General features: G+C 39.9%; 1 protein-coding gene and 1 long non-coding RNA gene across 3 annotated transcripts; one reads left to right on the top strand and one right to left on the bottom strand.

Moving 5' to 3' along the window:
* On the bottom strand, positions 12,165 to 37,030 carry LOC110390089. Of its 2 annotated transcripts, none has more exons than XR_002433532.1 (5): positions 36,839 to 37,030; positions 35,649 to 35,783; positions 35,394 to 35,494; positions 14,780 to 14,886; positions 12,165 to 12,323 (listed from the first exon to the last, which is right to left on the bottom strand). It is a non-coding gene; the product is annotated as an uncharacterized LOC110390089 (long non-coding RNA). The 2 variants fall into 2 exon arrangements; XR_002433533.1 differs by having other exon boundaries at positions 14,780 to 14,824.
* Positions 37,134 to 39,536, top strand: LOC110390088 (cytochrome c oxidase subunit 7C, mitochondrial). The gene is made up of 3 exons (XM_021381268.1): positions 37,134 to 37,291; positions 38,361 to 38,504; positions 39,434 to 39,536. The coding sequence occupies exons 1-2, from the start codon at positions 37,217 to 37,219 to the stop codon at positions 38,475 to 38,477; spliced, it is 192 nt and encodes a 63-aa protein (XP_021236943.1). The 5' UTR covers positions 37,134 to 37,216; the 3' UTR covers positions 38,478 to 38,504; positions 39,434 to 39,536.

Here is a 72,089-nt window from a genome sequence, read left to right as displayed (position 1 = left end):
AATTTTCTTAAGGGAAGACATACATTGCCAGCAAAATCTCAGAGCTGAGATTTGAGAGTTTCCAGGTACGCCAGGATGAAAAGGGATCCAAGAAGCCTAAAAATACATTTGGATGTCAAGACACTCTCAGTTCAGTCCCTGTTTCTCTTACACACATCATTTAAGAATCAAATCTTGATTTAAGATATGACCAATCTTTCAACACAAGGCTGCATAAGCATAAGCACCACACAAAAGCTTTCATGTTCCCCACAGAAATCAAAGGCTATTTTACTTCACTGAGTTTCAGTTTCTTTTTTTTTTCTGAAACATGGGAATAAGTTGTGGTCATTATCACCATTTTATCAATAATTTTTCAACTCCCCAGTTTAAGAGATGGAGAAAATCCAGCTATTATCTGGAAGCATGTCATACTAAAAAGGGTCTTCTACCTAAGTTACTGATGAATCATTCAAGAAAAAAACTATACTGCACAGCAGCTCTTTTCCAAGAGCCAGCAGAACACAAAATCTAGCAAAATGCTCCGTTTAACACCCCAGTATCTCATTCTATAGTAACCTTCCAGACAGACACTTTATTTTGCTTGGCACAAAAGTGAACAGGTTCTAGCTATATCAGATCCTATTTCAGAGGGGCATGAATTATAAAAGTAAAACACTTAAATGCATCATGCTGTAGAAAGCAAAATATTCTTCCTTATATGGTTAAATTTACACATAGGAGAATACAGACTTAAAGTCAGCTAATCACAGACTATTACAGCAAGTTACAACCTTGACTGGCAAACTTTGGGAGGGCTCTTGAGCTGTCCTTCCCACTGAAAAATGCAATCAGATTTTCACCGGCCTTGTTAGCCTTCTCTGGTTTGCAGACAAAGATCCAAGAACACTGAAACTGTCCGGCTGTCCTTGTCCTCATTCTAAAGCAGATTTTCTTAATTCAACTACTTATATTTTAAAAGTTTGTTTGGTCTAGAAGCAATACAACCATGTTTTGTGTAGTGCTAACTGCAACCATAGCTAATTACGAGCTCAGGTACCTCAGGAGCTCAGGGCTATGATAGCTCAGGCAAGTTCAGCCCCACCAGCTCGGATCCAGAAGTGCAATCACCCACAGGTCCAGGCCTGTAGGATGCAGCTACCCAGACATGAAGTCCTTTATGTACCTCCTGAGCCAATCTCCCCTGTTTTTAATTTTAACTTTTCTTGCAACACTCCATGAACATAGCTTCGAAACCCAAACTAACTGACCTTATGTACGTGTGCGGTACTACACTCTTAAACCAAGAAGTCATTCAGACACTAAAGGAAACAATTCACAGACACACTGGTTGGTTCCTGGTTTCCAGATAAGATATTATTTGTAGCATCTAGGATCAAAAATGAGCTGTAGGGCAGCTTACTGAGGCAGTCTATGCATTAATGCCAATTAAGGGAAGTGGTGGCACTTCCTAAACCTTTTCCACTTACAGTCAGATGCACAAAAAGTTCAATTACAGTCTTGTGCAAATAATGAAAACTCAACTAGACTGTGAACTTTTAACCAATTTAGTTCTGCTTGTCTCTCTTTTTCAGGACTGCATCTGGTCGGCAGCTTTCTTGTATAACCCTACTTCATTAAAATGCACTACATTTTTCCATCTGTCAGGAACATAATAAGCAATAATAAGCAAGTACTTTATTAATGTTAAGATAAACCCCATGTGAGGGGCATATTTTTTCTTTTGTTTTCATCACTGCTGCATCTGTATTTAATAGATTTCAGAACTGCATTGTTGTGTGGTTATCTGCCTTCCTCCCTCTCTTCTTTCCAATAACTTCTTCCACAGACTATTCACTAATTCTTTGCAATCCATCAGTTAAACTAATAAACACATTTCAGAAAAGCTTTCCAAACAACTTTACAACTTTGAGACCATACTAAGTTTGAAGTTTCAGAATTCTGTATTTCATTAAGAATATGAGAAAAATATTTTTGCCCCAATAACGTATTAGAAACCAGCAATAACGTGAGAACTGCTTCAAGTCATTCACTGAGACTGAAAGAGGGTAAAGTGAAATGTTATGAAGCTTCACATTTTAGCTAGATCAATAAAGCTGATCTAGTTTAAAATTCAAGCAATAATTATCTGTAGCTCAGTTTCCATTTGTCCACTGAAACCAAGTGCATAGGAAATACTGACAATTGTTAGTTGGCAACATACAGAGGTGTTCAGTGTGTGAATGATGTACAGGGTCAGACTAATGAATGACCTGGCACCAGTTTCTTCTGTCTTCATCACCTGCAAAAGGAAATGTCATTTAAGGAGCCAACAGAATCCTAGGTCACAGTCTGCAGTCATTCCTCTTCTCCTTCCCAGAAGTCGACAGTTAACGTACTTGAAAAATTATTTCCCCTCATTCTTGAGGCTGCAAAATTTAATTTTGCAGCAGTGATTCACTAAGAGCTGAGACTGAGGAAGCATCCCACTCTAGTAATGGGAAGCCTCAGCATTATTGCCAATGTATGTAAATGATTCTTGCATTTGCCTCTGTACTTGCTTTGTCATTTCTTCAATATGAGTTGGCATAGACAGTATTCATTGTGACTTTCTGCATCTTCCTGCCAGCTGCTGGGATTGCTTAATAGGTACAAAGCGTTATTCCTTGACAGTATAGAAGAAGGAAAGGAAACAAACAGCAAGGTCAGGGCCAGCAAGGAGTACATTTGGTGTGCATGTTTTGAGGTACTTCATCAAAATATTGTCACAGAAGCTGTCATGTGAACCACACGGTAGAAAACACAGCTACTTCTAAGAGTATTTTTCTCACTCTCACTCAGTTGCTACCCTTGTTATGTTGGAACTTCGTATCAGGGTATTCTTTCCTTGTTCCTAGAGCCAGTCTTTCTAAAATTAGCAGAAAAGAGAAGGTAAGGACTTATCAGAAAATCTTCACAAAACAAACTGCCTTAGTAATAGACCCTTTGTCACTGCTAGCTAAAATTACAAAGCTACTGTGTTTTTAACAATCTTATCAAAACATTTAGGTGTACAAACGGCTTAAATGTGAGCCTGGGAAGATTACAAATTATTTTGAAGTACATTTTGAAATAATAGGAAAAAAAGATTAGATGCTTTTTGAAAGCCTATTCTCATCCTTAATCTCATCAATATTTTCTGGCCTACCTTTGGCATTATAGATTTCTATTATCATCTAAAGTATTGCTTACTTTACGATCAATAGCTGATTTTCTAGTAATGAAATGAAAAGCAGGCTTCTTCCTATACTACAGATACACACGTACATATGACACATTCTCACACCAGCTACGTATTTGTGATGGAGAATGCCAAAAACTTTTCTTCACCGACTGGACACAAGAAAACAGATACACACACACCTACACACTTTATGAAAAAGTTCCCTTTTATTTAGTCTGTATTTCCCTTTTACTTAGGTTTCCTTTCAAAATCAATATCACAGCAAAGACTCTGTAGTTACTAATTACGTTATTCTTTCAGACTGGAACGTGAAAGTCTCTGTAAACACATTTAGAAAAAAAGTCAGAATAAGTACCTGTAATGTTAATTTTTAAGTGGTTACCAGTTGACCAGCTGTTAATGAATTCTGAAATGACAACACAGTAATCTACAGATAATATCTACTACACTTAGACCAAGATCTTTAGTACTTCTGCGGTAAGAGGGTAGTACTTAGCAAGACAGTGTTAATAGTTTTTTTTAACTGACATGAAAATTCTGCAGTGCAACTTCTGACCCTGTATGCACTCTAAAAACTGGACAGGAAACAGCACATGTAAAGAGCAGCTCTTAAAAAGTGCTTCCTGTAGAATACTGACAGTATCACAGACCTAAATAAAAATTCCTAACATGAAGAATCGCTGGGAAATTTCAACTAGAAAATCAACTCAAAGTGATCACCCAAAATGAAGAGCTGTCCTTCCATTCACCTTCCTGACAGCATTTGAGTGGCTCTGCAAGTACTCAAAGAATTGACCACCCATCTTTTAAGGAAAAAAAATACAGATATTAATAATAATACTAATAAACAACAACCATGCATGCCTGCCTCTGTGTACTCAAAAATAAGAAATCAGGAAAAGCTTACAGAGAAGATCAAGACTTTGTTTAGGAGTGAAATTATATGAAATGCAAAAAACTGTTAATGATTGCATCAGGAAATTCTTCTTGACACACACAAAGAGCAAGGACAGTATTCTGTGAATTGATCAGCTATCCCAGGACTACCTGTGAGAAGAAAGAAAAACAGTGGCTGTAAATTTGGCTTCTCAGACATAAAAGAGAATTTCATTCTCTTTTTCACTGAGCAAAAAGTCAGTGGATGCTGAAGGCTGGAAGGATGGGATTAGAAGAGATGTTTATGGCTGTCTGAAACTCTGTTGTGGCACTTCTGCCAAGAAAATACAAAGGTAAACACAAATCACGTTGGGACTGTATCAGTACAAAACAATAGTCAGAGTTCAGTTCCATCTTGCTCCTGTTCTGGACTACACCTGCGTCAACAGTTTACGGGATGGTTCGGCCTGGTTCTGTGACTAAAGGGGCAGGGGACCCACGGACCCATGCCCTGGGAAAGGGAAAAGGAAAAAAGGGTAGGGAGATGGCCTAAGAACAAAACAGCAGCAACGATCTGAAGAGAAAAAAACTAATTTAGTAAATAAGATATTGGAATGCAAAATAACACAATATAATACAATATAATTACAATTTAAGCTAATAAATCCAATACAATGAGAGAGAGTATTCAAAATTAAGGTAGGCCTTACTCTAGTGCCAATGGTGAGATGGCTGGGGAGCGAGATGCTGCTGGGATGAGAAGAGAGCATGTCGTGATCTGCAAACAGTTTTATCTTTCCCTCTGAATGGAAATGGTAACAGAGCAGCAAAGTCCCCCTGGAAATGTAGCTCTTCTGAGGACCAGCTACCTGGAACTATCCATGGAACTGGAGCACTAACTCTTTAATTCCCAGTGCACTACATGATGTTATGATGTGGAATACCAATAACCCAAAAATCATAAAACCATGACAACCTGAGGCAGCAGCAAAACATGTAATTCTGTATAGTACCTAGTGCTCCTACTCTTGTCTAGCTACCCTGCATCTCTGATGAAGGTTATCACCCATACAGATTTAGTACATATAGGATATCTGATACCTGATCTATATTAGAAAACTCTTAGTGTACAAAATGCTTACACTAATCATAAAGTTATGGCACTGCTTTCGAGGGACTGGTTACCTCCAGCTGGAAAGCAAAGATAAGCGGCTGAAATTAGGCTGGACACTGCAACCTCTCCATCTGGACCAGTTGCAGCCTGCACAGATCCAAGTGTAGCCTGAAGCACCACCCCCTGTGTCCTACCTCTATTGCTTTTATGAGATGGGTGGAATTGAAAATCTCCCAGAAAGTATCTCACTACTGAATATGAAGAGCCACTGATGACATCTACAGACTAGCGTATCTACTGGAGATAATGATGGCTACTCACCTGTTAATAAATTTAATGCTGCATAAGGAGGCATTCACTGGAAAGAAACTGCAAACACTTATAATAGAAATACTCATTTGCCAGGAGTTTCATGAATGAGGATTACAGGAGACTCAAGAAATGCCAGATTTTTTAATTGCCTTGACATGTATGTGTAGATAGGCTTCTTTAGCTCCCTTCCCCTACAGGGCCTATCCTACATCTAGTCATAATAGCAGGTCTTAAAGTTAGGAGGTGCACCCAATCATGGGCAGGGATACTGAATATTACATGGATCAGAATAATGCTCTGTTTTGAAAGGGAGTCAGAAGAGAGACCCTGAGAAGGAAAGAGTAAGTAGCAGCTATTATTAGTACAAGAATTAGGCAGCAAGCAAATTACTTAACGATCACCATTAAAATACAAGTTCTCATTGCCTTACATGCAAATCCATGCTGAAAGGAAGCTCTTACTGCAAATTATGGGCATAATCTAATGTGTTCTTCAAATGGCTGCAAATAATTGATCATATAAAAGCAGACCACCTATGCATGACAAAGAGCTGAATTAGTCAAAGCACGAGTAGAGGGCTTTTCCTGCAATTTCTGGTTATCTATCAGCTCAGACACCTTAAAGATAATGACTTCAAGCAGTAGGAATACATATGAATGTAAAAAGAAACTGCAAAAGCTACTGCTAAAATCAGTGGAATTGTAAGATCTATTTAATATTTCTGATATAATCAGTAAGAACAACAAATGAATTAAGTCAATGCTGCTAGTACAGGCATGCTGAAGATGTTTTTAAACCACTTATATGTGGTATAGCTGGCAGAGAAGTGTCAATGAGGAACTGTCATTGCTCCAATGCCCAAATGCTTCCAAATTCTTGGACAAGTTTTGTCAAACTTTGGATTGGGTTGCTGCTGCTATTACAAGTACCCATCTTAGCTGGCTTCAGTCAATAACAAGAATAAGGTTTGTGTAGACTGAAGTGCACATATCTCTTCACTGATCACTTAGTGCAAAGCAAGAATTGAATCCACTGTACATGTAAGCGGTAATGAAACAAGAGGTCATCTGTGCAGAGTTTCACAGGGCTGGTTTTCATTCAACACACACATCAGCAGATTTTCATCTTGGAACAATCATTGCAATAGTCATGCAAATGCAAATGCAACTGCCATTAACAGTCTATTACAAATCTTAGAATTATCAAGACAGCCATCAATACAATCTGTAGAGACCCTTTCTTTTTGCATGAAGACTTACAATTCTGTCCTTGTAACGTAACTTTTCAAATACAAATCTGTTTTTCCAGTGGCACAAGGTCATTTCGTCTGAAAGTGAATTGATTGTACTATACACAGAGTTTAGGAATTAGAAACACTTCCTAGAATTATGGAAGCAATACTTCCTAATCATTTGGGTCTAGCTTCCCTACGGGAAGAGTAATTGCCAATTATTCCAAGCTGGTAACTTGGTTATGTGATGAGTAATGACTTTTTTTTTTAATAGCCCAATGTGTTGTAGCAGGTTTATTACAAAGGAAATGCATGAGAAAAATTGACCAGTAAGAAATAAAAAGTCTATCCAATTTATATAAGTTGATCTGCTTGAACAAGAAAAAAATTATCTGCTCAAGAACCAAAGTTACTCCTTCTCTTAAAAAAAGAAGGAAACTCTCATCTGTGACTTACTTTCAAAAAATATATATTGATTTTACTTCCAAAGTTCACTCAAAACACTATTAAGGTTGGAAAAGTTTTTACATTATAGGGACAAATAAGAGATCTTGGAAGCATAAAACTTTAAATTTGAGGTATTTTAAGCCTGGAAACATCACAAAGTAACTGATAGATATGTAGCAAATAAGAAAACCTGGAGGTTTACTTTTGCACTACTGTAAAATTATATATATATTGTTGTTGCAGATCAGTAAGCCTAAGAAACAAAAGCATGAAGGCGACTTAAAATACATGATTGAACAACATAGTCTTGGGAAAAAAAAAAAAAAAATCTATCTCCATGTAGAAATACAGATTCCAAATAAGAAGAAATCTTACCAGCTTCAGTAGGTTGTCATAGATCAAACTGAGATCAAATGAATAAGCTCAGTGCCACAAAGACAAAGCAATTTGCTTGGGGCTCACTCAAGAACAGTTGAAGATGCTTCACTACTAGAGAACAACAAACTATTGAAATGTTGTTTTTATGAGTAAAGATTTTAAGTAGCCAACTGTACTTCCAGTGAGCCAGTAGTGTTTAAATCGTTCATACTTTCCTTCTATTTGCTTTTCTGTCAAATAAATAATTTGTGTTAACTAGCGCTCAGTAGTCAGCTCCATCACTTCTCCGGAGGGAACACAGACAAGCAAGTAAAGACATAGTTGCTCTAGTAAACACAACAAACTCAAAAGGACAGGAGCTTTGTATCTAGTCAGCAGGAACAAAGAAATGTGTTATTACTCCGTAAGTCACAGAATAATGGAAGACGGAAGGAGTTTTAGAGCTCAGCTAAGGCATCCCCTTGTCCAACCAGAGGGAAAACAATACACATTCTTATACAAAATTCAGCTAACTTAAGCTTCCTACACTTGTCACAAGTGGAAGCCTGCAGTTAAATAGCACCCTGGATGATCTCTTTTAAGCAATCTTGCCAATTCCAAAACTGTGACAAAATAGAGGATTATGAAGAAAAGGCTACAGAAAAAAAGAAATCTGCACAGGAATGTACTACAACTGGAGTACTGTGTTCAGTTTTCAGCTTCCCGGAACAAGAGAGATGTGGGTATACTGGAAAGCATTTAATAAAACACCATGAACATGATGAAGAGACTGGAGCAGTTCCCATTGAGGAGAGGCTGAGAGCTGTGACTGCTCAGACTGGAGAAGAAGCTCAGGGGGAATGTCATCAGTGTCTTCATCCCTGAAGAGAATGTGCACAGAGGACAGAGTCATGCTATTGTCAGTGGTGCCCAGTGCTAGGACAAGAGGCTATGGGCAGAATCGGAAATACAGGAGGTTCCCTCTGGCCATGATGAAGCACTTCTGTGCTGAGCGGGTGATGTAGCATTAGCACAGGCTGCCCAGACAGGCTGTGGTGTCTCCTCGGAGATCTCCAAAAGCTGCCTGGATGTGGTCCTGGCATCTCATCCTGCAAACCAGAAATTTGTTAAGTTCAGTTTCCTCATGCTGCTGCTGCCCCACATTCATCCTTGATAGTGTGGCAGCTCTGAATAAAATCATTTTCATATTCTGGTTATACTGTGTCTGTATTCATAGAATCATAGAACGGCTAGTGTTGGAAAGGATCTTATACATCATCTCATTCCAAATTCCTACCAGTGGTAGAGAGACCTCCCACTAGACCAGGTTGCCCAGGGCCCCATTCAGTCTGGCCCTGAACCCTGAGGCACATCTCTCATTACAGGTCTCCACCTGGCCAGTGAGCCATTGACCACAACTCTTGGGATTCAGCCATCCAGCCTATTCCTTATCCACTGAACTCTGTCCATCCTATACACATCTCTCCAACTTAGAGACAAGGATGTCGCGCAGAATTGTATCAAAGACTCTGAACATCAGGGTAGATGATATCACTTGCTCTTCCCTTGGCAAAAAATGATGCCACTCTTCTGTACATCTCAAGGAGAAAGGGAGGAGAAACAAAACAAACACCAACAAAGAAACACACCTGCATAGTGAAACATAGGTATGTAGGTGCTCTGTGCATGTGAGTGAAGAAGATGGAAACTAGATTATGACATTTAGGACAAGGATGGACCAGAACTATTACAGATGGATGAAGAACAAATTTTCAAAAAGAAACTGCAGCAGTGAGTCGGGGAAGGAAATTTCTCTACATAATTGTAATTGTCCCCCTTGCAGCGTCTCCCCTCTCTTAGAAACACTACTAGTAACAAGTGTTACTGTCTCTGACTCAGCATCTATGTTTATACATTGGAAGTACTCCCCGGAAAACATTCATTTATTTATCAGCAACCACAGCACTCCATAAAATATGCATACATTCCTTGCTTTTCTGGATGGGAGTGTGGAGGATATAATACATACACTAACTTCTAAATCCATTGCTTTTCCTCCACTTTTTTTCTACAGCTAACAAAATAATCATTTCTTGCAGTGTCCCTCTCACTAAAACATTAAATGAAATCAAAAAGCCAATCTATTCTTATCATGAAGCAAAACGTAATGCAGAGTTTTTTTACATTTAATATCACAAATTAGAATGTCCACAAATGCTAGTATCATAAAATCTTGACCAATAAAAAAGATCCAAAATAACGTGATGAAATATTAGAACAATGCCTCAAGCCAGTTGCTTTTCTCACATCTTTAAGAACAGATATTTGTGTCATGGGGCCATTTAACTGACATACAAATAGTTTTGATGTCTTCCATTTAGCCCAAGGAATCCTCCCCTCATTATTTCCTCATTTTTATGCATCATGCCTTCTTCAAGTAAGAAGCTTCTTACTTTTTCATGCTGTGTCTGATTTCATTTTCTATTCTTTTATTTTTTTTTAAGTCATTCAAACTTCATTTCCAGAAGCAAAAAGCTAGTGGAATGCATATTATCAATGCCATACTATGACACTAAAGCTGCCTATAAAAATAAAGACTTAAACATAGCACTGATGTTGAAAACATTTAAACCATAAATAACAGCTTTTAAAAATGCGTAAAGCAAAAATGAACATCATTCTAATGAATTAGCGAAAAGGACACGCTGCAGTTACAAAACTGCAAAGCATAATTTGTTTAACACAAAATCAGCTGGAAACATTATTTACAAGATGTTTAAGTGTCTTATTATCTTTTTCTGAAATCTGGTTTCATTAAAGCCAAATCTGTGTGGGAAAAAAAAAAAAGATAAAATAAGAAGAATAACTGTTTAATATCTTTTTCCTTTGGCCTTGACATTAATTCAATATCCTCTGGCTAAAGAAAACATGCTGCAAATATCAATTCAGTCACACTTAATTTTGTTGAGAACGGTGAAATGCAAATACAAAACAAACATAAAAAAATCAAGCTATGAAGAATTTGGACATTTAAAGATAGTTGTTGATAATGCCTCCTCTGTTACCTTTAACACTCACTTCTCTCTTCTAATAGTTTTATTTGTAGTAACTCTCACACCATAACAGTAACAGTTCTTCACCTCCTCATCCTCCCTTCACGTGTAAAAGCTAAGATTCACAGAGCAATCAGCCTGGCCTTGAATGTCTCCAGGGACAGGGCTTCTACCACATCTTTGGGCAACCTGTTCCAGTGCCTCACCACCCTCACTGTAAAAGACTTTTTCCTCATATTCAACCTAAATCGCTCCTCTCCTTAGTTTGAAACCATTTCCCCTTGTCCTGTCACCACAGACCCTGCTAAAGAGTCTGTCCCCTTCTTTCCTGTAGCTCCCCTTTAGATACTGAAAGGTAGATTCTGCCTTTCTTTTAGTCTGATACTAATCTGCTCTTAAACTTTGATTAATCCACAACCAACCAAACAACTAACACTGAGAGCATCTATTACTTCAAGGTCAAAAATATTACTATCATAAATTTGCAGTATTTTGACCTTATATGAAAGTAGAGATGGAAAAGAACACAAAGATATAGGAAACAAAACAGTTAAGGTATGTAAGGAGCACACATTCATAACTTTAAAGCAACGCTTTGGAATACTTTTACAATTTTACAAATAATCAATCATAATTTATGTACACCCATATCATTTTGCTATTGGAGAAAGTATCACGTTACTTCACACTAATTTTAAAAATGCAGTTATTTCCTTCCTCTCAACTATTTTTCACAAAGCGACAAATTCTTAGAACACCCATTTTCAGAAATACTCTTAAACAATTTAGCAAATTTACTTCAAAAATAACTCAGTAGTCAGGGAAAAAAAAATTGGATTAAATTATTCGGTATACCTCCCACATGATACATTCATACTAGAATACAAAATTCTACTCTAGTTTTAGTGCTGCTTTCTCTAGATAGTCAAGAGTGATAAAAAAAATTAACAGCTGACATCCACCCACATGGCAAAACATATCTCATCCTGAGGCACACTGTTATGCATGTAAGAGAGCACCCATATATATATTCAGTTTCCCAGCACCTAAACTGTTTTGAGAGTGAATCACCTTCCACAACTGAACAGACTTTTATCTTGGTTTTCCTTATTGCAACATACTAAAGGGGCAGATTTACTTATACTTACAGACTGGCTGAATACAACCTTGAGTACTGTTGCTGATTGTGTATTGTCTGAGTAAAACGCTACGACAGTATGACAGTAAGCAACATCAATAAGGTGTAGGCAAAACACAAGTAAATATATAATTACAAGGAGAAAGAAAAGGACAGTATAACGTAGTTGTGCAAGAGCCACTTCAGAATCCCAGTGTGGCACAGGCACACTAACTTAGAATTTCTTTGTGATCATGGCAGCTTACGATCAGGAATCAATATTCAAAGCAGTGTAAATACAAGATTCTTTGCAAATAGAACAGCTAAAGTATACAAATTGAAATAATCTCCAGGCTTCCACCTTTTCTTAGAACAAGTAATCCTAATATTCAAGTGAAAGTATGAGGAATCATACAATCCTGACCATGTATTGTCACCTCACTGCTGAAGTAGAATCCTGAAGAGAACTGTCCAGTTCAGAATTTTTATTTGACTTTAACTAGTATGTACTTATCAATACTTTCCTACTGAAAATATATTGCAGGTAACAAAAATATCCAGTTTATTTTCTATCATTTTTTGGAACAATTGCTTTGCAGAACACATCTGAACACCTGAAAAAAAGCAGATGAAATATACAAATAAACATACTATTTCCATGTTACAGAAAAAATTATGAAAGAAATTGTATCACTTCTGTGCCTTCACTTGGATTATTACAGCTACATCTTACATGCTTTATCACATATGCCTGATTGGTTCAGTCCACACTTCTGCCTTTCACTTGTTTCCTCACTTGGAATCAGGGGGAGCTAATATACTAGTTTTTATACTTGATTCTCTTACTAGTTTACTTGTAATTCTCTTGTTAGTTTTTATACTTAGTACTTAATTGGCTGAGAGATTTGGGGCTTTTCACCCTGGAGAAGAAAAGGCCCTGGCAGGACATTATAGCAGCCTTCCAGTACCTGAAGGGGGCCTACAGGGAAGCTGGGGAGGGACTTTTTATCAGGGCATGTAGCAACAGGAGGAATGGAAATAGCTCTAGCTAGCGGGAAAAGAGGAGATTTAGACTAGATATTAGGAAGAAATTCTTTACTGTGAGGGTGATGAGACACTGGAACAGGTTGCCCAGCAAGGTTGTGGATGCCTCCTTCCTGGAAGCATTCAAGGCCAGGCTGGATGGGGCTTTGAGCAACCTGGTCTAGTGGGAGGTGTCCATGCCTACAGCAGGGGGCTTGAACTAGATGATCTTAGAAAGATCCCTTCCAACTCAAACCATTCAACGATTCTCTATCCTGAGGTTAAAATGATTAAATGACATTTTGGATGGGGGAGGGATGGAAAGGAGTGAAATCACATGATATGCTGCTGGTACTTCTGTTGGTTTTTTTTTTGTTTTTTTTTCCAACTACCCGTTTCAGCAGAGAATAAAGGCAGTAACAGCATTAGAGAATTCAACTTATATAGACTTATAGTGGGAGCACTTATCTTCTAAAAATAAGAATTCAGAATCACAGAATTACAGGAGTTGGAAGGGACCTCAAGAGATCATGGAGTCCAACTCCCTGCTAAAGCAGATACCCTATAATAGGTCACACAGGTAGGTGTCCAGATGAGTCTTGAATATCTCCAGAGAAGGAGACTCCACAACTTCTCTGGGCAACCTGTTCCAGTGCTTCATCACCCTTACTGTAAAGAAGCTCTTCCACACATTAGTATGTAACTTCCTATGTTCAAGTTCTAGGCCATTGCTCCTTGTTCTATTGATATGCACCACTGAGAAGAGCCTGGCCTCATCCATTTGCCTCCCAACTCCCTTTAGATATTTATAAACATTTTTCAGATCCCCTCTCAGTCTTCTGGCTCTTTCAGGATGCTCTTCTGAGAACACAAGAGCTCTCTGTCCCTCAGAATAAGAAAGCAGGCAGGGGAAGCAGGAAACCAGACCTGCTGGGAAAACTGAGGGAAAAGAAGGGCATGTACAGACAGTGGAAATAAGGGCATGTCACCTGGGAAGAATATAAAGATGCTGCCTGGACTTGCAGAGCTGGGATTAGGAAAGCCACGGCACAGATGGAACTGAACTTGGTGAGGGATATTAAAAACAACAAGGCTTCCACAGGTACAGAGGTCAGAAGAGAGAGGCCAAAGAGAGTGTACCCCCTCTGCTAAATGAGAAAGGAGAATTGGCTACAACAGACATGAAAAAGGCTGAGGTATTCAGTGAGTTCTTTGCCTTGGTCTTCACTGGCAGCCAGGTTTCTCACATCCCCAAACCTCGCATCCATAAACCTGAACCTCCAGATGAGAACTAGGGGAACGAACTCCCCCCCAGTGTAAGGGCAGAGCAAATCTGAGACTGACTCACGAGACTGAATTTGTACAAGTCCATTGGGCCAGATGATATGCATCCCAAAGTCCTAAGGGAACTGGCTGATGTGGCTGCTGAGCCACTCTCTATCATATTTGAAAAGTTGTGGCAGTCAGGCAAAGTACCCGGGGACTGGAAAAAGGGAAACATCACTCCCATTTACAAGAAAGGAGGAAGGAGGACCTAGGGAACTACAGGTTCGTGAGCCTCATCTCCAGCAAGTCATCCCCTAACCTGTAACCTTTAAACTGCCAACTTAAAAACTTCCATCAATAAAATTGTTTCACTACTGAACTTTGATCAGTTAAATTTAAATATGGCATTATGTATATACACAGAATTTCAGGACAACAATTTTTATTCTAGTACTGAATATTTCTCAAAGACTCAATAGAAAATTATAAAATACAGAATTATAACTGGTCATAAACAAGAGTCATTATGAATTTAAGTCTTACAGTGGTCAGTATTGAATGCCTACATGAGATGAAAATCAAAGTACTGTATAGTGTATATATTTAATTATATAGATAGATAAAGATGAAAATGTAATAAAACACCATTGTGAGGGAAGGATACACACAAACTTCTTTTAAACATTCAAAGGGAACTTCTAGTCAAATATCAGAAACTGACAAATACTCTTCCACTAATCAACAGATTTTGTCACTCATTTCTCTACAATCAAGTTCTTACCTCTGAATTGCAATGTTGTCAATTCTTGTTTGCTCTCTGACTTTCCTTTAAATAAAAAAAATTCCTCTATAAACGTTATATTCCAAAATGGCTGCAGATCAGATGTCCTAATGAATACATGGAAATTACCTTAAGAATGTGATTTGTGAATATGCATTCTCCAGAAAGTTCCAGCTATTAAAAAGATAATCTTTTTGTTTTAGCATACATAAATTCACAAGAGACGTCCTGCTGTTCATATGGATGTCCTCTTCTTCATGCACAGAGTAACCCCTTAACACCTCAGAAACAAGGGAATGAAAGCATCTAGTTTCTTTCAAACTGATGCGTATTCAGAAACAAGGAGAAGGAAACAATACATAATAATTTATTTTTATGAATGTCAGGAATGACAGTGCACTTCAATTCTGTAGCCAACTCAAATTATATCTGAGCCAAATATTTCATTTTAAGAGTCCTGTTAAATCTTTACAAAGACCTTGTTTTATGTGTTCATGAAATAACTCACTACTTTTTAGCTTTCAGGAATAGTAATTAAATTAGCATGAATAGTACCAGAAAGACACTCTGTTAAAATTCATCTACATTGCTGCTGGAGTATTTATTAGGTAGTAAAATATTTAAAGGAAACCAACAACTACCACAATTCAAATTATGTTTTGCCTAAGAAAGACTTTCCTATAGCACTTAGTGTTATTGTTTTGTCACCATGTAGAAAAAAAAAAGCATCTAATCCTATTCCTAATCTTGAGCAGAAATATTTCTTTTCATTAGATGGCTGAATAAAATCACTGTATTCACTAGATAGTCCCTGTAGTATTTTATCAGTTTGTACAAGAAAATGGTACTGTTTATTGCAGTAATTGACATTTTCAACATTGGCACATACAATAGAAATGTTAGCACCACTTGCAAGCTAGTTAGCTCTTGATATATTAGTGACCTTCAGAGGTCCTTCAAAAAAATTCTTTTTCCCTAGCTACTGCTATAACAGCTGGAGACATAACCTCCCCCATTTTCTCATTATGATCACATACCCTCTAGTGCTCCTTCATGTCAGCATCTCCTAACTCGTTCCAGCCCAACTGAGTTAGCAGATAGCTATCCTTTACATTTTTAACACTCACCTCATTCGTTCCCCTCCCCCACTCTTTTGCCTCCCTTAAAATTCATTTCTATTCTCTGCTTTAGCGGACAGTCACAAGCATCAAAGCTTTCTGCCTGTACTGCAGCATCAGTTCAGGCTTAGTATGGTATCAGTGCATCTGCTTCCAAGGCTCAGATTATATTTGGAACACGTAAACGTGAGCTGCTTGGAACATTACATATCCCATCACACTTAGCATCCATTATATGCTCCTCCCCTAAGTAATTCAGTATAGTAGCAATCTGACAGCTTATCATCTTGCAAGTTTCTCTGTAAAAGAGACCGTATACCAGGTACTTCTTATATTAAAAGGTATTACTACATAAAAATCAAACTCAATCACTGGATTTTTCCTTCCCTATGAGAAAGTAACCAGCAAATAAGAACTGTACATGTGGACCTGACCTCTTCTGTTTTTGAAATAAATGTATAGCCTATGAAAAAAAAGAATTCAGCATGCTGCAAATAACAACCATTAAGATAATAAATTAACCTGTGGTTCTCACTATACTCTTAAATGAGGACGTTTTAGGAGCAAAAGCCACAGAAAACAATGGTAACTCAAATGAACTCAACTGTTCATTTCTAGTGTGGATACTGTTTCAAAGAGTCAGTATCCCCAGAGACAGATGAAGGGAACTCCTGGACGTTTCTCTAGAGGAAGGAAGGTAAGATGCAAGCACTTTGTAGAAAGCAAACAATCACCAATGTCACTAATGTCATAATCCTGGATTTTTTTTATTTTTTATTTTTTTAATTTTTAAGAGATATCGTATATACTCTGCATTTGTTTGCAGGTATCTTAACTCCAAGTCAAACATTTACATAAAAAAATAGAATTATTGGAAGGTTCTATTTTCTTTTTTTTTTTAATTTCTCCTCCATCTGATGTCATTGATACAGGAACTATGAAATAAGTATTAACTGATTATCTAATTTATCAGTTATTTATGTAGGTCACTCCAAAAGTAATGCCTCCTATTTATTTCCATGGAAACTACAACAGATAAAGAACACAATAACACTAGTTGACAGAGCAAATTCTCAGCTACTAAACACTTTTACAGCATAGTCACCACTATTAGCTACACAGCAATGAACTAGAGCCTGTGTACTCAGCTTGTAAAAATCTTCACAGGTGTCCTGAGTGTGGCTTGCCTTTAACATCACTGTTGCCAATGATGAAATGCACCACCCACATCTATTGGCTGGTCTCCATAAATGTTCAGCAAGCATCAATGCATGTCAATGGGTGCCACTTTTTCCACATGGAGGAATTCAGTGACACACCTCTGCTTCATCCACACTTCCATGTCAGACACCGTTTTGTCAGACCGCACCTCTGCTGCCATCTGTCACACAGCAACAACACGTAGCGGAATACTGTGAGGAAGGTTCATTCTCTACTGCCATACCACCAACATCTGCCTCTGATGTCGTAAGCCAATGTAATAAAATAGAAGGCATTAGTTTCAGAGCAGCCCTCTATAACTTCCTAAGGTGAATGCAGTTCAGCCTCCTGCACCTTCTTTCTCTGGAAAAAACTTTAAGATTAAGATGCAGAGCAGAAGACAGGTTTTTCATTCTATGAACTGTAGAATCTCTCTGCTTACAGGCATTACATGAATTGTCACAGATCAATGTTTTATATTATTTTTCCTCCTATTCTATTTTAGGGGTCTGTCTTTTTATCTTTTATGAAACAACTCTTTTATTGAACTGAGGCCCAGAGTAATTTTTTTCTTACATTTAATTACATGCTTGCTAGATATTTCCTCAATTTTTACCTAATATGCACAGAAATAAGAGGATAATCACTGTCTTTCTTTTAGAAGTTAGTACTTAGGGGTAGGGGTTCCTACATACATCTCTTTAGGGACTATGGGTCCGGATGAAAGTCTTTTTTCTTCTCTTGGTTGACATTAACATGTCTTAAGTAAGGCAGAGGTTTTTTCCACAAGCTTTTAAGTCGCTTCTTTTGAATTAAAACCCAGACTTGACTCTCAGTGAATAAGAAATTGGTTGGATTGTCTCAGCCAGAGGGTTGTGGTCAATGAATCTATGTCCAGCTGAAGCCCTTTGACAAGTGATGTCCTGCAGCTGTCCATCTTGGGACCAGTGTTCTTCAACATGTTTATCGAGAACAGCCCTGCAGAGAAGGACTGAGGGGTTCTGGTGGCTTGACATGAGCCGGCACTGTGTGCTTGCAGCCTGGAAGGCCAACAGAATCCTGAGCTGCATCAAAAGAAGGGTGGCCAGGCGGGCAAGGGAAGAGACTGTCCCTCTCTGCTCTGCCCTCATGAGGCACAATCTGAAGTACTGCATTCAGACCTGGGGCTCCCAACATAAAAAACAATGTGGTGCTGTTGGGGTGGGTCCAGAGGAGGCCATGAGGATGAACAGAAGCCTAGAGCACCCCTCTTATGAAGAAAGGTTTAGGAAGCTGGGCTTTTTTTACATTGGAGAACACAAGACTTCAGGGAGATTTCATAGTAGCCTTCCAGTACTTGAAGGGAGGTTATGAACAGGAGGGAGATCGACTTTTTACATAGGCAGATAGTGATAAGACAAAGGAGAATGGCTTTAAACAGAAGGAGGGGAGATTCCATTTAGATGTTAGGAGGAAATTCTTTAATCAGAGGGTGGTGAGGCACTGACACAGGCTGCCCAGAGCAGCTGTGATGTCCCATCCCTGGAGGCATTCAAGGTCAGGTTGGATAGGGCTCTGGGCAGCCTAATCTGGTAAGCAGCAACCAGTCCATGACAGGGGTTTGGAATTGGATGGCCTTCAAGGTCTCTTCCAACCCAAGTCGGTCTGTGATTCCATGAAAACAAAACTAAGCCTAACTAAATGAGTTCCTGCCATCTAATATTCATTTTGTTTTGTTGTTTTTTTTCCCTAGAAATGTAAAGTCCAAACAAAGCACTTCAATTTTTCACCGTGTAATCTGTCAGAAATAACATCCTCTCTGTTCACCCCAAAGAGACTCTTAGGAAATCAAACACATTGTGAACTGTTTTTCAATGGAATTAAGAAGAGATAAATGCTTTTTCATCTTGAGAACTTCCTGATAATCTTAAGCCTTTATAATTAAAAAAATTCTGAATCCTCAGTTTCAAAACAGGGGAAGCTAAAGATTTAAAACTGTTCACTTAGTCCAAGACTTGGCAAGACTGCCACCAAAGATCACGTTAAGTACAGACACACACACACAACAAGCCAATAAGCTAATTTTTATGCAGGTCAAAGAGCATAAATCCATACAGACAGCAGCTGCTGTCTGAATGTCAGCTGACTCCTTCAAATCTAAACCACAGATTAAGGAGAAATCCAGACCTGGACTTTGTGTAATCAGCTCAACTGCTTTAGCTAGCCATAAATTGCAGCATAAAGTGAAAACTATTCCATATTTATACTTCACATACCAGCAGTAGAATGAAGACATTTCAGAATGAAAGACTCCTTGAGGCTGAGGCTATTATGGGACTCATAAGCAAAAGACTTCGTATTTCCTCTGAAGTTCTAGGCAACGTTCAAATGATTGCTGACTATGATCCAAAGCTTAGTTCTGTGAGAATAGTTGCAAAATCACAGCTAAACTTCCAAAAAATGTGATCAATTGTCAGAAAAAGCTACAGGAAGGCTCATAAAATAAAGCCATGAAACACAAGAAAGTTAGAATTACAGATAAAGGTAAGGTTATTATTAAAAGTGCATCAGCTTCAGATTGCAAGAGGAAAACAACTTATACAAAAGTGTTCCTAGAATTATAACAACATAAGTGGATTTGTAAGAGCAGGCACAAAATACTAACAGAAGAAAATAAGACAAATAGAGCAAGTAGTTATTTCATCGTCGCTTTACTCTTGGAAGTAGAAAATCCTACATACTCACTATAATTTTTAAATCAAAATAAAAATAGAAATTCCTTTCCAACTGAAAAATTACTCATCTGCTTTGAAATAAAAGCATCTATATAATCCCAAATGGTGAGTAACTGAGGACTTCAACTTTTTTGCACATTGATATATATCAATATCTTCAGGAGAAAAGCTTATCCATAAGCTTATCATATGTTAAAACCATTCTTACACATAATGGTGATGGTATCCACAGTATTAATGTAACACAGCACTATCAACATTGTCAAAATTAAAAACTGCAACATATAATAAACATACATTATCTTAATCACATCTATCACCAACTGAGGTATGCTTCCATACAACATCCAGAACATTGGTTTACTGATGAAATGCTTAACTGAAAGAGAAACAGATGTGAAAAAATATTTACATTCTCAAAGACACTGTTCTCAGTGGGAGGCAAAAAAAAGCACCACCCAAAGCACAATTTAAAAACAAACAAACAGGAAGTGTTTATTGTACTGTCTCTTTACATTCCAGGGGTTTTAATAGGTGTTTATATATAACAGTCACATGTCCTTTGGAGACTAATTCACAGAACTATATATTACTACAATCTTATTTTTATTTAGCAAGCAATTCAGGTACACCCATAAACACAGGCTCACCTATATAAGGCTATCCCCAGTTTGGAAAGCAATTCAGTACACATTTGAATAATACCATTCATCTGTACACCAAAAAGCTTTGTTGAATCCAAGCTTGAATGATAACACAAAACCCAAGCTAAAGCTGTTGATCTCATAGATACGCAGTACTCAATCCACTGTGATTTACATCTCTAGACTCTTCTCATCCGTTTTTTCCCAAATATCCTTCCCTGACATATTTGTCTCCTGCTTTGCCTCTGATTCCTTCCTCCTACCTCTCTGAAATTACTGCCCATGGTTCAGAACTGAATACTGCAGTTTAAGGCACTGCTGGAAATTTTTCTAGTTTTGAGTTCTTTTCTTACAGGATCTGTACTTTTCACAAGAACTTCTAACTGATGTGGTATTTTTATAGATTAAAAAGTAGTTGTTTAGCACTTAGACAAGCAGCAAGTCATACTGCTAAGCAGAAAATGGTATATTTCTAATTTTGTCTGGTGTTTCTGTCTACCTATCCACACAAACAAACAGATTCCTAGGTATTCAAACATACATATAGTATTTTTAATAATCAGGTTAATTGTAAAGGGAAATAGATTTAAGAAAGGGACAGCAATGTAACATTCTTTGGTTATTTAATTTTAAGAAAAAAGAACATTAGTTATGCTGCACATATATATGCATATGTACATACATACACACAAGACGTTCTTCAACATCTTTATCAAAGACATACATGATGGAATCGAGTGCACTCTCAGCAAGTTTGCAGATGACACCAAGCTGAGCAGTGCAGTCAATACATTGCAAGGAAGGGAAGCCATCCAGAGGGACCTGGACAGGCTGGAGAAGTGGGCCCACAAGAACCTAATGAGGTTTAACAAGGCCAAATGCAGGGTGCTGCATTTGGGCCAGGGCAATCCCAGGTATTTATACAAACTGTTTTGTATAAATGAGCCAGCAGTGTGCGCTGGCAGCCCAGAAGGCCAACTATGTTCTGGGCTGCATTAAAAGAGGAGTGGCCAGCAGGGAGAGGGAGGTGGTGGTCCCCCTCTACTCAGCTCTTGTGAGGCCCCATCTGGAGTACCGCATCCAGGCCTGGGGGTCCCAGCACAACAAAGATGCAGAGCTCTTGGAATGAGTTCAGAGGGCCACCAATATGACCAGAGGGCTGGAGCACCTCTCCTATGAAGAAAGGTTGAGGGAACTGAGCTTGTTTAGTTTGGAGAAGAGAAGGCTCCAGGAAGACCTCATTGTGGCCTTCCAATACTTGAAGGGAGCATATAAACAGGAGGGGGATCGATTGTTTGTGAGGGTGGATAGTGATAGAACAAGGGGTAATGGTTTTAAACTGAGACAGGGGAAATGTATGTTAGGTATTAGGAGGAAGTTTTTCCACACAGAGAGTGGTGACGCACTGGAACAGTTTGCCCAGGGAGGTTGTGGATGCCCCGTCCCTGGAGGCATTCAAGGCCAGGCTGGACATGGCTCTGGGCAGCCTGGTCTAGTGGTTGGGGACCCTGCTCTCAGCAGGGGGGTTGAAACTCGATGATCTTTGAGGTCGTTTTCAACCCAGGCCATCCTATGATTCTATGAAGAACTGGTAAAGAATTGTATTTACTAGAAAACAAGTTTACTAGCAAAAGGTTCTTCCTTCAAGTATGAAGAAGCCAAAGACTACTCTGTGTAGTGACCCAAAAAGAGACAACAGGCACAGATATACAGAATACAGAAAATTCCATTTAAATGTAAGGAAAATACTTCTTTACTGTGAAGGAGATTGAATATTTGAATGGACTGTCCAGAGAGGCTGTGCTATCTCCAGCCATTGAAATACCCAAAACTCAGACAGACACGGCCTTGAGCACCCTGCTGAAGAGAAGTGGGACCAGAATGTATCATCTTCAGAGATACGCTTCAACTTCAGCTAGCATAGGGGTCTATGACAAGCAGGACAGAATCCTATTAAAATTCTATCTCATGGTATTCCAAAAGACAATATCCATTTACTATCTACTTAAAATATTTTTCCAATCTTGAATTTCTGTAAACCTTTAAAGAAATAAAAATCATGAGATCTACTACATACTGGTGTCAAATTTTAAGCTGATTTTAAGATGGTTAAGAAATTTAGTCTAGTCAGCTGTACTTAAAAATAGAAATTCATATGTTCATTTCTTCCTTTTAAATGTTACAAGACAGCTGTATTTGACAAAACATACAGATCTTCAATAGCCAGTGAAGTGGTTTCTATAGCAGTATGGAGTTTAGAGTAGTGAAATACTGCAAAGCAGAGCAAATTTGAAAAGAACATGGAAAAAACACTGGATAGTTGGCCCTGTGATCCAGACTGACACTCTCTTCACAAAAAAGTTTTGTTATCCACAGAAGGAAGATATGAAACCATCACTCAGACCAATACAGGTACAAGTTTCTGCCACAACAGAATCACCCACCTGAGTGACATGAAGAGCATCCTTTCAGTGACACTCTTAACTGCAAACATAACTCCACCACTGGGTAGTAGGAATATCCCACTGAAATTGAAGACTCCCCACTGGAACACAGCTCCACCTGGATTGCCACAAGTCAGTGGGGCTGGATGGGATCCATATGAGGGTGCTGAAGGAGCTGGTAGAGGTGATCACCAAGCCACTTTCCATCATCTATCAGCATTCCTGGCAAACCAGAGAGGTCTCAGATGACTGGAGGATTGCCAGTTTGACTCCCATCTACAAGAAGGATAGTAAGAAGGATCTGGGGAATTACAGGCCTGTCAGCCTGACCTCGGTGCCAGGGAAGGTTATGGAGCAGATCATCTTGAGGGAGATCACACGGCATGTGTGGGACAACTGGGGGATCAGGCCCAGTCAGCATGCATTCATGAAAGGCAGGTCGTCCTTGACCAATCATATTTCCTTCTATGATCTAGTGACCCACCTGGTGGATGAGGGAAAGGCTGTTGATGTGGTTTACCTAGTGTCAAAGGATTTCCTGAACTCTGTCTCCCACAGTATTCTCCTGGAGAAGCTGGCAGCCCATGGCTTGGAGAGATACACTCTTTGCCAGATAAAGAACTGGCTGGATGGCCGGGCCCAGAGGGTGGTGGTGAATGGAGTTAAATCCAGACTGGTGACCAGTCACGAGTGGTGTTCGTCAGGGGTCGGTATTGAGGTCTGTCCTGTTCAGTATCTTCACTGATGTCCTGGATGAGGGCATTGAGTGCACCCTCAGTAAGTTTGCAGACAACAAAGTTGGCAGGACTGCCCTACAGAGCAACCCGGACAGGCTGCACAACTGGGCTGAGGCCAATGGGATGAAGTTCAACAAGACCAAGTGCCAGGTCCCACACTTTGTCCACAACAACCTCAGGCAATGCTACAGGCTTTGGGCAGAGTGGCTGAAGACTGTGTAGAGGAAACAGATCTGAGTGTATTGGTTGATGCTCAGCTGAACATGAGCCAGCAGTGTGCCCAGGTGGCCAAGAAGGCCAATGGCATCCTGGCTTATATCAGAAATAGTGCTGCCAGCAGATGCAGGGAAGCAATCGGCCCTCTGTACTCAGCCCTACTTGAGGCCATATCTCAAGTATTGTGTTCAGTTTTGGTCCCCTTACTACAAGAAAGACATCAAGGCCCTGAACCGTGTTCAGCAACAAAGCTGGTGAGGAGTCTGGAGCACTAGCTTTATGAGGAGTGGCTGACAGAACTGGGATTATTCGGTCTGGAGAAGAGAAGGTTCATGGGAGACCCTACCATTCCCTGCTACCTGAAGGGAAGTTGCGGCAGGCCTCTTCTCTCACCTAACTAGCACTAAGACTAGAAGGAATGGCCTCAGGTTGTGCCAGGAGAGATTTAGATTGGACATTCAGAAATAATTCTCTGAAAGAGTGGTCAGGTGCTGGAATGGGCTGCCCAGAGAGGTGGTGGTGTCATCGACCCTGAAGGTCGTCAAGAAATGTTTAGATATTGTACTGACAGACATGTTTTAGAGGGAAATATTGGTGGCAGGTGGACAGTTGGACTGGATTATCTTGGAGGTCTTTTCCAACCTTGGCGGTTCTATCATTCTATTCTATGATTAAGCCTTTGCTTTGCTTCTTCACCTGAGTATGTTCTGACACATCCTACAGCAATAGTCACTGAGTCAATGGTATGGGACAGCTGCTTATGGGCACTGACAAACACAGAAAACGGCTCCAAGGGGCTGTCAAGACAGCATTAAAAATAGCCTCTGGTTTTGGGGAAAAAGATAAAAACAAGAATACATTTCAACTCTAGTCATGTGACTTGCAAGTAGAGCTAGGAGAGGAAATGCAATGTGGAGGCAAGAACAGTTTCTGGCATACACCTTCAATCTCAAGAGACGAGAAGCTCCTGTATCTTACACTTCACATAAAATTTAAAAGAAAGACATTCTAGTGTCAAAGAAGTTACGCATGAGAACTTAAGGTGAAAAATGATATTAAACACAAAAGGAAAAAGCGACTGTGGAGAAACTGAGCTGCTTATACCTATCTTTGCCCACATTAGTACAAGTGGACAAATCTGTCTTTGAATTCTGACACAGAAATGCCACTTTAGGAATCCATGTATGATTCAGTAATATCTGCTGAGAAACATAATTGCCCCTACCAAAGCAAAAACCAGCAAAATTCCCACTACAAAAACTCACACCTTGGACTCCAGGCACTGTTCCCCATTTTGAGAAATCAGCAAGACAACCTGTTTGACTCAATTAACACGGCTAAATGCTACAAGAATAGTAGTAATCAAGTAAGTTTAAAGGACTATCAGTCTGCTGTGGATTGTATAGTTTTAGATTAGAATAAAATGTTATTCATCTTATATTCTGATCAAGACTTGGCATAAATAACATTTGATTCAATCTGAGTATCAACAGAAAAAGAAAATTAGATTTTTCTGCATCAGGTTTCCAACTTTTCAAGTCTGGCTACTTTTGTACACAAGAACTACTTGCTCTACAGTAATGTGGCACTCTTGATCTGGATTAAATACACAGTATTTCTGCAAAGGTAGCCACTCTTACACTTGAGCAGTCAAAATTGCAAGTATCACACAAATCTAGTCAGGAGTCAAATTTCCAACTGTGAAATGAAATTCCATGAAGCAATTGAGTATGTACAGTCAAAAAATCTCCACCACTATCCCTATGTGCAGTCTGTAATAATTCCCTTACATTGAATTGTCATTTACAAAATGAACTGTTTTAAAGGAGAGTGTGACACTAGCGACAAGCTGCTGAAACTGTCAAATTATTCAGAAAAGCTTTACATAGATCTCCTCAAGACACAGAGTAAGACAAAGATGAGACGTGAAAAAAAGATAACTTCTCAAGCAATAGAAATTTCATGGTATTTGACAAATACATCAAGCATCTGATAAAATTTAGAGCCACAGAGGATTAAAAATGACAGGACGTCCACCCAAGTTGAATTCCAGGGTGTACTCCTTCAGACACTTAAGAGGACTTTCTTTTAAATCTTGAAAACAAATATTAAGCTGATTTTAAAAAGTTAGAAAATCTGTTAAAGTTAAGTTCTACATATGGATTTTGGAATTCCTGGTTCTACACAGACTTCATGCAAGATACTGGACACAACCTCTGTACCTAATGCTCGGACATTAGAATTTCCATACTGTCATGAACACTTAGGCTTCAGTTTCCACTTAGAGCCAAATTCACAGTCCACTGACTCACAGATTTGACTGGGAGAATTGACTGGCTTCCAGACTGGGAAAAGAAAGGGAGACACCTACTGACTAGAACTATAACACTACTCCTACCTACGATCATGCAAGATTCAGAGGAAACCAAGGCACGCTTTGTGTCCTCATTCCCTTTTGCTGCTGGACTCACACTCTGTCTCACACTCAATCTGTCCCAATCCCTCCTAGATTCAGTATTCTAACACTAAATCCATACTCTGAGGGATACAAAATGCCTTTTCACACTGGCAGAACATTTATGGGCAATGTTAGGTGATTGATGAGGAGCTATGTGGATTGTACAGAAAGTTCAGTTTAAGTATTCCAAGAAGGGCAAATTTGCATTTTTAAAATACAAGGTGGCAATTTCAAGACCCAAGGTAGTGCAATCTTTAATAAAGACCCACATTAAGTTTAAGCAGAGAGACTGTCACAAACTTTTAACAATATGTAACTTCCTTAGAAGGAAAGTACTTAAGCAGAAAGGTCCAAGCCCTAAAGCTTTCTGAAGAACAATGTCTTTCAGACACCTGCAACATTAGGTGAAGGATTTACTGACATCCAACATACCAACCCAGTTTTTAGCACAGGATTCATGTTCAAGAGCCTGTTTTACAGAAGCCTCAAAGGAGAACTCTCTTGATTGTTTCACCATCCACAACAGCCCAAAAATGGAATTGACAAAGTTTGTGCAAAGCTGCAAACATAGCTCAAGCTGTTTTTTTTTTTTTTAATCCTACTGTGAATCTTAAGCACATTGACACAACTTGCAGCTGTAGATCTGTTTGTGATGTATTTTGAATATTTTGAAGATCCCCTGGAAGGTAAGCTAGATTCTTATTATAGAATGACATTTACTCTGGAATACACTGTGCACATTTTCCCCCTCCACAGAAATAAGATGTCTCTACTATAAGGCAATGTTTACTTTCAGTCTAAGGCACAAAGGGAAAAATACATCCTGTATTGAGTTTACATGGCAAGTTTTCTGCAGGGGAGTGCTGAAGGTTTCTGAGAAGCTAGGTGCCAGTTCCAGCTGACTACTGTGGGGCTCTCTGGACTGTTTGCAGCTTGTGGAAACTTATGAAACTACAGTTAGGCAGTAGTTGAAAAAGCTTTTAAAACACAATTCTACTAAATAAATTAAGTGCAGCATCTTCTGTATTCCCACTATGAAAAAAGGATCACTGAAATGCATCCTCCTTCCTTTGACCAACAATTGACTGCAGACTTTCTAGCAAAATGAGCACATTAGTTCTTCTAATAAAGATGATGTGAATCATCTTCTTCACAGATTCATTTTAAGTTAATATTCAACACTGCCTGAATTACACAGCAAATTCATAAGCAAGTCCAAAATTCAACTCAGGTTATAAAACTTATAAACCATCCACTACCACTAATAACCCCACTAAACCATGTCTCTCAACACTATATCTAAACATTTCTTGAACACCTCCAGGGATGGTGACTCAACCACCTCCCTGGGCAGCCCATTCCAGCACCTGACCACTCTTTCAGAAAAGTATATTTCCTAACATCCAGCCTTAATCTCCCCCGGTGCAACTTGAGGCCATTCCCCCTCGCCCCATCACTAGCTACAAGAGAGAAGAGGCCGACCCCCAGCTCACTACAACCTCCCTTCAGGTAGTTATAGAGAGAGATAAGGTCACCTCTGAGTGTCCTCTTCTCCAGACTGAACAATCCCAGCTCCCTCAGCCGCTCCTCATGAGGCCTCTGCTCCAGACCCCTCACCAGCTTCGTCAACCTCCTCTGAACACGCTCCAGGGCCTCAATGTCTTTCTTTCAGTGAGGGGCCCAAAACTGGACACAGTACTTCAAGCGCGGCCTCACTAGTGCTGAGTACAGAGGGACAATGACTTCCCTACTCCTACTGGCAACACTATTTCTGATACAAGCCAGGATGCCATTGGCCTTCTTGGCCACCTGGGCACACTGCTGGCACATGCTCACCCGAGCATCGACCAATACCCCCAGGTTCGTTTCCTCCACACAGTCTTCCAGCCACTCTGCCCCAGGCCTGTAGCATTGCCTGGGGTTATTGTGGCCAAAGTGCAGGACCCGGCACTTGGTCTTGTTGAACCTCATCCCACTGGCTTCAGCCCAGAGATCCAGTCTGTCCAGATCCCTCTGTAGTGCCTTGTTACCCCCAGGCAGATCAACACTTCCTGCCAGCTTGGTGTTGTCTGCAAACTTACTGAGGGTGCTCTCAATGCCCTCATCCAGGACATCAATAAAGATATTGAAGAGGACAGGCCCCAGCACCGACCCCTGGGGAACACCACTCATGACTGGTCGTCACCTGGATTTAACTCCATTCACCACCACCCTCCAGGCCCGGCCATCCAGCCAGCTCCTTACCCAGCAAAGAGTGTGTCTGTCCAAGCCACGGGCTGCCAGCTTCTACAGGAGAATACCGTGGGAGACAGCATCAAAGGCTTTGCTGAAGTCTAGGCAGACCACATCAACAGCCTTTCCCTCATCCACCAGGCAGGTCACTCAATCATAGAAGGAGATCAGGTTGGCCAAGGAGGACCTGCCTTTCATGAATGCATGCTGACTGGGCCTGATCCCCCAGTTGTCCCACACATGCCGTGTGATCTCCCTCAAGATGATCTGCATAACCTTCCCTGGCACAGAGGTCAGGCTGACAGGCCTGTAGTTCCTCAGATCCTCCTTACAATCTTTCTTGTAGATGGGAGTCACACTTGCAAGTCTCCAGTCTTCTGGGACCTCTCCAGGTCCAAGTCCAAGGAAGCAGTTTTGCTGTCCCCACTAAGAACTGAAAACTCTACCATTCCACTGTTGCTCTGTCCAAGACAGCCCCCGACTTCCACATCTCCCACTAGACCTTCCCTGCTTGTGAACAGTAGGTCTAGCAGGGCACCTCCTCTGGTAGGCTCTCACCAGCTGCAGAAGGAAGTTATCTTCCATACACTGTAGAAACCTCCTAGACTGCTTCCTCTGCACTGTGTTGTATTCCCAGCATACATCAGGGAAGCTGAAGTTCCCCATGAGGACAAGGGCTGGCAATCGTGCAACTTCTGCCTGCTGCTTGTAGAATGCCTTATCTGCCTCTTCATCCTGGTTAGGAGGTCTATAAATAGACCCCCACCAGGACTTCTGCCTTATCAGCCCTTCCCTTGATCCTAACCCACAGAGATTCAACATTGTCTTCCCCAGCTGCAAGCTCAATAACATCAAAACACTCTCAAACATAGAGAGCCACGCCACCACCTCTCCTTCCTTGCCTTTCTGAGGAGCTTATAGCCATCCATTGCAGCACTCCAGTCATGGGAGTAATCCCACCATGTTTCTATAATGGCAACTAAGTCATAGTTCGCCTGCTGCACAATGGCTTCCAGCTCCTCCTGTTTGTTGCAGGCATTGGCGTAGATGCACATCAGCTGAACCACTTGCCTCACCCCTAATCCCGCTGTCTCTCCCCTAGGCACACCTCTAGCAGGCCTGGTTTTATCCCCTTCCCCCTTCTTATCTAGTTTAAAGCCCTCTCTACAAGTACTGCCAGCTCTTGGGCAAGGATCCATTTCCCTCTTTGAGACAAGACAGATCCATCAGCAGACCTCAGGCCAGGTACTGAGTAAACCATTCCATGATCAAAGAACCCAAAATTCTTGTTTGCACCAGCCTCTCAGCCATGTGTTTATAAGATGGGTTTTCCCACCCCTCTCAGTGTCCTTCCCTGTCACTGAAGGGACAGAGAAAAATACCACTTGTACTCCTGTTCCCTCAACTAACTGCCCCAGTCCCCTGAAATCATTTTTGATAGTCTTCAGCAAGATTTTGATAATCGTCAGCAACCTCATCATTGCCAGCCTGAACTATTAATAAAGAATAATAATCAGAGGGGTGGATCAGACTGGGGAGTTTTCTAGAGATAGCCCTGACCCGGGCCCCAGGGAGGCAGCACACCTCCCTACAGATAGGGTCAGGCCAATATATAGGGCCCTCTGTTCCCCTCAGAAGGGAGTCACCTACGAAGATCACCCTTCTGTCCTTCCTGGCAGAGGCAGTCTTGAGGCATGGAGTTGACCGTCTCACCCTAGGCAACTTTGCAGGCAGACTTCCGCCTGCATCCTCACTCACCTCTCTCTCAGGTTCCAGGGCCTCAAGCCTATTACATAGAGGCACCTGGGGAACCAAGGCAGGCTAGGATGGGGGTTGCTTGCATCACCAAGATGGGACTTGTTTCCATTCCTCCTCTTCTCCCAGTTTGTTTCCCTCAGCTCAATTATGGCAGGTGAGAGGATCTACCACTGATCGGGGGGTATCACTCCCGATCGGGGGGTGTCTTTCTTGCAGAGAGTTACATCACCAGTTTATCTCCCGCTCACACTCCCTGATGGTTCTTAATTTCTGCACCTCCTCCTTGAGTTCCATTACCATACTAAGCAGCAAATCCACCTGCTCACACCTCACATAGGTGGAATCCCTGCCACCCTCCCCCAGCAGCAGCAGGCTCAGGCACTCCCTGCAGCCTGAGACCTGAACAGCCACATTCCTGGTCAGGCCCTCCGTCTGGCTCACCACAGTCTTCTTGGGGTAAGCCCACAGTTTGGTGGAGACCATGTTTAAACCTGTGGTCTCAGAGACTGCAAATGGGAGAGCAGGCCTCATGAGCGAAGAGGGACAGCACTTACACACCCTGCTGGTCGACCCACCTCTCACACCCACTGCAGTACAGTATGGGCAGCGGGGGCTGTGCTCACACACTGATTATCCCTCCATGCTCTCAGCGGGCAGCAAAGCTCTTAGCTAACTATGCATGATCTGTGGGCAGACCTTGAGGCTGTTAACAGCCTAACAGCCAGGGCTCAAGGTCAAGATTAAGATTAAGAGTGGGTAGTGCCAGCTCCACCCCTGCTAGCTCAGCAGCCTGCCCACAAGGTGCCAGCCCCCTGGCATGAGAACAGCGCTTTTCCTGGCTTCAAAATGCCTTAAGAACAGCTTTTTTGTTGCTCTTTTAGCTTCAGATCCCTTGCCCAGTGCAGTCTTACCTGCCCCGAAGATGGTCTTCTCAGCAATATATTATATTTTTATATAATATAAATAATACATATATTTTTTATGTTTATATATTGATTATATATTAAATATATTAATATATTTATATAATATATAATTTTTATACAGAGTACACTTATTTTTTCTTCCACAATCACTTCCTTTTTTTTTTTTTTGAAACCAAGTCTTTTCACAAAATACTAACAATACTAAAATAAAAAAGTAATCAATTTAAATATCAAGGGATAATGTGCCTGTGATCAACCAAGGTTTCCAGACTTCCCATTCAAATTAACAACCATCTGCCTTAATCTCTCCTCTCTACAATATTATTTCATCCATGCCTAACAAAGTCAGAGCTCTGTCTGCCTGCCAGGGCTCTGCAACAGCAGTAGTAGTACTTCAAATACTATCATGAAAACTCTGATAGTCAGATTCCTGACTATTAGCAAGAGTTTAGTCTCCCAGGTGCTCATCTTTCCAGTGTCATCAGCACCAATACAGTACATGACTGCTAAATTTCCCTTCCATACATAAGCAACTTAGATATCTCATTAAGTGTACCTCCTTGGCAGCAGGCAAGCTTCCAAGCAGCCCTCCTAGCTATCTGCCTAACACAGTTTCCAACTACAGCCACCTGCTTCCTCTATCCTTAAACACTCCTGACTTATTCTCAGCACAAGGGCGTACTGGCATCTGCTGGAGGCTGAATAATATCTAAAGGACTTGATCACTTCTCAGCAGGCCGTGCTCATTCCACAAGGCTTACATCCTCCTCACACTGTAAGGGTCTTCACAATGAAGGCAGATACTGTAACATCCTTGCCAACATCACCGATGAGCTTCTCCAATTCTTCACACAGTTTTAAATCCAGTTAGTTTCACTCTAGATGAATAAACATACTCTTTTATTGCCAAAAGCACCTTTGATGAAGTACACATACAAAGCTGTGGCAGGTGATTATTCACATCTCATACTGTGGAAAATCTCAGCAGCTAGCAAGATTTTAAGTAATAATACCACACACATTCTCAGAATTTTTAACAGTTTAGCCTCTCCCCTTTTCCTTCTCTGCTCGATGAGTTAAAAATCATAGAATCACAGAATCACTAAGGTTGGAAAATACATCCAATTTCATCTAGTCCAGGCATGTCCAACCTGTGGCCCACAGGCCGCAAGTGGCCCAGCACCGCTGGCAATGCTACCTCAAGTGATGGCACGTAACTGCGTGCATCTTGACACACTGGCTAAACACAGGGGTCTGAACAGTGAAGAATATGCAGCCATGCTTTTCGTTCTGATAAAGGAATCTGAAAATAGAATCACAGAATCCTTAGAGTTGGAAGAGACCTTTAAAGGTCATCTAGTCCCACTCCTCTGTAATGAACAGGGACCCCAGAGCTTCATCAGGTTGCTCAGAGCTCCCTCCAGCCTAGCCTTGAAAGCTTCTAGGGACAGAATTTCCACCACCTCTCTGGGCAACCAGTTCCAGTGCCATACCATCTTCAATGCAAAAGACTTCTTCCTAAATCTCCCCTCCCTAACTATGAAACCATTTCCCCTTGTCCTGTCACCACAGACCATGTTAAAGAGTTTGTCCCCTTCCGTCTTACAGACGCTCTTTAGATACTCAAAGGCCGCTCTCAGGTCACTCCAGAGCCTTCTCTTCTCCAAGCTCTCTCAGCCTGTCCTCACTAGAGAGGTGTTGCATCCCTTCGTAATTTATGTGGCCTTCTGGATGTGCTCCAACAGGTCCATGTCTTTCCTATACTGAGGACTCCACATCCAGATGCAGTACTCCAGGTGATGCCTCACCAGTGAAGAGTAGAGGGGCGGGATCACTTTCCTCACCCTGCTGGCCATGCTGCTTTGGATGCAGCCCAGGATACGTTTCGCTTTCTGGGCTGTGAGGGCACATTGCTGACTCATGTCCACCTTGCCATCCACCAGTACTCCCAAGTCCTTTTTGGCAAGGTTGTGCTCGATCCCTTCATCGCCTAGCATGTACTGACAGTGGGGGTTGCCCCTGCCCAGGTGCAACACCTTGCACTTCATTTTGTTGAACCTCATGAGATTCTCCTGGGCCCACTGCTCAGCCTTTCTACGTCTCTCTGGATGGCATCCCATCCCTTGGCCATGTCAACCACAATACACAGCTTGGAGTTTCAAGACTGCCAATAAAAAATTATCAATTTACCTTTGTGAGACCATTTTCAGTTGATATAAATACATGACCTATAAATTTTCAATGGAATGTATAGAGTTGCAACCAGACATTCAACTCAAAAATCTGCTCTTGTCTCTTTCCCAGACTTTCAAAATCTCTATAGTAGTAGAGAAAAAAGTCCTTCACTTCCCAATCACTTTTTATGTAATTGTTTTACGGCAGTAAACACATTTTGAAAATTTTTGTCAAGGATGAAGTGCAAGAAGAGTAAAATTTCATCAAAAATCTGATTAACACCTTGCGACCTCATTAAGAATTGCAACCACTGACATCAAACCAGACTGGTGTTTTAGTTTCACAAAAACAAGGTCAAATATCCCATTAGTTTTATGGCTTTGTTCTTCTCTTTTTTTCTGTGGTTTTAAGAAAAATATTTTAAATGAAAATGTTTTGTTACATATATATCAACAATACTGTAGATTTTGCAAGAGCTGCTCCGAAAGTAATGCCTCTTATTTTATTAAGTTGAGCCATGACATCAGAGGCAGATTTTGGTGGTATGGCAGCAGAGGTTTAAACTTTCAACCAGTATTTCATTAAATTTCATTGTCATGCAACAAATGGCAGTAGAGAGGGCAGTCTGACAGAATAACGTCTGACATGGAAGTATGGATGAAGAAAAGCTGTGTCACTGAATTCCTCCATATGAAAAAAATGGCACACATTGACATTCACCAATGCTTACTGAATGCTTATGGAGCCCTAACAGTAAATGTGAGCAGAGTGAGGCGGTGCGTGGTGTATTTCAGCACTGGTGACAGTGGGTCATGCAGGCTCTCATTCACTGCTGGCAAAAAGACATAGGTAATGGTGGTGGCTAATGGCAGCTGAAAAATAGTATTTTGTAGCTGAGAATTTGCTCTATGAAATATTGCTGTCGTGCTCTTTGTATCTGTTGTAGTTTCCATGGAAATAAATAGTGAGTAGCAGTAAGAAAGAATTACCTGAAATAATTTATCAGCAAATCACATTCAAAAGCAGAAATATGCAATATATTATTGAAGATGAAGAAGATAACCCTGGAAATCTAAGCAATTATATTAATGGATTTCTTAAAAGAGAAAAAGAATTCTAGATATAGAAAGCTGCATAGAGATTAAAAGACTAGATTCAAAGATTTGTAGATTTAAAAACCAGAAGGTACCACTGTAATCACCTGTTCTGACTCTCCCTCACAGTCCAGGAAATTTCACCCAGTAATTCCTTTTACATGCCCCACAGTTTGTGTGTGAGTTAAACAGTGTTTTCAAAAAGGCACCCAGTGGAGCATTAGCTATCTAGGAGATGGTAATAATCCATTCTGCCACCTTATTATGCTCATTATAATTACTATACATCATACTTCTAATAATTTGAGAGGTAGCTTCTTTCCTTCTTTGCCAAAAAGGCAATTGAGTCTATTTCTCTAAACTCTACGTGCATGGTTTTCTCAGATCCTGGACTGGATAGCATTACTGTAGCCTGCTAATGGGCTGAGGTACTTCATTTCCTAGTATGTACTTTGAAAGCATACAGAGAAAGTTGTACAAATTTCTTCACCAGTTGTGAAACAGATGACTCCTCTTGAAAATTCACATTGATTTATGCATGCATAGAAAAGATCTGCAAGATACCAGCTCGATGATTAAACTACTAATTATAATAAAAGCCTGTATCTGCATCACTGTAGAAGTCATATACAAGATTTCTGGATTATTTGGAAGTCAAGAAACAGATTTCTGTTAGAAGGAACAAAAGATTCAGAGTCCATATATTCAACATAAATCCTAAAGTAAACAATGACACCTACCTCTGTCACACATTTCTCAGAATTAAGTCTATCAGAAAACACAGTAGTATCAGGTTTCAGTACACATATGAAAGACAGTGACTGAACTCTGACAGTGATAGATTAATATTTTCTACTACAGACTGCTTAGTATCTATCTTTGAAACTAACAGCCTTACCGAGTAACACAAAACTTGTACGCCTGGGAGGTCAAAGTCCACTAACAGCAATGTAGCACCAAGTCACCACTCTCCCAACCAGCAGGGCAACACCATCTGGTCTATGCCAAAAAAAATTACAATAGCATTAGGAGAAGAACTGCAACTGAACTGACTAAAATTATCCCTGAATAGACTTGTGATGTAAAGTAGAGAGTAAATTTTTAAACAGTGTTAATGACTGCTTTTGTACATTTGCTGCCTAGGAGATTTTACCTGGTCTTTAGTGATATGAAAGATGTTGGCTTGGCTCAAAATCTCACTGCTGGAGTGCTGCTGTGCTACTCTGATCTTTACACTTCTACTCAGCATCAACAAACACCACACAATCCACTGCCTGAAGAGAGCTGCCTAAAAATAAGTACATGTTAAAAAGGGGAAAATACCAACAACTGTATCCTTCTAAGTGGCTGGTGACCACCTAGGGTAAGCAGATTACCATACAAGAAATAAAGCACCACTGTAGTATTAATTACAATTAGGAATGAGACCTGGCAGAACTAAACAGCAAGGGAAGCTAGCAAAAAGAGGAAAGCATCCTCCAAAACGCTTAAGTGCTAGCAAGTGAAGAAAACAAGAAGAATTGTAACTCTTACACTTAAAAACATAACTAGACAGAGGAAAAAATCTGAAGCACAAATAACAAAACCACAACTAAATCTACTAATGGGGAAAATGGTGTGCTAGAGATCTGTATTGCTAATTAATGCTCAAGGGCTAAAGAAGCACTCAAAAAAGAAGAAGTCAAATTGAAATATATCCTTTCTGCTGTTACTCACAGCCTCGTTAGGTTGCATGTCACCATCCGTTTTTTTAATGTAGGCAGCACAAGGTCTGTATGATCTTGTGGACAAAATCAGCAGTCTCAACCAGGGTCTAATGATACTCAACTCACATACAATCTCTAAGAGAAATTTATGACAAAAAAAAAAAAAAAAAGATGGAGCTACTAATGATTAGGCTAAGCTCCCGCTTAAAATTTCCTTGAGTGGAAACTACAGTATCTAGTTATTCCTTACTCTACTTTCCAAAACTGATTTTCGAACAAGAAATGCATGCAGCTATGTCTCACGGCTGAGATCTGCAATGCAATCAGCCCACCTTTACCAACGTGCCATGTAAACAAGCATAAACATCTAGTTTGTCTGCCCTTTCTTAGATACTATGTGAAAAAAAAAAAACTGTAAAATTAATTGTCTCTTGGAGGCAAACAGAAAAATGCAAGCATCAAACCCTCTGGGGAACAAAAAAAAAAAACCTAGGTTGTCTTTAGAACAACACATGCAAAGAGAAGATGGATACTCTGCCTTTCCCAAACACCAATGATAGGGTTTGGAGTTTTTTTGTTTCTTTTGTAGTGTCAGAATTTATATGTAACTTTCAAAGTAAAATATGCCAAAGTATACCAATAAAAGCTGGAAATACTGAATGTGCATCCAGTTCCTTTCGATTCATGAACAGTGAAACCCATTCCCACATCCCTGCTCACAGCTGAGGGAACAACTCCACCCCTCCCCCACTACCCCCACCAGCGACAAAAATGGCGCTCAGAGGAGGACGCGGGCGCCGGCGCCACAACCCCGGCCCCGAGTTCCGGAGCGCTTCCAATCGCGGGCTGTCGTTCGGGGCCACGTGATCTCTCTGTGAGGGACTACAACTCCCATCATGCATCGGCGTGAGCGGCAGCTTCCGTCGAACCGTCACTTCCGCTAGTCCCAGAAGGCGCCGGGCGTGCTGCGGGAAGGTCGCGCAGGGGAGAGGCTGCTGTAGTCATTGTCGGTACCATGCTGGCTGCTACTGTCCGTAGGTTCACCACCTCCGCCCTCCGTAGGAGCCACTACGAGGATGGTCCCGGGAAGGTACCGTGAGGGCAGGAGGTCTCGGCCAGCACTGGAGCGGCCTGAAGATTGCGGGGAGGAAGGGGCCTGGAAGGGGGTGGTGAGGAGAAAGCGGGGGAAGGGAAGGAGGGAGATAGAGATTTGTTGTAGGCTGAGGGGGAGCATCTAGGGAAGGAATCGCGGGAAGGCGAGAAACCTGAAGGACACGGTGCTGGTGGCCTGGGGGCGGGCTTAGTTCTGGGCCGGCCTCGCCGCAGCATCTGCCTAAGGGAGCGAGGAGATGTCGTGGCCTGGTCGGTTAGATGCCCTGAATGCCACGCAGGGCATGGTGCGGGCCTGGCTTGGCAAGCAGCGTGCGCGGGGGGAGGTGCGGGCCTGGCCTGCTGCCAGCTTGCTCAAGGTGAGTGCGTCCCTTCCTCACCCCCTGTAGAGTTTCATATGTAATTGGGCTTGCAGGCCCTGTGGAGCAAAGTTGTCACTGTCCTATTGCCGATTCTCCAGCTGGCATTGAATGAGCTGTGTGGTTTCATTATACTGCTGTTACAACTGCAGCAGAGCAAACTGATGCCAGTGACTTCAGTGTCCTTCCTTGTATGGTACAGATGATGAGCTCTGTGGTATGAGTGGAAACACTGATGCTGTAAACGCTTTCTGATGTGCCTTTGTGCTCCAAATGCTCTTTTGAATTCTATATCTGAAAACTAGATTTATACTTAACATGAGAAGAATATTTTTTCCTCTAAGGGTGATTCAATATTGGAGAGAGGCTGCAGGGCCTGTGTCCTAAGGAATGGACTTCAGGACATTCACAGTTGATTGGACAAGGCTTTGAGCAGACCAGTCTCCTTTAGCCTGTATATGAATTGGAAGGGGGGTGGACAAAATGGCTTTCAGAGCTCACATCCAAGCTACTGTAATGACTGGGTCCTTTGGCATGAAAAGAAGGGGAAATGGTGAGAGCATTAATATTTCTTGTCAGTTATAGTCCTCGTGTTAGTGCTCTGGGCCTCTTGCTATTGTCATGATATTGAGTAAGTAATTAAGATATCCTATATGGATTGCAGAATAAACATTCGTCTTTGTTTTCTAGAACCTTCCGTTTTCTGTGGACAACAGATGGCGGTTACTTGCAGTGATGTGTGCATTCTTTGGAAGTGGATTTGCTGCCCCATTCTTTATTGTCAGACATCAGCTTCTTAAGAAATGAAGGGGACAAACTAATTACGCTAACTGGGTAAATGTTTTTGATGTTCTAGCATAGTAGAAACTGAACAGATCTGAGCTTGGAAGAGCCTAACCTCATTTACAGGTATTATTACAACTTTCAGCATCTATCAGACTACTTACTAATTACAGTTCGTGGTTCGCAGTTCCATTTGAATTCAAATGATGAATGGGCTTTAGTTTGCTTTACTGGTGTGCTGAAGACTTTGATTTGTGAACCTTGAATCCCCAAAGGTCAACCTCCCTGACTGCAGTTTCTTTATAGCCTGCAACAGGGCTATTTGGTAGAGGAATCCAGCTGATTTGGACAGTAACTGTAAAATAAATAGCCATCTTTGAGGAAACAAAGCTGTACCTTTCGTAACCTGTAGGGATATCTGGCATATATGATGTGAACAAAACAGTATGAGAATCTGTGATACTGTAAACGCTTTCTGATGTGCCAGATAAAACTCAGTAGAAAACAAAATCTTCAGCTTCAATTCAGTCATTTCAAAACAATCGCAACATCAACATGGTGCAAAGTGCACTTAAAATAAGGGAATTAACATCAGATGCTATGATAACTGGTGCTTGCTAATGATGTTAATAGACCAAACAAGCTTCAGCCATTGTTTGCATTCTGAAAGCACGCCACTTTAAAGTGAAGGGCCATTTTAGTTCATTTTAAATTTATTCCACTTTGGAAATACCTGGTGCTATTAATTCTGTAATCTGAGAAACAGTTTTTTGAGGAGCTGGGTTGTCTGAGCTAGTTTTTGGAAGGAAATAATTATCAGTAAAATTGGAATAAATTGCAAAGTCACTCGTATCACCTGTGTAATTCTTTTGCCAATCTGATGGTTTCATCAAAGTTAAATTATACTCTTACATGTTTTTCTAGACGCAAAGGAAATACAGAATTCTTAAACTTGTTAATTCTTCTATGTTTTCTTGCAGAGTTGAAGTCTTCTATACAGCAGCCTACACGGAAAAAATGATATCTGCAATTGTGTACCATGCTGGATATGTCTAAATAAACTTTAAATGTGGAAGTCCTGAATGGTGTGTTTTGTAAAACTGCTGAAGTGCTGTTTAAAACTGGTGTGTTGTGAGAGACCCTTCAAGTTGCAGTATATTAAGTTAAATGCTGATTTTCTTTGTTCTTAGGGAGATGGAAAAATTGTCTCAAAATTGAACTTCATCTTAAAGGTTTTACTTGGCTGAATCTGTTAGTGGTTTTGCTAAAGCTATGTGAACTTTGATAGTGTTCAAACTAGACAGAAAATAATGACCTGGATAGATTATAGCCCTTAAGTCTGACATTGGATATACCATCACCATAATCCATGCTGCAGAATTTCTATTTTCAGTATTTCAGACTGATAAGAACAATTATTTGTCTTTGCTTCTACACTCAATCTGTATGGCTTGTGTTACTGTAGCTCATTAGCATGCAGCACTGCTGTGAGCAGGAACACAAGCATTGTCCTGCAGAATTCATTAGTCTTCAGGCTCAGGTGATGTAGCCATGATGACAAGTATAGCAGCAGTAACTATAACACTGACTAGAAAATACACTGATAATAAAAAGTATATAGCTTATCAAAACTTTAATGTTACTTCAAATTGGTAAGTGTTTGGAAAGAATTGATAACTATATGTTTGCAGTTGTGTTCTCAGCATGCAAGATCATGCCCAGCATTGGGCTTCTGTAACCAAAAGCAATCTTAAGTGTTGATGAACAACATTAAGAAATTGCTTCCAACAGGAGTATGATGTTTAAATTACCAGTTCTGTCAGCATGGGAAGGAAGACATTCTCCTGCGCACTTTTCTTATGACTACTTCATTGATTAAATACAGTATCTGAAATGCGCTAGCATAACCCAGTAATGGTTGCATTACTTTTGCAAGTAATGCTTTTAGCTGGTAAGTATTATGAGTTGCTTTCCTTGAGTGATGTTTTCTGTTTTCCCCCCTCTTAAACCCTTCTACTTGTAGTACAGTATACAATTTAGGCTGCAGTATCTGTCAGTCACTGAACTGAATGGTTGCTTTGCTTAAATCTGTACTAATATTAGTTTCATCAGATACCATCACAGAAGTGTGTATGTGTGCAATAAAACAGTAGTCATAACTGTAATATTGGGGTACTACGTTCTTGTTTCTAGTGGTGCCTTTAAAATGCTGATGACTAGCATTTGAAGAGACTGGGAATGGTAGAAAATAATGGTGTGTTTTGCTAAATCTGTCAGTAAAGCTAAAAGGAGCCTTTCTGCATCATGGTAATTTAAATAAAAAGTTGCAGAGAAATGACTGTGAAGAAAAGATTCTGAGGAAAGATGCTAAGCTGTAAAGGATTCAGTTAGTAAAAATTTATCATGGTGATAAATATATGTATGCACAATTTGTTCCTTGCTAAGTGTCCCCCTGCATCTCAAAGAGTGTGTGTTTGCAGTGAAATATAATGGTGTGACAGACTGGGAATATGGAAATGGTGACCACATCTTGGTCATGGTGTTGGGAGTTCTTTCAGGAATTCAGATGCTGTAGAAAACCTAGATCTTACTATGCAAAAGATCAAAATGGGAGCACCTAGATTATGAAGTGCCAGTTGCCTCCTGTTGTAGATCAGCAAGCTGAACATACATGTAACTGCAGTTTCCATAATGAAACTGTTCTTGTTGTGCAAGGGAAGCCTTAATAGAAGCTTGTGACAGAATTGCGTTTCTCTTACCAATAAAAATACAACTTTTAAAAGAGTATATTTACATACACCTGTCTCAACAGGTGTTTGTTCTTAAATAACTTGCTTTGTCTTTCCCCTCTTAACTCCTGTGTCCTTGATGTATTTGAAAAGAGTAAGCATATTCAGTGAAGTTTTGTCTCGTGGGCTAGGCGAGCCAGTGCATTTAATCTGTTTAATTTTAGGTCTTCTTTCTTCACCTTCTCTGTTCTTTTTCTACATTTTTGATCAGGATGGTTAAACAGTTATTTTAGATGAAATCTTAGAGTCTCCTTTCATGATGGATTCTAAAACTGTAATGATATTTTATTCATAGTGGTATTACATTGATGGATCATAATCTTTAGGAACAAAAAGGTCCTAGGGCTACTAGTTAATAAGTCTTGAAATTACTATTCTGCTTCCATCCCTGCTACCAACTTATAAAAATTACCGGTATGAATCACAGTAGCCATAAACTTAGATCTCCTTCCATTTTACTTAATTTGTATAGGGAATACTCTGAGGAAACAATCTGATATTCCACTGTGCTGAGGGTTGTCGTCCACTTTTACATATTTCTGTATGCCTGTGTATTGATAAAAGCTAAACCACATCTTCCCTTCTTTGAGTAAGTTAGCTTGCTAAATGTAGCATGTTAGTAATATATTGTCATTCAAAAATTATCATTTGATAAACTCATGCTCACATTGTCCCTTTATTTAAGAAGAAAATTTAGTAGAACCTTGTAGGTTTTTTTAATGTGCCCACCTGGGTGGAAAATACTGATGGTCATCCAGAGATATGTGGATGTGATACGATACTCCTATCATTAATAGCAGTATGTGACTAAATTTAGAGCTAGAATTCCAGATTGCATTTGTTCTGCTGTTACTGGAGTGCATTTGTTTATACTCTAAATTGATTGAGTGCTCTAGGCCAGTGCGCAAAGCAACTTCCTTCTTGAACCTTATCTTTTTTCATATTGCTATTTTTACAGTTATTCTGGCCTTAGTCTTTTTTACTTTAGCTATTCTGTTTCTTCCTAAATCTTCCTACTCTTTTATTTGCTTATTGACTATTAAATGGTTAAGCCAGAGAAACTTGTTTGGATTTTTAAATGTGTGTACCACTAACCATTTTTGTTGCGTGTTCCCTTCCATTCCTAGCTTCTCAGGGTGGGAAACCCCTTCATCATAGCAAAACAGCAGAGCACTGCTGTGGAGACAAAACTTTCCAAAAACATTGTTCAGTCTGAAATAACAATGCCTGACTTCAAGAGGTGCTTGCTGAGAAGCTAAGTCTTCTGTTTACTTCACACAAAAGGGACTAGGCCAGTTTCACAGCCTGGCAGCCTGTACCTCGTCCCATAGCAGAAGTTAGGGGATATTTGAAGTGAATTTGTGAATCGCTTAATCATTTTTGTTGACCTCAGAGGTGCCAGAATCTCATCCAGGAATGATTTCTCTAAAATTCTCTTTGAAGATATTTGCATGGATATACCTAAACCTGAGTGATTCCAGAGATGGAAGTGACAGTCAGTATACAAATGTATGAACAAACTGATATTTAGTAGCAATAATTGTGATCAGATTCATTAAACAAGAACTCTAGAATTAAGTTTTTGAAAACATAGGGGTATATTCCATCATAATTATGTAATAGTTTGAGTATACACAAGATGAAATACTTATTTTAAAAATAACCCTTTGCGTTCCTTTTTGGACATCTTCAGTTGATAGAAGGTAAGTCAATTGAGAAAGTGGAGAAGAAAGGTAAAACACATACAGGCTTGATATTGTAGGCAAAAAGCAGTATGTAAGTGGTGCTTCAATATCATTAAAATTATTCACAAGTAATGAGGCAGCAGTTAAAAGACATCTTTCTGAATGATAACATAGTTTGCTTGCTAGATGTCAGTCAAAAGGAAAACATGTTATGGTTCTTGATTACTTTTGTTCTCTTGTTATAATTTCCATTTATTAAGTCTTTTCGGGCTCAAACTCAAGGCTTTCACTGTTTCCAGAGAGGTTCATATATCTAGCCTAAACTTGTAGAAGTCAGGAAGAAATTCTTTTCTGTGAGAGTGGTGAGACACTGGAACAGGTTGCCCAGCGAGGTTGTGGATGCTCCCTCCCTGGAGGCATTCAAGGCCAGGCTGGATGGGGCTGTGAGCAACCTGGTCTAGAGGAAGGTGTCCCTGCCTATAGCAGGGGGTTGGAGCTAGATGGTCTTAAAGGTCCCTTCCAACTCAAACCATTCTGTGATTTCATGTTAATGAAGTTAGTTAGTAGTCCTCTTCAAGCAGTTTTCAAGCTAAATCTACAAAGGTACAATTTAGAAGATGTCCTTATGTTCTAATATGTGGAATTTTTTCCAGTTTGAGGATCTTTCTGGCCTACTCTGGAATGTCAATTTGCCTCATTCTCATACAGACAGCTAAATGTTCACAAAGTCTTTAAGAAGAGTGTTCTGAAGCAGCTAAATCAAGCATTTGGATGGAGAGAGGACGAATGAATCAGTGGTTGGAAATATTTAGAAATAAAAAATAGTATTAAACTGGGATAGGATGGCAGAGCAGCACTCCAAATATGTTTGTTGATGAGTTTATATATCTGTCAGGTGTATAGCGTAGCCAATTCTTAAGCAGTGTGATAGCAGATGAGATTCAGTTTTGTTGGCAAGAAGGTGATAATGGGATGGTTTAAAGTTCTTGTGGATGTGATGTGTTCTGAATGAATTGTGATTACTCTAGCCTGAGAACAGCTGCTGTGTACAGCAGTAATCAAAAAGGCGGGAGAGTGTTAACCTCTTATAAAGAAAGGAATGGAAAAAATAATTACAAATATCCCAGAGACATTGTACACGTAAGTGGCATGCCGTTCCTTGAACACTATGTGCAATTGTCTTATTTCATCCCGGTTGTGTATTGATGGATGCAAAGAAAAACAAAATATATCATAATTTCAATCTTGGAAAAAATTTCAGCATGAAGAAAGAGAAAATTATTGGAACTCTTTAGTTAGGAAAAGGAGAGGAAAAATATATCCTCTCAAACTTTTTTGCATCTGAAAAATATTACTACTTCCAATAACAATAATTCACTATTCACACCTCCAAGCTGTGACTCCTGCAGTGTGACAGGGAGATAAAAAAAAATTTTGTTTATTTTTAAAGGAGGGGAAGGGGAAGGTGAAGCTTTGACTTTGAGCTACAATATCAGTGAACAGTATGCTCCCCTGCAAGAATGAAATTTAGTTTTGAATGGGAGGGAGGAATAAAGGACTTGTGTTCCATTACATAAAATGGGATTAAATATATGATTTGGCTGAAAAAAAAAAAAAATCAAATATGTTGGTTTTCCAGATCAAATCATGCTGGATTTCCTATTCAGCAACTACATTTATTACGATGTATCCTTTTCAGATCCTATTTCCTGTGCAGAATGAGCATAGGAAAGAGAGCAGATTGGACTGGACAAAGAACAGAAGTGCTAGGTTTTGTCCAGTTGTGACTCAAAGCACCTGGTGTTAGCCCCCATTGAGGACGGGATACTGGATGTGATGAACCACACCTCTAAACCATTGTGGGCAGTCCTTATGTTACAGAGGTACATATTAGTGCAAGAGAAACCTACACTAAGGCTACTTTTTCTTGCTTTAAAATCTAGTATTTGAAAAATTAAGTTACTGATAGTCATTTGAAACAATACATTGCCCCATACAGTAATTGGAATATAAATTCTAAAAATAAAAAATATATATTTTTATTACTAATTAGGTAGTTCAGTAAAAATTCAAAATGTTTTCTAATGTAAGTTGCTGCTCTTTTCCTTTTTCTTCATTCATTTGTTCTTTGGGCAGAAATGTTTATTTCTTTTATGAGTTTAACATAGGAACTTGAAACAACTTTGAGGTTTATAAACAAATTGGGCTCGAGGAAGAAAATATGGAAGCAGAGATGTGGTTGCCATGACAACCAAATTAGCAGCCATTCTTGTAGAACATAAGCGACGGATGAGTGCTTGAACAGCACTGCACAAGCCAACTCCTGAAAATTATTTTTATTCTTCAAAGACAAAGGCCGTGTATACGGTATATTTCACTATCTTGGCTGATTTCCAGAGTCTGGGTATAGTGATATAAGTGGATATTATTTAAAAAGAAAGAAAGAATGAGGTTGCTAACTTTGTTGCCACCACCTAAAAGAAAGTGATCTTTTTCAATTTCATGACCAAGAAAATTCAGGTATAGTGGGTGAATCATCTGACCCTTCTGGGTCACAGCAGGGCTGGGGTACAACGCAGCGTGTCCGCTGTTTCTCCTGCCTGCTCCCAGCTCAGTGGGTTATGTTAAATAGCTGAAAGTATCATATACAAGCATGATTTTCATGTGGCAAAATATTCAAGGTGAGGTGAAACAGCTTAATTCTCTGCCTTGTTTAAACTGAAATTGTGATGGGTATCAGATGAACATGATTACTCATTAGTTTATTATTTCTAGATTGGAACTATGTCTCCAGTTATCACAAAAAGACATACGTAGAAAAACACAAATCTGCAGGTTCAGTGGGTATATGATTTTGGAAACACATTCTTTAGGGTAGAACCAACTCATCTGTGGCAGATCCAGAATGTATTTATGAAGGTACCGTAAGAACTTCTGTGAAGATAGAAATGCATGCGATTAATCACTGCTCCAATTAAATACAACACCAAGAATAGAACTGCCCCTCCTCTGGAGTATCCATAGGCTTCATCAGAGGCAGCTGTGCTAATGGCATGGTCCTGCAAACTGCAAGTGCTGCCCTTTGACTGACTGCACACCTGTGCCTGTTTGCTCTGATTATAGCAAGAAGATAAATGTTAGTTACTCTCTCTCATCATATGCTCAGTAAGTTTGACTTGCAATTAAATGAGTTTAAAAATAATAGTATTTGCTGGAATTAATGTGATCCACTGCTCCATTTTCTTTTTCAGCATCCCATGAATAATATTAAGTTCTTTTCTGTGGTTGTGCCACGTTTTTCATTAGCTATGTAGAGCGTGCAGCTCTTTGAAAAATGTCAGTGTATAAATAGTGTTGCTGAGAGCCTAATTAAACCTCTAAGAGCCAGCAACAAAATGTGGAAATGTACCTTGTCAGTGAAAATAAAATGTGTGTAAAAATTGCAACAGGAGGTGGAGGGAGGTGAAAGGGAGTGTGATCTGATCTGAGGTTTGAGTTGTTTTTTGTTGTTTTGTTTTTTCCCCACAGTTTTGAGTGCATGGTTAGAATTCAGAATCGCTCAAGTATTCCTTACACTAAGCGTAGCAGAAAGAGTACTCCATAATTCTGGGCTAAGTGTACTTTTGCAACAACAAAAGGAAAGATCTTATCCTTAGGGAAGGAAAACCCAGTAGCTGCTAGGCTACTGCATCAGTCATTGTTGATATTTGCCTAAATTGAGCTTTGCAGCCATCCAGAACTATTATATCTTGCCCGAAGCAGCAGCAGGATAGGAAGAAAAATAAGCAAACATCTATATACAGGTCATTAATATGAATGAGGAATTCTCTTTGCATGCATTCACAAACCATCCAGATAATTGAAAGTGAAAGCTAAAGATCTGTCTCGCTAAAGAAGATCCATCTCACTTAGCCCCTGCCTGACGAAGCTTCCTCCTGGCAGCCTGCAGCACTGCTGTCTTGGGAGGAGGACAGACAACCAGGCACTCCTGTGGGAGCATGCACATCCCCAAGTCATGCTGCTCCCCTGTCCCAGTACTGTGTCTGTCCCTTTTCCCCGTCTCTGCTTTCCTCTGACTCCAGTATTGAAGATAACTGTTTCCAGCCAAGCAGCAGCAGTTTTGCTGTTAACTCACTGCTGGCTCAGCCCGCAATCAGGAGCTGTATATGCTTCTCTGGGCCCTTTTTCAAGGGGCAGCACAAACAGAAGGATGGAGGCAAGCATCATTTATCTTGTCATCAGAGTCCCACCTCCCATATTAGCCCTGTATCGGTTCAGTGTAAATTCACCTCTGAAATCAACATATGTAAACCAGTTTGCCAGTTACGTTTAATTCTGTCAGAAAACATAACAAAGAAACAAAAAAAAAAAAGTGAGTAGCACTGCAGCTAGTTCATATATTGAGGACTTAATTCAAATTATGAGTGGGATAGTTCAAATAAAGAGTGGGATTTCTTCTCAGTAAGACTGGTGAGGCACTGACACAGGTTACCCAAAGAGGTGGTGGAAGCCTGGAGGTAGTGTCCCTGGAGACATTCAGGGTCAGGCTGGATGGGGCTCTGAGCAACCTGATTGAGCTGCAGGTGTGTAAAGCACCAGCACAGTACCAAGCACTAGGGTAGGGCTTGAGTTCTCTCCTTGAGAAAGGATGCCTCACTCATGGCATCAAATCAGGAGCCACGGCCAAGGTAGGGACCAAGTTTAACTGCTTTTAGTGTTTCAGAATTCATTTCATTATAGAAAGTCAATAACTTGGTATTCTGGCAAGAAGACTTGACATTTGGCAGTTGCTCTGGTCATTGTTTAAGTATAGTCGTAAACAGCTAAAATTTATTTTTATTGGAATCATAGAATCATAGAGTGGCTTGGGTTGGAAAAGACCTCAAAGATTATCTCGTTCCAAAGCCCCTGCTGTGGGCAGGGTTGTCAATCACTAAATCAGGCACCAGATCATGATGACCAGAGCCCCATCCAATATGGCCTAGGCTCCGGTCTCTTCTCTCTTAGTAGAAGGCCTTAAATATCCCTCCTATTAAACTTATACAAATAATCTTTGAAATGTTGAAGCACTCAAGCAGGTGGTACTGAGAGGACAAGGTCATGAGTCAACCCGAGCAAAGCGCACTCTCAAAAATCTATGAGAGATCTCTAGAAACTGAACTTGTGTCTCTCAAATTCTGTACAGCAGTTGCCCTGTGTGGGAAGTGACTCCATACTGCTGCTTTCTCCTGCAAAAGTGGGACTCCTCCAGTAGCCATGCAAACACCCCCTAAATCAGGTCAGGAAAGAAAATAGCCATAGATCCTTCTTTGAAAGTGACATTACTTTCAAATACAAATTCTAGAAGGATTTGTGAAATTGTAGGAGAAGAAAAATATGTTATCAGAGACTGAAAACATTCATTTATTAAAACCTCCCCAGAAGTTTTCAGTTAAGATTATTACATAAAACCTTTGGTCTCCCTTAGAAATAAATGACCTTTGAAAAATTATTGACCAAACAAAAGTAAAACAGCTCAAGGTAAGATTATTGGCTACAAAGACAAAAGAAAAAGTAAGAGTTGAAACCATCTCACTAAAGATGAAAAAGTGGAGGGCACTGCTGGATAAGAGATATTAAGTTAAGGCTAGAAAGGCTAACGCTTGCAACAAAAACACATATCAGATGAACTGCTCTGTGTTCAACTACCAGATGAAGAAAAAGTGGAAAAAAAAAAAAAAGAAAGAAAGAGAAAGATTTGGATCTAGTATTTCCCAAGTATTTCTATTCAACTTGCCATTCCTTAGCACCAAGAGATGAATCTCCACTGCGCTGTTTGTTTGATCTGAGGTGCTGTAGGACACACAGGTATTTGAGTGTCATGGTTTTATGATTTTCAGTTATTGGTATTCCACATCATAGCATCATGTAGTGTATGTACCTGGTTCTCAGAAGAGAAGGACTACTACATTCCACAGGGTACTTTGCTCCTCTGTTACCATTTCCAGCCAGAGGGAAAAGATAAAAACTTGCAGATCACAAGACCTCGTCCCTCTTCCTCTCTTTCCACCCGTCTCTCGTCCTGGCAGCACCTTGAACTCCAGCCATCTTATTGTCAGTAGTAGAGTAAGGCCTACCTTGATTTTTGGACATTCTCTCTCTCTGTATTGGATTTATCAGCTTAAATTGTAATTATGTTGTATTATAGTGTGTTGTTTTGCATTCTGATATCTTATTTAGTAAATTAGTTTGTTTCTCCTCAGATTGTTGCTGCTGTTTTTGCTCTCAGGCCCATATCCTTACGCTTTTTTTTCCCTTTTCCCTTTTCCCGGGGCTTGGGTCTGTGGGTCCCCCGTCCCATTCGTCACGGAACCAGGCCAAACGCCCATAAACTGCTGACATTGAGGGAAAAGAGGAGCAGTGCTGCGGCCTCTCTCCTTGGATTTCTGTGGCACGACGGGACTGCTGTGAAGAAGACTAGAGCACAGGAAATGTTGCTGGAATCATAGAATCATAGAATTGCTCAGGTTGGAAAAGACCTTAAGGAGATCATCAAGTCCAACTGCGAATTGAACTGGAATTCCTCCCAGCCTTGCTATCTAGGTCCTGAAGGTTTTGGTATCTGGAATAGTTTTTATTTTTCCTGAAGAAACAGAATGAGTCCTATCTGTAGTACAGTTGCTACTACTTCAACAGTTACTGAATTAGGTCACCCATAATTAGGCAAGGAATGCAAAAACAAAGCAGCCGCAGTGCATCTCCTTGTTTCTGGCTTGTATTTTCTATAGTATTGATGATGCAAGGTTTTCAGTTTTGAATCCTCTATCTCAAGTGGTTCGGGCAGGCCCATTTTTCAGAAAAAGCTGGCCAACCCAATTCAGGAACACCAATCTATGTAGAGATCTCCCCAGACCTGGAAGGGATGAAACTGAAAATCCTTTAGGAAAAAAAAAAGAAAGAAAAGGCCTGTGTATCAAAAACAGTGGTTTTGCTGCTTACACTCAATCCTCCAGATTTTTATTTTGCACGAATTTGTGTCATCTCACTAGTCATTTCAATAATACCTGAAATCTACATTTTCTCAATTTCTTGCAATACTTATCTTATGAAACTCTGACACTTTTCCCACTTGGTGCTCTCTGACTGGCTGATTGGCTCCCATTTGACTGCTGATACTTACAGTTTTTCCAGTCTTTCTGTAGAACTGAACAGTCAAAAGCACTTTAGGAGGCAATATGCCACCTGGCCTTGTAGAGTCTCTGGTACTCACACAGGATATCAAAATTCACAACTCCCTTCCCATCCATCATTTTCTTCTGCAGGTTTTTCTGACACATTGTGCTTCTTTTCATCTTAAAAAGATAGTAAATTTAGCAAGCAAGGAAGCCAGGTCCAGATTCACAGGGATGGTACAGCGCTGCAGTTCAAATCTGCAGGGAGAAAATGAGAAAAACCAAAGCCCCACTTCAGTTGACACTGTACACTGCGGCATCAGAAAACAAATAAGACCTTTTTTAAGCATGTCAACAGCAAGAGGAGGTCAAAGGAAAGAACTGGAGCAGATGGTCACCAAGAAAGGAGGAGGAAAAGACAGAGTACATTTAATGCCATTTTTGCTACAGTATTTAACAGTACTGTCAGATCCTGGTCTTCTGAGAACTCAGAGCTGGAAGACCACGACTTAGGGAGCAGTGGCTTTCCATCTGTGTCACCGAAATTGTAAGGAAATGGTTGTATCAGCTCAACCTTCATAAAACCGTTGGGTCTGATGGGATTCAACCTTGAATGCTGAGGGAATTAGTGGACGTTAGAGCTGGACATTTCTCAACAGTTCACCAAAGGTCATGGGAGTCTGGGGAGGTCCCTGCTGACTAGAAGCTAGCAGACAATATACCCACCTGCAAAAAATGCATGAGAGGGGATCCAGGAAGCTACAGACCTGTCAGGTTTCTCAGTTCCTGCAATGGTTATGGAGAAGATCGTCCCAGGGAGTGTTGAAAAAGGCCCTTAAAAAACAAAGCTACTGTCAGTCAAAGTGTGGGTTCGTGAAGTGAAAGTCCGACCTTAGTAATTTGATCTCCTGTGATGAGGTAGATGAAGGAAATGTGGTGAATATAATCTTTCTGGATTTGGGTAATGCCTTTGATACCATCCCTCACAGAATCCTTCTAGACAAATTGTTCACCTGTGAGATGAACAGGACCACACAATGCTAAGTGATAAAGTGGATCAACAACAGAGCTCACAGGACTGCAGTGAATGAGGCTATACCTGACTGGTGGCCCATCACTGATGGTGTTCCCTAGGGCTCAGTTCTAGGACCAGTTCTGTTCCACATTTTTACCAATGATGGATGCATCCTTGGCATGTTTGCTGATGATACTAAGTGAGGAGCTGCTGTTGACTCCCTGTGGGGGTTGAGAGGCCTTGTGAAGGAATCTATACAGACTGGAGCATTGGACAGTCATTAGTGATATGATTTTCAATGAAGGTGAAGGCCATGTGCTACACTCGGGACAGAGCAATACCAGATACAGGCACAGATAGGAAACGAGTGGCTGGAGAGCAGCTCAGTGGGAAGAGACCATGGGGTACTTGTGACAGAGACTCTGCATGAGCAGTATGTCCTGGCAGCCAGCAGAGACAAATGCATTTTGGGGTGCAATAAGCACAGCACAGCCAGGCAAAGGAGGTGGTTATCCTGCTATACTTAGCATGGGTGGAGCCTAATCTTGAGAACTGTGTGCCATTCTGTACTCCACAATATAAAAAGGCCCTTGAAAGCATCCAGAGGAGGCACCACAGCTGGTGACAGGGCTGTGAGGAGAGGCTGAGGACACTCAGGTTGCTTAATCCAGAAGAGAGAAAGCCAAGAGGTGACCTCACTGCTCTCTCCAGCTCCCTGAGTAAGGAAGGACAGGAAGGTGCTAGGCTCTGCTTCTGGGCACCAATGGCAGGACGGGAACAGCACAGGGCTGCTCCAAGGGAGGGCTGAATTGGGCACTGGGAGACATTTCTGTACTGTGAAGGTGGTCAGACACTGGCACAGGCTTCCTAGTGAGGTGGTGGATGTCCCATGCCTATCAGTGTTTGATGCATTGAAATAATGCCCTCCATAACATGGTTAGCTCTGAAGTGGTCAGGCAGTTGGACTTGATGTTTGAACTATCCTGTTCTAAAGCATTCAAAATCCAAAAAAGTGCCAAAGCTCTTTGCTTTTATTGTACTGTCATGCCACAAAGCAAATGCAATTTTAAGCCAGAAAGGATGACACTGTTAAAGTCATGTAAAGCAGATTTTTAGAGCAGAACATAAGTAACTTTGGAAAGATCGTGCTTTTCTTGCCAAGTGTTTTCAGACTTGAGAGAAGATAATTGCAGTTCTTGAAGTACATGTTGTACTGAGTCTGACAGGAGTTAGCTTCCCAGGAGGTGTCTGGACATCACCTGCTGATGTGAAGTAGAGAGTAAATCTTCTTCACTTTGTTTGTGTGTGTGACTTTCATCATTTTTTCTTTTTTTTCTTCAAATAGCCTTTGTCCTGACCCATGAGATTTTTCCATCATGTTTTCTCCCTCTGTCCTGCTGAGGAGTCAGAGTGAGAGAGTGGCTGGGTGGGCATCTAATGGTCAGACACAGTCAACCCACCACATAGACACATTTTTTCAAAAATGCAGAGTTTCTTAAAAATTGCAGTAGGATTCTTTTTTACCGGTGCAGCTATAAAATAACTATTAGATATAAAGGCAACTTATTAAGAAATTCCTTTGGATTCCTAAAGGATTGTAAAACATTTGTACAAGGAAAAAGAAAGCAAAATTATGTCACAGTTTTATGCCACCATTTTATTTACTTGTATCTGATGAATATTTTCCTAATAACCAGTTTTATTCCTTTTTGTAGTTTGTGTATGTTGTTGTAAAGACAACAGTTTACGGAAGTATCTGAAGTGCATGGATTTACTTTCTGTTTCTGATAAATACTATTTATTATGTGGGAATTAATATATTCAGAATGAAGAAATTAAAATTATTTGTAAAACTTTCCCTTTAAAATTTTCACCTATTCTGTACTGGCTACTCAAAAAAACCCACTTTCCTATAACTTCCTTTCCTGCACAAAATGTCTACATACTTAGTGCTACAAAATTCAAATAAATGTTGTCTAATTCTTACTCAATTTCTTTTCTCAGCCCAAGTAGTCTTGTATAAAAGTCCAAGGGATTGCAGTCATACCTCATATTCTCAAAAGACAGTATTTTAACAGTGCTGTGTTGCTATAATAAAGTTATAAGAGGAAGAAAATTGAAATACATGACCAAATGTTTGTCAAAAATAAAAATTATATTTATTGAGCAGATGTCAAAGAAAAGGGAAAGAAGTCCCAGTAAGCTATTCAGCAGATACAAATCAGCAATTCAAAGAGCAGTCAAATGAGCAGAGCACTCCTTCTCTTGGTGAGGCTCAGAATTTTAGGCCTTTTTCATGGAGGTTTGTGTGATCTCGTGATTCCTCTGTAATGTCTCAAAAACAGTTCGTAAGATGTCTGGCTTCCCTAATACACTGCTAGTGTATAAAACAGCACCTGCCAGGCAGAACTGACCTTTCTACCAAGAATACAATTGCTACTTATGCCTTTTTAAATGCTGGCAAACTCACATGAGACCACCAGTAGGACCAAACCAAGTCAAACAAATAAATCAAACAGTGTATGTGCACCAACAGATAACTTCACATCCTCTGATGAATAAACAATTGAAGTCATAATTGTTTGTGCAATCCTGCAAATGTCAACCAAATCAAACATCTGTCATGCCAGTTAAGAAAATGTGATTCATTTAATATCCTTAGCATTCTACTCAGCCTTGAAAAGGTCGCTCAGATTTTAACAAGCAGTGCTTAGTTTACTGGCTTCCAGTAAATGATCATGTAGTGGCAATAAAGCAATGCCCAAATTTGGTTCCCCTTCAAATGACATATTTGATTAAGATAACACACCATATTTAGCACAATCTGTTTCATGTTTTTTGGATATGGTCTAACTCTTTCAGTTACAACCAACTTTAAAATAAAAATGTTTTTACCAAAGCAATCCTCTTAATTCCCTCTCCCATACTAGCAAAATATACACAGCAATCCAGAATGGCTGCCTTGAAAGCCACCAACAGACACCAAAAAAGAAAACAGCATACAAAAGCAGCATTTATTCTTCTGACATCTTCAGTGGTAAGAAACAAAATCCATACACAATTCAGTTGTGGCTTCAAGCCACCAGCTACAAGCAGGTATTGCTCATTTGCCAAGAGCACGAAGGCTAAACACTCTTTTGATTGCATTTTGGCTTCCTACACCAAGCTCCTTGATTCAGTCCTGAATCCTGTCAGAAATGACTCATGGCAAGTGCTGCTTGTTATCCTCACTGACCTACACCAAAAGACTGTCAGGACAGCCCAGAAGGTCTCCCTTTGCGCAGAGCTATTTAGCTGAAAACTAATCTTTTGAAACCATTCTCAATTACCTGCATTATTCTCCTGTTGGCCTGTACCCAAAATAATTACTGATTTCAGTGAGAGAGAGAGATTTTGGGGTGAACGCAGAGCTGTATGAAAGAGAGGATCATTCCTGCTTCAGCAGATGGTGCTAAGGCATGGGCTACAGCCCTGTGATGATTCGGTTAGCTGTTCGTCTCATGCCTGTTGTAATCTAATGCAAGAATGTAATGCATTGGGTCTATTTGACCATAAAACCCTTACAAAGTTTTAATATTCCTGCTACTGGTGACCTTCTTTTCTTTCTTCTTACAACAAGGAAACTCATCTTGAAACATACTATTGCATAGGGGATCAAAATAATCAACTTGTTTTGCAGACTGGTTGGCAAGGTAGAGTTAACACAGATGCACAAATTGGTTGATTGGGTCTCTGGACAGCTGGTAGGAGTTGGCCTCAATCTCCTTCCTCTGATCTTCTCCAAAATACCTGACTCCTGAGCCAATTCTGGGAGCTGGCTCTAGAAAATCATTCATAATCTGTGGGGATGATGTGGGAGGATAAAACAGTATTCTTAGGAGGTATGTGCTTTCTGTAAAGGTGAATTTGATGTGCTTTGGATGTCTAAATTATAGAAGGAATTTTACAAATCTTATCCACTCTTTTCAGGCAGACAATAGAGTCACCAGCCCCACTGAGACTGATGCTACTTACAGAATGATTTTTCATCCCAAAAGAATTACAAAACACTTCATTAAGTCTCAGTTTATTTCACACCTGCCAGTAAATGGGAAATGTAGATTACAGCCCACTGTGCTGTGTTGATAACTGCTCCCTTGGGGGAGGACAAGCCAGTCTGCGTGTCCAGTTCATTCCCGACAGGCTCCCTTGGAGAAACAAGATTGAATTTTGGCTGGTACTTAGCTAATGGAATAGCCAAGGTTTGCACTGGATTGCTAACAGCTTCTCTCACTGCCTTTTCCTTCCGTTTTTGTGTTTGAGCTGGCCTTGACCTTTTCTACTCCTAACACATTACACGCAAGGAGAAGTTTAATCCAGTGCAGACACTGACATCACTCTGAGGCCCACATTGTCTGGAACTACCCATTCACATGATTAGCTCATAGATTCATATTTGTTTGTATGACACCTTTCATAGAGAAACATTTTGCACAACACAGTTGCAGAGATAATTTTGATCAAGACATTCAGAATTACACCTTAGGAAGAAATGATCGTTTCTGAAATCTGAATAAATGGTCAACTAGAATCTAAAATAATTTCAATAGGAGGAGTAAAGAAACATACCTTCAGAATAGATAGGATTACATCTAGAGTCTTTCTTCAAAATCCATTCATTACATTGTATGTGGAGAACAGTATAATTGCAGGAGCATGGATGGTGCATTTTTCCCCATGCATGGAGAAAAGTGTAACTGGTGGGGAAAGCACTGAGTGAGGAAGGCAGAACTGACGATTTGAGCCTCAATCAGTGGTTAAACTACAGATTAATTATTAAAAAATTGAAGAACTTGGTCAGTGCTGAATTCCATATAGCAGGAAGACAAATACCTTTTACCAGGAAACTGGAAAATTGGAAGAGCAATAAATACCATCTGTAGCACACAAGGACAGTGCAGTGAGCAACTTCTGTCACTGAGATACAATCAGTCTCTGTACAACCAGGCAATCTCTGTTGACCAGAAGCTAAATAGTATTTCCTAATCCCATGACTCAAACACTATACAAACATGAGGATTTTTATTTTATTTTTTGGGCAGATTGTGTAATTCTATTGCAGAAGACATTGCACTAAGGGGACAGAAAGTGTGGAAGAGTTAGCAAAACATTCAGACAAAATCAGAGACATCAGGCCCATCAATACAAATTAAACATGATGGCTCAAATTCAACATGAACTCTTGATCATAAAGCAGAAACCTGTGTGGAAGTATTCCAAAAAAAGATCTCTTCATAATTTTGCTGCTGGCTGACCTACGAGAGAGGACACTGAATTAACATGACCCTGGGTCTGAGCCGGTTAGGATGCTCTTCAGCAAGCAGGTTTGAATACTGGATGTTAAACAACCAGCCTCTTTAGCCTCTTTATATGCACTTTTAAAAATCTAATACTGTTTTAGATCTGGCAAGTGCATGATTAATCTTGATCAGGAAGATATATTTCTCTTTGTTTTATATTTTTAATCTTAATTAAGGTCATTTTCTACTCTGGGCCATATTGCTATTTCATTTACTTAGCTGTAATGATTAAATCTAATTTGCTACTCTGTGAAATCTTAATCCTACTGAAGACTAATGGGTACAGTACACAGTTCAGTTGAGAAACAGATTCACCACATAACCTCCATTAAGTAATTCCATTTATTTCAATAAAACTAGTTGGCACATGAAAGAAAGAGTCTATGCTGGTCTTTAGTTTCCAGAAATCATAAAATTTTTAATACAAGCACTGAAGAGATGTTTTGACCTCTTCCTGAAAATATGATTTCTGACAGCCAGAACTCATGAGAAAAATTTCAAAACAAATCCAACTCGTAAAATCTGTACTCCTAAAAAAAAAAGAAGTGAACTACATAATGTGCTTGATCTTTTTTTTTACAACTACAGTATTATCCCTTTCAAATATATGAAATGTCAGCTTGAAAGTACAGGGAAAATTGTCTCCACATTCACAGTGAACACGATTTCTTGGAAAAAATAATGAAAGAAAAGCCTATTACTAATAAAGTATTCTCACTATAATCACATTTCCTTCATTACCTCCATATTTTAGGTGATATAAAAGGAGGAACAATTATTACCTTGTTCACTTTGATTTATTTGGCTCAGTACCTCCTTTCTTAGGTAATGCAAAATAAACTGTGCTACATGGGTCATTTATGACGTGATTTAATAAGATGCATTTTATTTCTCGCCCTCAGGGAAACTTATTTGTTTACAAGCACCTGGCAAAAAACATTTATTTCACTGATTTTCTTTTTTCATTCAGTAGAATTCAACCCACAAAGTAATTTAAAGCTATAATACACAGGTTGTCGTAATGGCAATCTACTAAAACAAGACTTCAGATCCCACAGAAGGAAGTAGTGCTCGGATGTCAAAAAGAGGAAGGTCATTACTACAAGGTTGAGCAGTTCCTAAATTCCTGTGGGTATGTCTGTGTAAATTAAGACATGTTCTTTTTCACTGCCTGAAATTGTTAATATTTTTAATTAACAGTACATGCTATTTACAAACTATACATATATATGTATATGTATGTTTATATACATATATATATATGTAAAACAAGGAACATGAGACAGACCTGGAGGTAAAAAGCAGAGCAAGGAAATTGCTTTTCTGGAAAACATGGGCAAATTTACTAATCTAAAACTTACAAAGTCATCATGAGGATACAGGTTCTGATTCTGTGGCTTTTAGATTTTCTATGTAAATGCTCATTTTCATCCATACTGTGAGAATAACAGTTAGCTAAATTTCCTTGATGGAACAAGATTAAAGGAGCTGATATTTTACATGAGAATATTCCATATATTGTCCTATACTGTCATGCTTATTGCAGGAGGCTGATGTGTTGTGCCTCAGGATCCATCTCCACATGCATCTCTCACCTGGACAGCGCAGTGTGTGACCAAATTTTGATTGCAGCACAAGGTGCTCAGATTAGCTCTCTGCCAGTAGGCTTTGCATGAAGGGGGTACCGCACACACACCTGCTGGAAAACTCCTTCACAAATGCTCTGTGAATTTGTCCCTAATGCTACAGCCACATTAATAGCCCTGAATGAGCAGAAAACCTGTATTTTCACACCCAAGAGAATGATTATGTTTTTTCTAATGTATATTTTCCCTTTCCCCTTCCCCTTCCCCTTCCCCTTCCCCTTCCCTTTCCCTTCTGCTTCCCTTTCCCTTTCTCTTCCCTTTCCCTTCTTTTTCCTCCAGATTAATCACACTTTACCCATATTCAGGGAACCAGTCTTGTAGAATTCTTCTGCAAAATGCAAGAGTAAGCCTACAGTTTTCCTGAAAAGAAATTAAAATTATGTGTTTCCAGTGGTCTTTTGTTTGTTTAATTGTTTGTTTATTTGTTTGCAGTCAAAATTTTCCAAGTTTCAGATGGAAACAAGTATACAGGTAAAGTATTTACTAATTTACTAATTTCCTGCTATTTTTTTTTTCTCCTCAGGGGGCAAGGCTATTTAGGCAAATTTTGTTTCTTCTACTGTAGTGATAACATTTGATGCTATATCCCCTGGCAGTGTTTATGAAAGTGAAGTAAGAACACATGAAAGCACTTATTGAATGGGATATGTAATTAGAACATCAATATAGTCACATAATCCGCAAACATTTCCCTTTCATAAGCCCTTATCACATTATCACTGATTATTTAGAAAAATCATTAGTGTTATGCGACATTCCTCCTTTATTATTTTTAGCTTTAAGTGCAGTTAAAATATGCTGAGGATCAGGGATATATGATGGGAAGCAATTGAGGCAAGAATGGTAATGGAGTATTTGGATCCACTTCAAAGCTCTTACAAGTTGCAACTCCATTTGACAACCTGCAGCCTGCACACATCTGGCCCAGGGCTGAGTGGGAAGAAACTATTGCAGTGTGCCAGGAGCTGGGTTTGCCCATCCAGCCAATTTGCTGTGCTGGATAGCTAGAGCAGGATGGTTCACTTATTTGAAGGGCAGTGTGAATAAAACCATGTAGGAAAATATACATGCTAGGATGTTCTTGTGAAAGCAGAGTTGCCTAATGTGCACATAAGACACAAGAGAAGCTATGTATTGGTGCAAAACATTGAAAATTCTTCACTACAAACATATCTTGATACAATTCACCTGGAATCATACCAATTCCTCTGTAAAACTCCACTACTCACTGAAATTAGCAAAATGAATTCTCTTGACTCCAGGAGGAAATGTAAGCAGCACCACGTGGATGTGTTGATGCTTGTCTTACACAGGCAACAAAAGCTTATGTTTTGTTAGTCTACTATAGTAAACTTGACTGCAATAACAGATCCAAGGGAGCTAAGACAAATGGTTATAAGTGATTATTTATGGCTAGATTTTATTTCATCTCCCTTGAGCCTGCTATAGTTGGGTTATTCCTAAATAATAGGAAACTATCTCATTGTCTGGCTCAAAGTTAGTATTGCACTGTCAGAGAAGCTAATCTTATCCTGGATTCCCTGCTGAGCTGTGTTATCTGCTAACATTTTGTTCTGTGCCTTTTAAAAGACATGTAATGTCACATGCATTTTGCTGAACTTGGGCAGATGGCCGCCATGATGGCGCAGGGCATGGGGCAACCACAGTATGAGCTGGGCTGGGCCTCATGTGTCCTGTGGGCTGTGGGTTGGACACGTCTGGCCTAGGCATTAGTTAAATGAAAGAAAATATATCGTGATCACTGACTTGTTCTGCTGGTCTTGCTGCTGCACTGAAAGATTAACAAAATCAGAAGATTAACTGTCATCACAAGCCCTTCTTTCCTTCTGCAGAAACCGGGCAGGTAATACAAAGCTGGCCCACACTCAACAAGCAAGTCTGTTCAGCCTCTGCCAAGGTTTCCCCAGCTAACAATGTTAGGCTCCAACATCGCTCATACTTTCAGGTCAGTGGCTGGTAGTGCTGCTCTCTTCATTAACAACTGTGGGTAACATTAACAGCTAGAGCTAGTTAAACCCAGCCTAGTGGCAACAGGAGATGGCTTCTGAAGGCCTCCTTCAGTTCCTTACCTGTGGCAGTAGCTTAGTTTTGTGACCAAACTATCACAGTGGCTTATAGCAGAGGCAAGAGATGTAAAATGGTCCTATAGGTGCTGTGGGAAGCTTAGGACATAGTTAAGCAGAAGCCAGTGAAAGCTTGCTATACTCAGAGCCAGTCTATTGTTACAGAAAATGTATAAAGCAGAAACAAATGGGAGACTTCATTAATAAAGCTGAAGTTGAATTCTGACAGAGCAAAACCTTGCAAGCATTGTTCTTTCTTTCTTTTTCCCTGTGTCCTCAGTTTGGGCAGAACAAGATAAATTAGCAACATGAAAGGTTTCATCTTGGAGGGAACAGCAAAGCAGCCTTGCTTTTTTCAAATGTACATGAACTTATTTTCCATTACTAGATATTTAGGGTCTTTTATTTCACTGCTTAAAGATGAATTACCTTGCTGTTGTGTCATTTCTATACTTATACCAATGTTAGCATCTAAATGATCTTATGCCTTCTAAAATCATTCTCAAATGTAGATGTGCTGGAATCTAACAGGTCAGTACATCAGAAGTTTTTATTGTTTTTTGCAACATTTAAAAAGGAAGCCCTTTCCACCTTGAAGGCTTATCACCTTATTTCCCTTTTAATGACCAACACACTTCCCAGCCCCTCTGACTTCTTTGTAATGTGAGTAAAATCGGCAGAAACCTTCATGTGAAGAGGGCCATGTAAGAGTTTATTACCTTCACATGACACACAGCAAGGAAGGAATTAGTAAATGTGTGCAGTAGTCATCTGTGGTTGATGGAGCAGGGTTGAAAGAGTGATAGTAAATGTTGGGAAAGCACAGGGATTCTACAGTCTTCTCCAGTAATACACTGATATGATTTTTTTGCTGGCTTCTTTTCTTCAGCTGCAGAATTATTACTGTTAAGAGTATGAAAGAAATATTATGAGTAACGTTGGTGGCAGCTCTCACCACACTGTCCAAAGAAGGGAGAACCTCCAGCTCCATGCAGAGCTTGGGATACCAACAAAGGTACAGTGCTAACCCGGTCTCTCTGCAGCCTCCATGCTTCCAGGGCCTGAAACAAGTGACATGGTGTCTTGTAGGCCCAGCAACTCTCATTGCATTTTTTGGCTGCTCTGCAGGATGCATGTTTACTGGAACAATATATTTTTGGCACCAGCCCGAGAATTGTTCGGCGAGGTTGTATTTTGTGACTTAGATCAATATTCAAATTTTCACGATTAACATAATAGAACAGAGAGTCTGCTTCAGTCTTCAGGCTACGATCAAATCTAATCCTCAGAGTTAATAGCAACAGCCAAAGATCTCAGTGAAATAACCTGAGGTGGAGATAAAAGTTCCTTTCAAACTAACACTCATAAAATCGATGGTTGCACATTTCCATGTTTTTTATTTGGTCAAGCAAAGAGCCACCAAGAAGCTGCTAAGAGCAGCTTCTGCTGACAGGCCGTGGTAGTTGGCATTGCTGCCACTTATCCACAGAGCTGGAAGAGAAAATTATTTCTTGGCCCTGTCAAAGCGCATGGGTGCGTGTGCTGAGCTACTAAATATCTGACACTGCTTGCCATCACAATCATGCTGCTTTCCCCAGAAAGAAAACAGGAGAAGCTTTTTCTTAAACTCGCTACAGATGAGTGAAAATTTAGCATAAGCATATACTGAGCAGAAGTGATTTGTCCTTTCTTTGGTACACTAAGTGTTCTGCAAGTCTCATAAATAATTTTTAAAGCTACCTACTGTGATAAAATATGCAGCCAGACTCTGACTGAAATACTATGATGTACTGATATTGAGAACTCCACGTCTCAGATCATATTTTCATTCTCTTACCTCATGCCTTCCCACCTCCCTTTTAATTCCCGTGAAAACTTTGAATTTGTTTATTGTGCAGTATCCATCAGGGAGTTTACAATATGTAGATTATTACCAGCAGGGTGGCTGCATTTAATTAACATACAAAATACCTTGTGCACAGACAGACAGTGATACGTTCAACTTCTCTGAAGACATTAAAATGGTGAACTTGAACATCTTATCTTGTTCAGTAATTTATTAGCTTTTTTTGTGTGTGTGTGGAAAATACAGTATAATATTAGTCTCTGTGAGATTATATCTCAACTCTAATTCATTTTTCCAGTGATTTATTACATGCCAGAATAAATTCAAAGCACAGAAACTGCCTGTCTCGCTATAACATTTTGTCAGATAACATTGTTTTAGTAAATATTGTTTCCCCCCCCCCCCAAAAAAAAAAAAAATGGAATATGCATTATTCTGAGAAAATTCAGAGTGCAGACATTTCCAGATCTATGAACTTTGTGGAAAAGGAATTGAATCCATACTTCATACCTGATTAAAATGAGTAACAAAATAGATGGCTCAAAGTGCCCTGTGCGATTTTTAAGCAGTATTCCGGCACTTGTTTCAGTTTTCTTGGCAAATAGTGCCCTCTGCCGCATACCTTCTGCATCTGCATGATCCTGATCCAACGCACTCCTCCGACCCTTAACGCACCGCTGGCAAGAGACGCTGTGCCAAAAATGTATTGCTCCAGCAAGCTCCCATTGCTCCCACATTGCTTTGCATTTTTTTCCAGTCTTCAGTCTGCTCAGGAAAATGTGCTTTTGGAATCTGAGAGAAGGCTGAAGACTATAAGGAAGGCAAACGCTAGAGGAATGTAAAGGAGAGGGTATGGAGGACAAAAAACCAAAAACCTCCAAACCCTGGTCATGAAAGCAGTTTAAACAGTATAATTTGAAAAAATGCTGCACTTATTCTTTCTAGTTATAACATCATGCATTTATATGGTGTCTTTCAGAAAAGACTTTAATTCAGTAAACATTAATTTTTATTCAAATGGGATTTCTATGTGTCGTGATAAACACTGTTAACACCTTTAAATGTATAATTGATTTTTTTTCATTGTTCTTTTATTTTACTAGGGATTTTTCATTAAATATCAGTGTATGCTGTAATACTTATTTTTCTATTAAATCTTAAGTTATGTTAAAGAAGACCTTTTAGTCATGATAACAGAGTATAGGTCAGATACTTTCTTTTTCTGAAACTCTCCCTCATCTGATATACCTAATTTGTCTTACAATTTACAGCCTCTTATTTAAAGAGAACTTTTAATCTTTTATGGAACCTTGATAGTGTCTGATTCATAATAGAATAAGTTCAGCCAAAGAGTAGAGGCATGCTGGGATCGGAAAGCTAAGAGTTAGACAAATATCTGTCAGGAATACTTCAGCTATGGCTGGAGACAGAACATTGACTAGGTGACCTCATGAGGTCATCGTTACTTTCTAGTCTCTTCTTTTATTGTTCTATGAAAAAAACTTTGTTTGATGAGACCTCTTTTCTACTGTGTCATACAGCTACAGCAAAGATCAACAGGAATTTCCATACTTAAGAGCTGTCACTATATGAGGGCTGATCCAAAAGTAATGCCTCCTATTTTGTTTTTTGGGGCCCATGAGGTCAGAGGCAGATGGTGGTACAGCAGTAGAGGGTGAACCTTCCCACCAATATCCCCTTACATGTTGCTGCTGTGCAACAGATGGTAGCAGAGGGGCAGTCTGACAGAATGGAGTCTGAGGTGGAACTGCAGATGGAGAAAAGGTATGTCATTGAATTCTTCTGCGTGCAAAAAATGACACTCACTGACATTCACTGACATTTGCTGAACATTTGTGGATGTGAAACAGTGGATGTGAGCACATTGCGGTGGTGGGTTGTGCATTTCAGGAATGGTGACAGTGACAGTGTGCCACCTCCACTAGTGCAGGTTTTTGTGTGAGCAATATGTGGGCTCCTATTCATTGCTGATAAAAATGCACAGCTAATGGTGGTGGCTATTTTTAAAAATGTCATTTTTCAGCTGGGAATTTGCTCTATCAAATAGTGTTATTGTGCTCTTTGTATCTGTCATAATTTCCAAGGAAAAAAATAGGAGGAGTTACCTCTAGGGTGACCTATGTACATACATAAAAAGTTGTTGAGGCCAAAGATACAGATTTCACCTAAAAAGTAGCCTAGATCAGGTGACATTGCTGCTCAGTCTTGATGGCTTCCTGATAACTTATTAAATTCCATCTTGGCTATCTGCAAATTTGATACCTCAACCGCCATATGTAAGAGATCTAGAGGCAGGCCTCCAACTCTAGGTATGCTTCTGTTTCACCAATAGCAAGTGTATAAGTTTTCTTTCCCATGCATGCTTCAGTACATGTAAGAGGATGTGCTGCTAACCATTTAACTTGTATTTTGTATTTTGGGTATGTTTAATCCAAAACCCAGCTTCAAATGCATCACAGCACTTTGGTATTTCTCTATTCATTTCATGCACAGATAAGAAGTCTGTTAAGTCTGTGACCTTTCTACAAATATGTAGAAGAGAAGCAGTGGTGGATCTACTGTGGAAGGCATTCCCAGATGAATGCAGTCCTCCAGAGCAGAAAAGCAAACCTGATTTTCCTCTTCTGACTCTTCAGAGGAAGGCAATACAGGATGCATCAGACCAAGGACAGGTCTGATATCAGTGGAGATAGACAAATGGTGAATTAAAGGGCAGTCACAGAGCAGAAAGCCTGACCTCCCTCACAGCACAGCCTGATATGTTAATATACCATCTGTAATGGACTAGCTCAGGTACCAACACTGCTTCCAATGCAGTGTGCAGTCTGAAGGAATTTGAGTTGTGCTCTTTTCTCTGACTGTCACTCTGAATGCAAGTCCAACTCTCTACAAATCCCTATAGGTAACCAAGTTTTTCTTGACCAGAAAAAAACTCAAATTATTTTAGTGTACAGAATTGGACTAAATGATTTCTGTTCAGTTTGATCATTCATTCACCTGCAAACAGTTCACTAAGTGACAGACAAAAATTGTAACATGAAGAAGTGACTGATTTATTCACGCATCTCTAGCTATAAGAAGTATATTTCATTTATTGCCACTTCATATTAGGAAAAGTCATTGCAGTAAAACAATCCAAAGCCAATGATGCTCCAGAGTGTTTGATCCTATAATTCAAGAGAAGATATTTTCATCTTGAATTTTCAGCCATGAATATGCATGCATATAAACATAATTACAGAAAAAGAAAGCCTCCTCCTCTGCTATGTAGAGAAAATTGGATTAGCAGAGGTGGTGCGATATCCATAATGTATATAATGCCAGTTAAAGGGCATGAGAAAGAGAGACAAGACTAGCCCTGAGTGAGCCACTGTTATTCAGAGTGCTCCTGCTTTATCCTTCCTTTCTCAGGTTAAACTGCAGACTAGAAGAGAAAAGAGAATAATAATACTAAATAAATATTTATAAAAATGAATAAATACTCATATAAATGAATAAATACTTCTTCAAATTATATATGCATATTTCTAAAGTACTTACTTTTTGATGAATTTCTAATGGATACAAACTCTATTCATTTTCTTGAAGTGTTTGTAGGAATGTTTTTATCTATTGAGACAACTGAGTTTTATTTTTCCCAACATAACCCAGCTACCATGTTCTTGTTTAGATTCTTGCCCTTCTGATTCAGTCTGAATATACTCATTTTAAGCAAGGAACTAAAAAAATATAAGACAAATAAACAAATCCTGCATGTATGTTAGTTAACAGACATGCAGGTAATGGTCTCCTCCAACAGGACATGTGACATTCAGGTCTAATCTATATGCCACACTCTGTGTTTATTTTATCAAAGGTGAAGTCTTAAAAGCACACATCTGATCTCAACATACTTGTTGGTGATCAAGTAAAACACAGTTCTCATTTCTTCACCATAACCCGTACTTCCAAGAGGATGCTTTGGACTGAACTCTTCAAAAGGAAGACACTATGGACATCAGCCGCAAGGGAATACTGATATATAACTGAAGCTGTTGTAAAGCATCACAGCTGGTCTGTAGCCTGAAGAAGGTGGATCAACAGTAACACTTTTGCCAGGAACATCAGATTCTTGTTGCTGATCCACAGACACCCTGCCAAGCAGAGGGAACAAGATGAACAGAGATGAAACAAAAGGCTGGCAGCAGACACTAGGCTAACCAACAAAGGCAAAACAGCCCTGAGCCTGGAATCTGTACAAACTCATGGGCCAGAAAAAACAGGCACTGGGCTAAGTGTGCTCCAGAAGAGCTGCTGGTGTCTCAATCAGTTATGCAGGGCTCTTTTAAAATTGCTTGGAACAGGTATATAAAGCTAGGAGAAAGCTAAAGGCTCACAGGATGCAAAACTGTCAGAAATGTAACTTACCCATGATATTTTCTTTTCATATTTTTTAGAGGTGTAGGAGAAAAGTTCCTCTTAACCTTTAGTTTTAATCAATCAAAAATGTTCCTATGAGAAGGAGCAAGAGGGAAAAATAACAAAAGAAATGTATGTTGCATTTTTGACATCAGGCCTTTTTTTTTTAATGTCCTGAGGAATAAATATATTTTATGCAGTTGCTGCCTGAGAAGCCATAGATTCACTGAACCTTCCCAGTTCATACAAATCTAATTGCTTGAAATACACTGCAAGCCTGAATTACCATCATTCCCAGATGAGTTCCTTGCTGCCTGTAATTAATGGCAACTAACAAAAATAAATAAGAAAACTGATTGATTTCAAGCATGTTTTTCTCAATTAGCCCGAGGAACTCTTTAAGATTCCCAAGCTTCAGAAGAGTTGTGTTATCCTACTGTATGATCAGGCATGCTCAGCTGAACTACTTTGCCATCTGTGGCAGTGAGGCCAAGACTTCTCAGACTATTAAGCAGCTTGTATGCCTGTTCATTCTTCCTTATGCCTACTTAAGAGGATTTAAAAAAAAAACTTGTATTATATTGGGTCCACACATATCATATTACTAGGAATTTTACTTCACTGGACAAGCAGTGAATTTGTATTTGTCACAGGCAGCACCTCCACGCTCAGTCCTGAGAGGAGATGAATAAGGCACACGGAAGCAGTGATGGAAAAGCAGGGCTTCCTCGGTGGAAGTTCACCAAGCAATGACAATGCATCAGTGCTTGCATCTAAGTCCTTTGCTTTCTGCATCTCTCTGGAAAAACAAAATTTCACCTGTAAGCAGTGGTGAACCAGTAACTGCAACTTGGACCACTTTGCCCTATGAGCAGTGAATGAGTGAAGGGCAGAAATGGAACAGAGTAAAGAGCAAACTGATGCTGTGCAGAGCATATTTTGAGTTTTACAGCACTGACCTGAGAAGGATAAAATGGAAAGTAAAATGCAAAAATTTGAGTCACGTGTATCGACCAAAAATGTATTTTAATGATGTCACCTGATTACAGCCCTTTCACCCACCATAACTCTTGTGTTAGCAACTTTGACCATTTACAGAAAAAGCTGAATACATCCTGTAGTTCTCTCAGTTTATTGTAATAGTGTAACCATTGTATTAATACCCTTAATAAGTCTGTATCTAGGTGATCTTCATAAATGCTTAATATTAGAGGATTTAATAAAAGTGTCCCACTTAATGGTTCAACCTTACTCAAGCATGATTTTATGGAGATAGTATATGGTTTCATCTATCAATCTCTTCACATGGACTTATGAGTAATAAAAGTATATGTATTAGAATTCATCTTTAATAAGAGCCATTTATTTAACCAAGGCAGGATTCTAGGAGGGAACAAGTTCATTTACAGATTTCAAAGGAATCTATAAAAAAACCTATTCATCTGCCTTAATTATATCAGTGCTGGGACTTAAATTTACTCCATCTTCATAAATAGTACTTATGGTTTAATTTCAGGTGTTCAACATGGAGTACACTTTAAAACTAAAGTTCACAGAACTTAAAGTTTCCAATCAGACCAGGCTTCCAGGGTCCTGTGTTAAAAACTTCTGGAGCCCTGATAAAGAGATTGAGAGATTCTTTTTATTTCAAAGCATCATGAGAACAATAATGGGTAAGAGAGCATGAATAATTTTAAGACTTTTGGAGTGTCCTGTTAGTATGTCTTTAACGTGGATTATTATTCTGGCAGAGTTATAAGCTCACTAAGCTTTATATCAAACCTCTTTTTTTTTTTTTTTTTTTTGCTTTCCTTTTAATTTTAAAGCTCACCCACATATTCAACTTATTCAGTAACCAGAAATAAATATGCAGGTGTGTCAGAAAAAAAAGAGAAGTAACAGAGATAATGGAGTCATTATCAAGACTTAAAATTGACTCTGTCACTTCAGTATCTGTAGCACGTGTGTAAATTAAAAGAACTTTTCTGGGATCACATCAAAACACTTGAGATAGAGGGGTGGGAGAAGGTGGGAGGGGGTAAAAATGAGTCTGAATTTCACATTCTGAAAATAAGTGTGGTCTGCCTTCATCCACATGAGGCCAGCAGATTACAGTGTGCTTTTTTTTTTTTAACATAGTCAAAATTAAAAGACTATCCTGATCTACAATTTGTCCTGGTCCTACATGGAACAGTCGGTCAAACAGATTTACTGCCATCAAGAGAAAAGCTACCAAACATAAAACCAGCATCTCAGCAAGAGCCCTGGTGCATGTCAACAATTCTTAGAGTGTCATCCTTGCCTACAAATGAGATATTTTTCTTTTGGGACTCATTAAACAGGTGAACTGTAAGTGCCATCCTCTATTTGGCTCTATTGTGCATTTCTTCCTTTGTCTCTAATAGGATTTCTTCATGTCTTGCTGTGAAAAGGAGAGAGGCAGATGATGCAAGGCTCTGTTTATGTTTATGTCTCTCCTTGTCACCAAGAGAGAAGTTCCTTTAGTTCATAGTGGGGTATCATGATCACCACGCAGAAAGATTTGAAACCAAAGACTGTGCACTGGGAGCCCGTATACACCAGTCTGCAGATCTTACTGTCTTCCTGGCCTGCCTGGGTGACAGTACAAGTGTCACAGACTGGACCTAGGAACTCTTCTTCCAGTGGCTTGAGACTCCCCACTGTATCCCTACAGTGAAATAAATGGCTGGGAGGACTGCCCAAGCCTCCCCAGCTATGAAGATAGGGACTCAACTACTACCAGCATAGGGACAATTGATGGAAAATAGATGGGAAAGTAGCTTTTGCCCACCTATTTTGTGCCCTTTATCCTTTAGTGGCTGAGTAGCAACTTCAACTCCCAATTTACAGATGCCAGAGAGACAGTACCGCTGCTACTGTTCTGGCCAGAGAAATGCCTTTTCATCACACGGTGCAAAAGTGTCTCAAGAATCCTTAGAATTTCCATATCAACAACTCTTTCTCTTACTATTGTTTTTGTATGGTGACAGACAAGATTTTATCTTGACTTCCTAACAGACATCAGTTTACTCATTCAGTGGTTGTCATTTAAGTTGATTAAGTCAGAAAGAAACTGCAGTTAGCAGGAAGAATCTAAAAATAAAAATAAAAATAAAAATAAAAATAAAAATAAAAAAACTTCCAAGAGGAAACAAAAGCGGGTGCACTGACTTATTAATGACCATTTTTAAGACTGTTTATTATTGCAATTATTTCTATTACTACTACTAATTTTATTTGTTTAGAGTTCTTTTTTGTTTGTTTTGTAAACTGATATGTTTATGTACAAAGCTAATTTTGCCTAAAATAATATTCTCAGATTAGAACCCACAACTCAAAAACTGAATTTACCAGCACCTAAACACAGCTCTCTTTCTATTGAAGAATACAAAGATTAATGAAGAATAGAGAAAAAAAGAATTGGATATTAAGAAAGTTGCAAAGGGTAAGTATTTCTAGCACTCACATGCTGAAAAGTACTGCATTTAATCAGTTGAAGCTATATCGTTATATTTGTCTTGCTGTGGTAGACCACTAAACCTGCTTGAAAATGCATCATGACAGTAAGAATACATCATTCAAGAAGCTTCTCATTGACATTAATTTTTATGAAGTTAGTCACTAACCTTCAAAGAATTTAGTTTTCATTTATACATTTTCTGAAATTAACTCACTTCTCCCAGTTTAGAGTATAAGTAAACAACATATTTTAAGTAGGAAAAGTTCTGAAACCACAGAACTGATATTTTTTCAGAGCAACCAGAAAATAAATTAAAATATAATAAAATGAAAAATTAATTAAAAATAAATAAAATAAAGAAATATACAAAGAGACAAATTGTCTTCATGTTGTCTTTCCAGATTGCCTCAACTCAAGTGCAACACTGCACTTGGCCTAACTGACTTTCATTAGGGCTCATTTTTCAGTCTTGTCCAAGTCCTTTTGGATGGCATTTCTTCCTTCTATTGTATCAACTGCACTACTCAGGTTGGTGTCATCAGCAGACTTGCTGAGGGTCCTCTCAATCCCACTGTCTATGTCATTGATAAAGGCAACACATCTTTTAAATGCTTCCGGGGTAGTGACTCAAATGCTTGCCTGGGTATCCCGTTCCAGTACTTCAAAACCCTCTCTGTGAATAATTTTTTCTTGGGAAAATAGTTACAATGGAAGGTGTCCCTGCCCATGGCAAGGAGTTGGAACTAGATGGCCTGTATGAAAGAGGTCATTTCAACACAAGACATTCTGTGATTCAATGAAGACTGGAAAGTCCCAGTGACACATATTGGTTTTTAGTCTGTCACTTTGGAAGGATAGGAAGCTGTGGAAAAAGACACTGATAACCATAAATGTGCTAACACCTCAGTTTCAAAGATTTTCCTTTCATTCACAGCTACCTCTGTGGAAATTGCACTCTGTTTTTTTTCATTCTCAAGTTAACAGTCTAGTGGCAGATTTTTTAAAAGTAGGTTGGTGATGAGGAGGCAAAAATAACCTTTGAAAATGTAATTTTTCACCTTCCAGAGAGTACAGACTGGCAGAAGGACTCTTTGAGAGCAGCTCTGTGGAGAAGGACTTGTGGGTTCCGGTGGATGAGAAGCTGGATGTGAGCCAGCAGTGTGCGCTTGCAGCCTGAAAAGCCAACAGTATCCTGGGCTGCATCAACAGAGGGGTGGCCAGCAGGGAGAGGGAGAGGATTTTTTGATTGTTCCCCTTTACTCTGCTCTCAGAAGGACTCATTTGAAGCAGTGCTTCCAGGCTTGGTGCTCCCAGCACAGGAAAGATGTGGAGATGCTGGAGTAGGTCCAGAGGGGGCCACTAAGATGATCAGGGCTGAAGCATCTCTCCTATGAAGAAAGGCTGGAGGAGTTCGGCTTGTTTAGCTTGGAGAAGAAAAGGCTCCAGGGAGCTCTCTCTGCAGCCGTCCAGTACTTAAAAGGTGCTTGTAAACAAGTGAGAAAACAACATCTTACATGAGCAGATAGTGATAGGACATGATGGAATGTCTTTAAACTAAAAGAGGGGAGATTTACGTTAGATGATAGGAATAAATACTAAATTCAGAGTGATGAGGCCCTGGCAAAGGCAGCCCAGAGAAGCTGTGGGTGCCCCTCAGGGTGTTCAAGTCCAGGTTGGATGGGGGGCTGGGCAGCCTGAGCTGGTGGGTTGCAGCCCTGCCCATGGTAGGGAGTTGGAACTGAAAGGACTTTGATGTCGCTTCCAACCAAAACCATTTTGTGGTTCTGTGTTTCTATCCCATAACTTCTCCACCTTGCTCTGACAATACCTGTCCAGAAGCAAGGCACATGGCTGCAGCTGCTACAGTGTCCATCCACTCCACAAATCCTCCTCCACACAAATTCATTTTTAAAAACACACAGGCACACGTAGAGTCTATCTTCTCAGTCCTGTAACCTTCTTCCTTAGATGTGACAAGAACATGTCTCTGTGTGATACAGGACCCCTGGGTTTTAAGGGATTGTTATTTTGGGTAACATTCATTTTAGCCAAGCTTTTTCCAGCTGTTTCCATCACATACTGGGTTGGAACTGTAATTGCTGTAAGTCACACAGCAAATGGAGCTCAATCTTCATTTTACAACTCCATGCAAAAAATAAAAAAGAGTCTAGCATAGCATAC

The sequence above is a fragment of the Numida meleagris genome, chromosome Z, assembly GCF_002078875.1.
Source record: "Numida meleagris isolate 19003 breed g44 Domestic line chromosome Z, NumMel1.0, whole genome shotgun sequence".
In the NCBI taxonomy this organism is placed as follows: Eukaryota; Metazoa; Chordata; class Aves; order Galliformes; family Numididae; genus Numida; species Numida meleagris.
Note: the sequence above shows the minus strand (reverse complement) of the source record. Positions and strands in the feature narration are given on the sequence as shown.

Excerpts from the sequence above, each read along its gene's own strand:
- LOC110390088 (XM_021381268.1), top strand. The coding sequence starts at position 37,217 with ATGCTGGCTGCTACTGTCCGTAGGTTCACCACCTCCGCCCTCCGTAGG. Across the intron at positions 37,292-38,360 it reads ACGAGGATGGTCCCGGGAAG|AACCTTCCGTTTTCTGTGGA; the intron begins GTACCGTGAGGG and ends TTTGTTTTCTAG.